The sequence below is a fragment of the Amphibalanus amphitrite genome, unplaced genomic scaffold (genome assembly GCF_019059575.1).
Source record: "Amphibalanus amphitrite isolate SeventyFive unplaced genomic scaffold, NRLGWU_Aamphi_draft 001273F_arrow, whole genome shotgun sequence".
Taxonomy (NCBI): Eukaryota; Metazoa; Arthropoda; class Thecostraca; order Balanomorpha; family Balanidae; genus Amphibalanus; species Amphibalanus amphitrite.
The window spans coordinates 82,538-154,626 of NW_024882766.1; the positions used below are offsets into that span (position 1 = coordinate 82,538).

Below are 72,089 nucleotides of genomic sequence, written 5' to 3' on the forward strand. Positions count from 1 at the left end.
TCGTGCTTTTAACGATGATATCGGTTACACTTTGGCATTGTTTGAGTCAAAAGTGACTGACATGGCACTGACACACCCTCCATTGACCTATGTAGGGTCAAGGTTAGGTCAGGTCTAGTTCAGGTCAGTGACCTCTGGTGACCTCTTGAAGTTTGACTTTCCGGCGGTAATTTTTGGCCCTGAATTCGAATCTGACGGCCAAATAAAGCTCGGGCACTTGGTTTATTGAGCAATGAGCGTCTCAGGGTCAAGGAGAAGTCGCTGACAGGTTAGATCACATTTCCGACCCCAACTGTCAGACGACATTTTCGACTACCCGGGGCGCGAACGCGACCCCGCCGGCTTCCGGGCGCTCTGCCCCGGAAGTAATCGCGTAAAATGTGACAAACTATACACCAAAATGCACCAAATTCATCCAGAAATACGATGGTGAAAATTCCATGACGATATCTGCCATAGCGGCGACGCTACAGGCGCGCAAAGTTAAAAATGCCGATTTTCCCGAAGTTTGATCTGTAACCTGCCAAACCTAGGTCAAATATTGACCTGTGGTCAAAAGTAATATGCGCAATCGCGAGCTCTCGTCGAGAGCAATACGCTGTTTTTCCGATAAGCTTTACGACGACGCGTTTCGAAACGGCAGAATGGGTCGTACCCCCCCCCCCCCTCCACTGGAAAGGATGGCGAAATGCCGTCCACGGGCGAGGGTTAAATTTTTAAATTGCAAAGTTCTTAAGCGCCGATTCGGGCAACTTTCATAACGGTAATACCGAGGGGCACGCATTCGTGAGTGTGACGCATGCCCAATAAATGTGAATTGTTATGTCACATTGACGTTATGTTACCATATAGTTTGGAGAAACAAAAAGTCTAGTTCAGACAGAATGGCGGTGGCCATAGGGAAGTTGTGGCATTTTCGCTTATAGTTCGACTCAGACTTCCGGTGAGATTTGTGCTTCCGGTACTTATTTGATAGAGACGGATTTTTTTTATTAAGGTGAGATGAGCATTTTTTAGAAACATGGCAAACTTCCATTTATAGTTAATAAAAAGTGTGCTAATGGTCTGGAAGAGCAAGGTTAAGAGCAAGGAGCAAGGCCAAAAACATCATGAGTTTTTTTTTCTATAAAACGTTGCGGTGAGAGCAAAGAGGGCGAGGAATTTAAGAACGATCCGAAACTACGTAACGGCACACCTTAAAATACAGAAGCCTCTTTAACCCTCGCCCGTGTTGGTGTTTTTCCAGCCGCGAACGTAAGGGGGGGGGGGGGTTGGACCCCCCCTTGCCGTTTCGCCCCTGATCGAGCTAGAGCTTCGCGGAAAAAACGAGCGTGTTGCCCGTGACGAGAGGAAGCCGATGATGCCTTATTTCAAGGTCCTAGGTCATTGGTTGACCTTGCAGGTCAGGTCAATGACCCCGAAGGCGGGAAAATCGGGACCTGTTAGAACGTCGTAAAGTGTGGCTGCTATGGGGTTTTTTCAGGGAGCTGATCACGAATATCATGTTAGTTTTGATCACAGATGATGTCTTTATGCATTTAGTCCTGGTCGGGTCAGGTCAGGTCAGGTCAACCAGTAGGGGTCCTGCCGGATATTCCTAGTAGGTGTCAACCGCCTCTGACAGCTTCGTAACATGTTACGAAGGCACCAAAACTACTCCGTAAATGTTCATATGGTTGCTAAATTCGAATTCAGCTCCAAAAACTGGCCTAGAAACATGTAAAACTCGAAAAAGTGAACCGAGGTCACCAAAGGTAAATGACCTGACCTGACCTTCAGTTGACCTTGACACCCACCCTAATGCATGGGGGCAACATCATATCACATGTTTGAACACTTGAAACCACGAAAAGACTGCAAACGCGCGGCTAATGCGAGCTGACATACGCCGAATCGCGATTCCGCCAAACATGGTCTCGAAAAGTAGGTCACAGGTCAAAGGTCATTGGGGTCAGGGTCATGAAATTTTCAGGGTAGGTGTAAAATTGATTAACGCGAGGGTACTGAAAGTTTCGTCGCGATCGGCCGCTTTTTACGCGAGTTATTCGCGAAAAACCATGGGGGGGGTCCGTTCGACCCCCCCCCCGCCCTATACGGGCGAGGGTTAATCGCATTCCTACAGAAAGGGGTCTTTCTCTGGCTGGTCGGCCATATTACAGTAATACACCGTTTCACCATGTCTGTGGCCTGCCTGTGTAGGTGAACAGCTATCTGCTACACCGCCCGGGCCCGCTCCCCGCAAACAGCCACCGTGATCAGTGGACTTCAAGCAAACCCAAAACTTTGCTGGAGAAATAATCCCAATATACACAGTACACACTGCCGCACTAACTCCGCGCGGGCTGCGACTGCATGAATCGCTCCCCTTCCCCGGCCTCCCTCCCCCACCCGGGGGAGGGAGGCCGGGGCGGCTGCCTTCCGTGCGGCGGCTGACCCAAGTTCACCAGACAGCAGCCGCCTGGATGGGATACTGTTCCGCAGCGCCCTATCGGTACACTCTCTGATACACCAGACCTGTCCCGCTTCGGTCCCGGTATGAGCGCGGATTCTGCGCTCAATAGTACCTTTATGTGTCTCAGTGTAAAATATTGCCATTGCTAATTGGCCAAAGCATTTCATGCACATTTCAGCGTAATGCATTCCTTCTATATCCATTGTCTAATGTCTATACTTATGTGGTTCTAACGACGCATCGCGGGATATTAGCGGAACATCGGAAAGTCCCAATGCATTTCCATTGTCCACTGTCCTTCATATAAGCAGAAAGTAGTTATTCACCCTTTATTAAAACACCCCTGCCGCCTGCCGATTTTTTTTTGTCTAAAGACCGCTTCACATAAGGAGCGTAAGCGGTAAAGCCCTATCCGCTTACGTGCCCATCGACTTTACGCTCCGTATGTGAAGCGGTCTTTAGGCAAAAAATTCCGACAGGCGGCTATTTTCTGTTGGTAAAACTGGCCTCAGAAGATCATTTTCTGATTCAGCGACCTCCATGGAGTTCAGGTCTGATGGGGCCGGTGAGGAGATGTGACCACTCAAGTAGTGCTGTGTCATCACGCCAGTGGTTGCGACTGAGATCTGAAATAAGACCCGCTCCCAGGCACAGATGGCATAGTCACGCGGTTTGCAGCGGTGGAATTGGATTGGGAGGGATAATTATCATTTATACGTACATTGCGCCTATGTATAGGTCTTTTTTAGGAGGGCTTCAAAGCTGCAAGGGTCAAGCAAGCGGTCTCATGCCGCCTTTGTTACAACCTTTTGTTACAACCTAACAACCTATTGTTAGGCGCTCCTGGCCAGTGTTTTATGCTGGACAGAGGATTGTGCTCTTCTGTGTCGCTCGTTTTTATGTTCATCAATAGTCTTAGATGTGTGCATTGTTTTGTTAATTTTGTTTTATTGGGTCAGGCCCTTTCGGTCTGATGAGACCATTTCAGCGCCGGAAGGATGATAGGAATTAGGGGGCAATGGTCGGGGCAGGCACCCGAGAGTCACCGGGGCTTAGCCCGTCCGAATGGACAAGCCCCTCGAGTACTCTCTGCACCCGGCTACGGATGTGCTCTCCTGGGAGCAGCGGTGCCGCTCCGAGGGAGCAGCCCGCATGAGATAAAGTTGCCTGTCCAGCCCGGATCGAGGGTTGCGGCGTAGAGGAGAAGGATTTGAACGTCCTGAGGATGGACACGACGGACGAATGAGATGTGTGTAATCCTATGACCTTATAGGTCAAAAGGCGTGCGTATGTCATTCGTGATCCGCTGCTCCAAAGGACTTGTCATCAGCGTCCAGGTCTGCAAGGCGTGCCTCCACTCTGAGCAGAGAACCGCCGGACCACCTCCCAGCCAACGGCGCCGAGCCCCAGCGGTGCTGCCCTCTGCGACTTACTTAGACTTACGAGTGCTGCCATCTAAGGCAGTACAGGTCGTACAGGACGCCAGGACGCGTCGTGGGCCAACAGTCACAGACTAGTGGTGTCAATTTCAGAAAACGTATGTCCAAAGTCCGTCCAATGTCCAATGCTTACGTCCATTGTCCGTCCAAAAATGTCCAAGCCAGCCATTTGTCCAAAGATGTCCGACACCTACGCAATAGTTTACACTCAACACTGTCATTTAATTTGCTTTTCATGTACCGTTACAAGCTCAAAAGTGTTAATCATATCGAAAGCTGGGCTTTCTAATAGCCAATCAATGTTAAACACGACTACTTTTTAAAAATGTTGAGGTGTAGCAAGCGATTGTCCAAAGTTTTCCAAAGCCTGCTGCCATTGTCCAACCGAATTCCGAATTGGACATTGGACAAAATCGGAATTCCGAAGATTCAAGTTCCGATTGACACCACTATCACAGACCCAATAGAGACGGTCGAGGTACGCTAAACGCTTCATTATTCATATACAGGGTGATTCATAGCCGTGTGACCGAAAATAAATGAAAACTACAGGAAATGCATTCGTGTTACATGCCATTGCCAAGTACCATATTAAACAGCCAAATCTGAAGTTTTGATCCATGTAGGGGAGAGTGGGGCAATTTGGCCGCTTTTTTTAGAAAACGATGTAACTAAAAATCGACAACACATTTCTGCATTTTCTCAACGCTGACAGGTATGGCATACATTTTACTTTCTTGGACAGTAAACTTGAAATGATTGAGTAACTACTTATATTGAAATTGTGGCGTATTACAAAGGTCTGCAAAGCGGCCAAATTGCCCCACTAGCAGGGTTATTTGGCCGGGGTGTGGGGCAATTTGGCCGGTGTTAGTTTGAGGCCATGATTTTGGTTATAGGCGAGTCAGCTTCACATTCAGCAATGACGCGTGTCCTACGACGCATTTGAAGCATTTTGGAGGCTGACTCAGCCGTCACAGGGGTCGAAAATAGTCAAAATAGCGGCTCTAGATGCGATGAGTTTTTTCTACGAATAACTTTTGAAGTAATCAAGTTAGGCCAAAACTAAAAGTACCATCGTAATTCTCTCCTCATTCCGCATCGAAACATGCATGTGTTGACCTCGAAAGGTCAAGGTCAAGGTCAAAGTCAAGGTTGGCTTCAGGTCACGTTACCTCAGGTCGCTTGACCTCAAGGTTACGTGAGTTCAAGGTCATCAAGTATATCATTCGATGCGCCTTGACGAGCTGAACACAATGAGACCATTTGCGTGGCTGTATCTTTTTCTGTAAGTTTTTATTAGCAAAAAAGCGTTAGGTAACTTTTGATGACGTCACATACCCTTACAGCTGTCCAATAGGAAATATGGCATCAAGGTAGTCAAAGTCGGTCATGAATTATGTCCTTTATGGTATAATTGACCATGACAACTCGGCCGTCCCAGCATAGTGACTCTGAGTGCACCGGCCAAGTTGCCCCGCTAGTCCCGGCCAAATAACCCCACGTTGCCATTCTGAAAATTTTTGTCTATAAAGTCGTCGTGGCTGTACAGAACTAGATGAAATTGCGCTTGGAACCGCTGAACACCCTCAAAAATGGCGCTATAATGTTGGAATTCGTTTACAGCCCAAATACTACATGTTATACAAATTTTTAAACGGAAGTAAAAGTTACCATTTTCTAACGTAGTTCACCTTTTGTTAATTTTGAATAAAACTAAGAGGGGGAAAGCTTTGACATTTGTTCTCGAGTTAGTTCTGCCGATGACAAATTAATAGAGACTAAAGTTATTTCATTCACTTTTATCAGCTTTCGTACAGGTGGGGGCGGCCAATTTACACCACCGGCCAAATTACCCCACTCTCCCCTATAGCATCAGTCACAGATACTTTTCCTTCGACTCTCACACTTCTTTTAGACAAGATGTTCAAAATGGCCACCTCGGCGACGGATGCACTCCAGCGCCAGAGCCTGAAGTTGGCGATGGCGCGGACGCACAACATTTCTAAGGAAATAGAACCAAAGCAGCTTCCAATGGCATCCTTCAGCCCCAGAATATCCTGGAGACTCTCCTCATAGACCTCGGACATCGCATAGCCCCAGAGGAAGAATTCCACGACGTTGAGCTCTGGCGAGTGTGGCGCCCACCTGACATCAGCGCTCTTTGAAATCAACTTTCCGGGGTTCGCTTACCATTTTATTTTTTTGTGCCGTGTTTATCATTGAACCGTGCCCTATGCTTTGAATTGATTAACGATTCTATGAATTGTTATCTTCTTTGGGGTTTCCCTTGGGTGAAAGCCCTCAGACGTGCAGAAACATCTTTGTGTTTGCTTGACGGACTGCGTTAACCTATACAAATTACACATTTTTACTTTTTGCTGCGCTGTGTACATCTTGAGCGATACACGCAGACCAGACCAAGGTAGAACAAAACTTCATAAAATTTTCTACTAGCACGTGAAATTTCACGAGGAAATATGCAATCCTCTTCTCAAGAGAGATCAACTAAATAGGTCACATGGCTATGAATCACCCTGTATTTATAGCTAATGAAGATAATTACCGCAGTAAGAATAATCGGTGCATTAGAAGGGCTGCAAAACATGTATGTGTTTGTCAATCAATAAAACGTAGCGCACGATAGGTAGGTACCTACTCATAACCAACTCAGACTTCCAATTTGTGATAATCACTTGGGCATATGATTATTCTTATGATCTCATCTCATAACTCATAGCCAATTTAGGCTTGCGGTTTATGATGATCGCCTGGACTGGGCATAGCATCATGTAGGGGGGCTCCTTCTCCTGTGCCGCCGCCCATTGCTCGGGCGGCTATATGTTGGCAATGAATGAACTGCCGCCAATGAATGGACTGCCGCTCCGAGACCGACTGAGTCAGAGTCGGAAGTGGAACTCTGCCGCTGCGAGCGCCCGCGGCTACAGCTCACGCGCCGTGGGCTATTTGCCGTGCTCTGCGGCGACGGCTGTGGCAGTGATGGCGGCTGCTGATTGGCTGGCGCTGCGACGCCAGGGCAGCCGCCGATTGGGTTTTCTCCTGGAAACTTCTCGGACGAAAGGTCGTCTGAAGGTCATTGTCATTGACGGGGGGATTCGGTCTGGAGCGGGGGGCTACGCTTGGGATTGGGACTTGAACTGAACTTTGACTTTGGTTTCGAACTGGTCTTGCTTGCCAATACAATGTGACTAATGTTTTGCATAAAGACTATCACGGCCATGTCTACATTTGGTGGCAGCGGCTTTACGAGCTTCGCTCTTTCGTAAGAAACCGTAACGATGACCTGATTCGGATACTATGCCTACCGGCTACCAAGAACGAAGATTAAAATGAAGATGTTTTCGACTCAGATTGGCTCCCTTCTCAGCGCTCGGCCTTGGGCCTGGCCTACTTCGCGAGTGCATCCGGTGAACTCGGAACTGTGAGTTTTCGTGTCTGGTCCCGCCTCGGCCATGATTTTGTGCCTGAGTCGAGACTGTCAGTGACTTGTGCCGCCCAGAACCAGTGGCGCAGCCAGGGGGGGGTCAGAGGGTCAGCTGACCCCCCCGAAATTTCTGTCAGGGGCCCGCTCGAGAGAGAGAGAGAGAGAGAGAGAGAGAGAGAGAGAGAGAGAGAGAGAGAGAGAGAGAGAGAGAGAGAGAGAGAGAGAGAGAGAGAGAGAGAGAGAGAGAGAGAGAGAGAGAGAGAGAGAGAGAGAGAGAGAGAGAGAGAGAGAGAGAGAGAGAGAGAGAGGAGAGAGAGAGAGAGAGAGAGAGAGAGAGAGAGAGAGAGAGAGAGAGAGAGAGAGAGAGAGAGAGAGAGAGAGAGAGAGAGAGAGAGAGAGAGAGAGAGAGAGAGAGAGAGAGAGAGAGAGAGAGAGAGAGAGAGAGAGAGAGAGAGAGAGAGAGAGAGAGAGAGAGAGAGAGAGAGAGAGAGAGAGAGAGAGAGAGAGAGAGAGAGAGAGAGAGAGAGAGAGAGAGAGAGAGAGAGAGAGAGAGAGAGAGAGAGAGAGAGAGAGAGAGAGAGAGAGAGAGAGAGAGAGAGAGAGAGAGAGAGAGAGAGAGAGAGAGAGAGAGAGAGAGAGAGAGAGAGAGAGAGAGAGAGAGAGAGAGAGAGAGAGAGAGAGAGAGAGAGAGAGAGAGAGAGAGAGAGAGAGAGAGAGAGGTCTTAATCTAACCGGACGAGAGAACTGGCCCCGGCCCCTGGGAGAATGGGCCCGGCCCCCCTGAGTGGATGGAGCCCGGGCCTCCCCGTGGATGGGTCCGGGCCCCGGGAGAACAGGCCACGGGCCCCGGGTGGACGGGGCCCGGACCCCCGGTTGGATGGGGCCCGGGCCCCCGGGAGAACGGGCCCGGGCCCCGGGAGAACTGGCCCGGGCCCCTTGGAGAACGGGCCCGGTCCCCCCGTGGATGGGTTCGGGGCCCCAGGAGAACGGGCCCCGGGTGGACGGGGCCCGTTAGATGGGGCCCGGGCCCCCGGGAGAACTGGCTCGGGCCCCTGGGAGAACGGGCCCGGACCCCCTGGGTGGATGGGGCCCGGGCCCCCGTGGATGGGTCCGGGTCCCCGGGAGAACGGGCCCGGGCCTCCCGGAGAACGGGCCCAGGCCCTCGGGAGAACTGGCCCGGGCCCTCGGGAGAACGGGCCCGGGCCCTCGGGAGAACGGACCCGGGGCCCCGGGAGAACGGGCCCCGGGCCCCCCGTGGATGGGTCCGGGCCCCGGGAGAACGGGCCCCGGGTGGACGGGGCCCGGACCCCCGGTTGGATGGGGCTCGGGCCCCCGGGAGAACTGGCTCGGGCCCCTGGGAGAACGGGCCCGGACCCCCTGGGTGGATGGGGCCCGGGCCTCCGTGGATGGGTCCGGGTCCCCGGAAGAACGGGCCCGGGCCTCCCGGAGTACGGGCCCGGACCCCCGGGAGAACTGGCCCGGGCCCTCGGGAGAACGGGCCCGGGCCCCGGGAGAACGGGCCCCGGGCCCCGGGAGAACGGGCCCCGGGCCCCCCGTGGATGGGTCCGGGGCCCCGGGAGAACGGGCCCCGGGTGGACGGGGCCCGGAGCCCCAGGTGGACGTGGCCCGGGCCCCCGTGTGGATAGGGCCCGCGCCCCCGTGTGGATAGGGCCCGGGTCCCCGGTTGAATGGGGCCTGCTAGGGTGACCCACTTGCTCCGCAACGCGAATAAGGGGTATTTTCGATCGGTGGGCGTTTGGTTGGTCTTGTGTTCGTGGGTTATGTATCCATTTCGGTCGATTGCTTTTTGACGGCTAAGCATTTTGGTTTAGGAAAAAATATCCATTGCATCGAGGTAGGGTAAGGTGCCTAATTAGCGACCCCCTTAATTTGAACCGTCATTGCTCACGCTCTGTGGGTGCCACTGTATTACTGGCTTGATTTTCGGAGAGGTCGTTCATTTTCTATTAAAATATAGTCATTTTCTGCCCCAATATTCACTAACTTATTTGTAGTGAGCATTTTAGCAAACCATTGCAAAAAACGCTAATAGGGAACTCTTCCCGATTAGCGACCGGGGAAGGTCGCTAATAAGTCTATGGGTTTCCCCATATTAAAAATGGCAAAAAATGCGACGCCTGAAAAGATGAAATATTATCTCAAAAAGGTAACCTATATGCAAAGCACTCAATCACTCGAACAGGAACGTTTATCCAACACATTTATGTAAGTAAAAACTGATCACGTGCTGCACCGAAGGCGAAAAGGAGGCGGAAACCCAAATTTTGCGGGCTGTCTCGTATGATATTCGAGGTCCGCGCTGAATTCGGCACCCCTGCAGTCGGTGACGACATTTGACATCCCCTGCCACACATTGCCAGCTTCAGCAACACCTCATTTTCATTTCTCTTTTCCCCTTTCTTTCCCTTCTTGAGCTATTTGCGACCATGTCAGGCGCAAATAGGAAATATGAGTTGCGACACATTTTTAACCGCCATGCCGTGCACAATTAAGCGATTCACTATGGGACAACGGCAATCAATTGAAAAAGGAATGTCGATTCAGAATCAAAAAAGTGCATCATCCTAATGTGCATCGCTTTTCATCAGAGAGGGCCCAAACACACACGTTTTGGATAAGAAACTCGTCATTTTCATTTAAACTCACCTGAAACGTCCCACCAGAAACATCGACAACCGTAAAATAATTTAATTTCATAACTAAAGTATGGCTGACCTTTTGACGATGTTTTTACCCTGTTTTCTCCCGCCAGTTTTTCTGTAGGGAGGTGGGTCGCAAATCGGAAAGGGTCGCTAATTAGGCACCTTACCCTACTGGTGTCTGATAGGCAAGCGTTCTACTATATACGTGCTATATACCATGTCATGTGTAGTTTATAACAAACGTTGACGTAGGTTATTGAAAAATGAAAGCCATCGATGAGTTACTATGTAGAGGTTTGAAACATTTATATTTTTAAGAATACTGCTGCTCGTCATGCAAAAGCGATGGTTGGATTTGGGACAAAATTGAATGCTCTTTCCAACTATGCGATTTTCAACGCTCAAACGTACCAGTTTATGCAGTAAAACTTGTGTAATTAAGTAAGTCATTAACAAATACCATTTTCTCCAGCGGTTTGTTCCACCTTGTTTTTGATCAATTAGCTTTTCACAATTTTTCCATGCGAGGCTGTGCATTTCTTTTGCCAACAGGCGTTGTTAGAACCCGCTCCGTCAAACGGTCACCCGAAAATAGCATTAAGTCCCAAATCTGTCCGAAACGTCAATTTTCCAGCATAAGTGCCCTCACGGGTGCACGATGCGCGTGCCATCCCTGCACCGCACACCATTCGATAGCCCGTTCGATTCCCTACACGATACTGTGTTCCCCGTGCCGATCGGGCCCACGGTTACCGAGCCATACTGCACGGGACCGGACCAGTGTCGGGCAAATTCAGCCATTTTCGCACGATTTTGCAAGCCGATTTATGCATGTATTGTAAAGTCTATGACGCGAATTTCCACTTTTTAAGCACGCGCCATGTGCTCGCTATCGATCCGATCGAGCTGAGACCCTCAAAGGCACGTTGCCCATCCTTGATCTATAAATCGCGCAAATTTCAGCGCACTAGGTGCAACGGTCTGGCCTGTACCCCGCGCTAAGTAACACCATGCCGGGACCTCGATAGCAGACAGAATCTACGTCACCACATCACCACACCACAACAAACCCGGCCCAAGGCAATACATGTCCCATATGAGCGCGTTAACCCTCGCCGGCACAGGCCATTCCTGAGTCATTTTGCGTCCTTCGACGGCACAAGGGGAGGGTGGTATGTACGAGCCCCCCCCCCCGCGTTTGGCCCATGATCGAGCTAGAGCTTCGCGAAAAAAAAAAACGAGCGTGTTGCCCGTGACGAGAGTAAGCCGATGATACTCAATTTTAAGGTTCTTGGTCATTGGTTGACCTTCCAGGCCAGGTCAATGACCCAAAAATCGGGCAAATCGGGACCTGTTAGAACGTCGTAAAGTGTGGCTGCTATAGGGTTTTTCAGGGTGCTGATCACGAATAGTTATCATGTTAGTTTTGATCACAGATGATGTCTTTATGCATTTAGGTCAGGTCGGGTCAGGTCAGGTCAGGTCAACCAGTAGGCGTCGTGACGCGTATTCGTAATACGTGTCAACCACCTCTGACAGCTTCGTAACATGTTACGAAGTCATCAAAACTACTTCGTAAATGTTCAAATGGTTGCTAAATTCGGATTCAGCTCCAAAAACTAGCCTAGAAACATGTATAATTCGAAATATTACCGAGGTCATCATAGGTCAATGACCTGACCTGACCTTCAGGTGACCTTGACACCCACCCTAATGCATGGGAGCAGCATCAACTCACATGTTTGAACGCTTGAAATCACGAAAAGATTGCAAACGCGCGGCTAATGCGAGCCGGCATACGCCGAATCGCGATTCTGGCCAAATATTCTCGGAAAGTAGGTCACAGGTCAAAGGTCATTTGAGTCAGGGTCATGCAATTTCTAGGGTAGGTGTAAAACTGATAAACGCGAGGGTACTCAATGTGTTGTCGCGATCGGCCGCTTTTTACGCGAGTTATTCGCGAAAAACTTCTTGTGAGCGAATTCACGTAATGAAGAAGGATAAAGGCACAATCTTCTACAGCAGCCAATAGATGACTTAGGTCTTAGGACAGGAACATGGAACTTCTTAAATCTTGTCCGATCGATAGAAGCAGGCAACAGCTCCGTTTGCATATAGGTATGCTATGCATATTGCGGAAGGGGCACATTTCGGCCTCGAAAGATACGAATTCATACCTCATAGCAACATATTTCTGTCATGGTCAATTCGCGTAGAAATTGAACACCGGGTGATTACCGAGCTATTATTTTATCAAAATTTTCCGATTCAAACTCGCTCAGGGTTGTCGTGTAGGTAAAGGGGACCCGCTCAGCAGAATGCGTATGAAATATGGAAAGATTCTGAAAAAAAATGGGTGGGGGCCCGCACACTAGGGGGCCCGCTTTGGAGGCGATGACCCCCCCGAAACGAAATCCTGGCTGCGCCACTGCCCAGAACTATGGTGAAGCAGTGCAGTCTGGTGTCTCAGTGTGCAGCCTCTGCCGCTGTTTGTTGGAGCGGCTTGTCGGTGAGCTCCGCTGGCTCGACGAGAGGTGAGCGGCCGTTCCGTTAGCCATGCGCTGGCTCGACGGGTTGAACTGTTAAGTGAGTGGCCAGCCGGTCCTCCTTAGTCTTCGGTGTTAGCGGGCAGCGGCTGGCTTGATCTGGCTGGCTTGCCGCCCACCTGCTGTCGCAAGATTTCTTTCAAGATTTCAAGTTCTTCGTTCGTCGCCGCTGTCAGTCGCGGCGACCCGTGGCGACTGAAGTGACCGTTTGAAGTTCGGTCGTCGCCGCCGTCCATCGTGGCGGTCCTTGTGATTGCGATGATCGCCTTCGAGTGCGTCCGCCGTCGCCGTCGCTCGTGGCGACCGCTGTCGCAGCCTTCTTCGTCGCCTTCAAGTTGCAGCCGCCGCTCCTCGGCCGCCGGCTTCGGCCCAGAGCTGCTGTGACGTCAGCAGTCACGTGACGCTGCTCGTCGCTCGGCCGGCTGCGCGTCAGCTGATCGCCGCGGCCGCTTCTGCCGGCTGCCTGACGGCCTGACAGCCTGGCGGGCCAATGGATGGGCAGACGGCGAGGATCTTCATCGACAGACGGCTATAAGATAAGTGCATTAATCGATTGTGTTGTGTCTATTGTGTAGTGTATGTATTTTGTTTGTGACGTGTAGATAGGTGTGTCATTTTGGCAAAATGAATCCCAGGGACGGGGAGCTGAGTGGATCTGGGGACGTGCGCCGCGGGGCTATCAGTGGATTTTCTTTTGAGGCGCCAAAGTTCGCCGGGGAGAGTGGCTCAGCCTGTGACAGATTTTTGGCGGATCTGGACACTTTCTACACTTTTCACAATTTGGATGATGAGTTCAAGCTGCGCTTCCTGCCGCTGTGCTTGACCGGGTTCGCACGGGATGCTTTTGAGGCCCTCCCACGGGAGGAGAGGGACACATTCAGCCGGGCTGCTAGTGCTCTCCGCCACTTGTTCATCAAACCGTGCGCGCTGGATGCTCATAGTCAGCTTCAGCAGTTAAAGTTTGACCCGTCGACCTCTCTTGACGCGTTTGTCATCCGACTGCGTGCGCTAGTGGCTGAAGCGTTCCCTGGGAGTGTGTGCGATCAGGTGCTCTTCCACTCTTTCCTCACGGCTCTGCCGAGAGAGTATAGGCAGCAGATAATTTCGACCGGTATCGAAACCTTCCCAAAAGCCGTAGAGAAAGTAAGCAATATCATTCGTAGTGAGCGCGTCCCGGTTCAGGATGGGGCCCCGGTGCGTCAGGTCAGTCAAGCTGGTGGGAATGAGATGCTGGAGAAAGTACTTCAGCGGCTGGAGCAGCTGGAGCTTCAGGTCGCGCGGGCGGCTCAGCCCGCCGCTCGGGAGCGGGGACCGGCGCGAGCGGGGATGGCACGCGCACGGGACGGTCGGTCGGACGCGGGTCGGCCGGACGGGGGCCGCCAGGGGCGCGGCCGGAATGTTTGGAATGGCCGGAACGGGCGCGCATGTTTTGCCTGCGGCAGTGAGCAGCATCTGCGTGCGGCGTGTCCCCATCGGCGCGCACGGTGCTATACGTGCGGCCGAGACGGGCACATTTCCCGTGTCTGTGACCGGGGAAACGACGCTGGGGTCACGGTAAGTCGCAGCGCCAACCAGTGCCCCCAGCCCCCAAACCCGCCGCAGTGAGGCCGGAGAAGCCCAAGTGCGCTCCCGAGGCTGCAGGCGTGGCGCTGAATGATGACATGACCTTTTCAGGGACCGTTGCAGGCGTGTCGTGTAAATTTTTGTTAGACACTGGGTCGTCTATTAACGTGATCAATAAGTCCCTGCTTGACGTTCTTCCTCGTGTGACCCTATTGAAAACAGCGACAAAAGCAAAGACAGCCTCACAGGAGGAGTTGCCGTTGATTGGTCTTGTAAAAGTGCCGGTAAAGATAGCAGACCAGAGTCACGTTGTCACATTTTATGTCACTGAGTCAATTGATGTCCCATGTCTCCTCGGTCTTGATTTTCTCCGTGTGGTGCCCTGTGTGATTGACCTGTCGGGCCGGCGTCTGTTGTTGACTGAGCAGAACCAGGTGCGCTCGATCTCAGCCGAGAAAACGTCTGTGGGACGAGCTGTGGTGGGTAGTGATTTCTCCCTTCCCCCGGCGGCTGAATGTTTCGTGAAGGGATACGCCCACAATTGTGATTATACCGGCCCTGTCCTTGTGGAACCGTGTCTGTCTCTCCCAGGTGTGGAAGTGGTAAGATGTATCGCGACTGTGACCGATTCAACCATTCCGCTCCTGGTTAGGAATGTGACATCAGAAAATGTGACCATTCCCAAACACTGTCCCGTGGCTGATTTGGAGGTGAGCTTTGAGGAGCTGTCACCGGAATCCGAGTCCGAGCCAAATAAAACGGTGGACATTGAATCCAGTGTTGACCTTTCTGAGACTGACCTGACCGATTCACAGCGCAAAGAACTGTTTGCGGTGCTCAAAAAGCACAGTACAATGTTTGACGGTCACGTGGGTCACACTTCTCTTGTGACTCACCAGATTGATACGGGTGACCATCCTCCCATTCGTCAGGCTCCTCGGCGAATTCCTCCTCACTTGAAAGAGCAGGTGCGAGAGCAATTAGACCAGTTGGTTAAAGACGGCGTTCTGGAGGAGTCGGATGGTAGCTGGGCGTCACCAATTTGTCTCGTTAAGAAAAAATCGGGTGAAATTCGCATTTGTGCTGATATGCGGAAACTGAATGCATGCACCCGGTTACCCGCATTTCCCATCCCGCGCATTGATGATACTCTGGACGCGCTGGCTGGATCTTCTTTGTATTGTGTACTGGATATGAATGCGGCGTACCATCAGGTAACGATTGACCCAGCTGACCGGGATAAGGCCACAATCACTACACCCCTAGGCAACTATAGGTACAAGCGCATGTGCTTTGGATTGAGTTCAGCCCCTTTCACGTGCTGCCGATTGCTGAACATTGTGCTGGGTGACATGCCTTCTGAATCTTGTCTTCATTACTTTGACGATATCATCTTGCATGGTAAGTCGTTCTCGGAAGTTTTGAAAGCTCTGGATGATGCACTTTTCCGGCTGCGCGCGGCCGGACTGACGCTCAATCTGGCAAAGTGTCAATTTTTCAGGAAGGAGGTGAAGTTCCTCGGACATGTGATCTCGGGTCATGGTATGGCGACGGATCCAGAAAAGGTGAGCAAGGTGACGGACTGGCCACAGCCGCGGACGGCCAAGGAGCTGTCCAGTTTCCTGGGACTGTGCTCGTACTTTCGGAAGTACGTGCAGAACTTTGCATCCATTGCAGCTCCGTTGTTTCGTCTCACGAACAAAGATGTCCCGTTTCAGTGGTCGACGGCAGCTGAGGAGGCCTTTGTAAGCTTGAAGAAAGCTCTAACGGAGGCCCCAGTGATCAGCTTTCCCAGGTTCGGTGACGGAGCTGGAAAGTTCTGTCTGGACTGTGACGCGAGCGACCTGGGAATCGGCGCTGTTCTTTTACAGGAGCAGGATGGTGTCGAACGAGTGATAGCTTACGGTAGTCATCAGTTGTCAAAGTCTCAGAAAAATTACAGTACTACGAAGAAGGAGCTTTTAGCGTGTGTCGTTTTTGTTCAGGAATTCTCTCATTACTTGAAGGGCCGAGAGTTTACGCTGCGTACGGACCACAGCAGTCTTCAGTGGCTTTATAACTTCAGAAATCCCTCGGGTATGCTGGCCCGGTGGCTGGAGATTCTCGGTAATTTCCAATTTCAGATCGTGTATCGTCCTGGTGCGCAGAACTCAGCAGCCGACGGCCTCAGCAGGCGGCCGCCGAAGGTGGAAGATGTGGGCTGTCAGACGGAGAGCTGCCAGCACATTTCTGCGTTCAATTGGCCCCTCAGTTTCAGAGTGAGCAGGGTAAGGATGAGGTGCTGGCCGAGCTGGCACGGTTACTTGCGACCGGCTCGTGCCCCTCTCGCCACAGCGTTTCGAGCGCTGTGAGGCCGTGGCTGAGACACTGGTCCCGTTTACGCCTCCTCGACGGCGTGATTTTCAAAGTGTACCGCAGCCGTCCGCAAGCCCCTGAGGCGCTGCAGGTGGTAATTCCGTCTGAGCTTGTGGCAGGTGTGCTCACTTCTCTGCATGCGGGCCCGTGTGGAGGACACTTCGGTCATGAGAAGTTGTTGAAGCAGGCTCAGAGACGATTCTTTTGGCTGGGGATGTGTTCAGATGTGGAGAAGTTCTGTCAGCAGTGCGACCGCTGTGCCGGCCGCAGCTCTCCCAACCCCCCACCCCGAGCGTCCATGGGCGAGTTGTATGCAACTGAGCCCTGGGAGGTGGTGTCCATTGACTTTTTGACCGACCTTCCCACTACAGCGCGCGGCAACAGACACCTGCTGGTGGTCTGTGATCACTTCACCCGCTGGGTGGAGGTGTTCCCGCTTCCTGACATGCTGGCTGTGACGGTCGCGGAGACTCTGGCGTCACAAGTGTTTTCCCGGTTTGGGTGTCCCAAGCGTCTTCACTCTGACTGTGCCGCTAATTTCAGAAGCCAGGTGATGTCGGAGCTGTGCCGAATCATGGGCATACAGAAAACGAGCACCACTGCTTTCCATCCACAGGGAAACAGCCGCTGCGAGCGGGTCAATCGGACCATCCTAGGGATGCTGGCGAAGTACCTGACGGATAATCACAGCGATTGGGACCGTCACCTGCCGCTGCTGATGCTCGGTTACCGTGCCCAGATTCACAGGTCGTTGGGGTACAGTCCCTTCTTTTTGATGTTCGGCCGGGAGCCGAACCTGCCCATTGACGCTGAGATTGACTCCCCTACCACGGCCCGTGCTCGGTCCGCCGCGGAGTATGTAGACGAGCTGTGTAGCGGTCTCCGTAGCGCGTACCGAGAGGCCCTCAGCGTGTCAGATAGGAGGCATACCCAGAACAAGCGTTTGTATGAACGGAAAATGAATGAATTTCATTACAGTGTGGGTGACCGGGCCATGCTGTTTCGTGGTGTTGCCAAGCGTGGCGAATATCACAAGTTTATGAGGCCCTGGAAACCCGTGGTAATAGTCGCCAAGCGAGGGGATCTTAACTATCGTGTCAGACTGGAGGACGGGAAAATGTTGTGTGTGCACCACAATAGGTTAAAGCCATGTACCGTGTCCTCTGGTAACACGACAGAGCCAGATCCAGCCGCCAGTGGCGCGGCAGACCCGGTAAGTGGCCGCTCAGACTCTGCTGAGCAGGCCGGTCAGTCGGGGAGTGCGACACGGGCTGAGACCGCTGGGTCACCGCCTGTCGCGGGGACGAGTCTCTGTGCTGTCCCAGGGAGCGCAACTGAAGTGCCGACGCGTCCCTCAGCTGAGCCTCCAGCTGAGGCTGCCGTTTCACAGGGTGCAGAGCAGTCGGTTGGTCTCCGTGTGACCTTCCGGCCGATTCCGCTGCCTCGCACGGCGGTACCCCCGGTGGCTCCGAGACGCTCTACGCGTGAGCGTCGGCCCCCTGACCGATATGTAGCCGTAATGTAAGACACCTGATCGCAACACTGCCCAACCGCAGCTGCCTTTAGCGCGCTTTATCTTGTGCTTTGACTGGCCAGCAGAGCCTAGGTGGACGCGATCTGAACGCGTCGAGCGACTAGCGCGTGGCGTAAGTGGCGGAAAGTACGGCAGTGGGTCTCGTCTTACCCTTACCGGCTGATGTGTGTCCTGTCTCGTGCCCCGATGACCCGAGCTGACCTTTTATGTCGTTTGTATATATCGCGTTGTTGGCGTCACTCGTTGTGACGCATTTTTATTCTGGTTCCCAGGGGACGCGCGCTGGAGCCGGCGCGCCTCATGCGGCTGGCGCCTCTTTGTAAGCGGGGAGGAGTGTAGGGGGGCTCCTTCTCCTGTGCCGCCGCCCATTGCTCGGGCGGCTATATGTTGGCAATGAATGAACTGCCGCCAATGAATGGACTGCCGCTCCGAGACCGACTGAGTCAGAGTCGGAAGTGGAACTCTGCCGCTGCGAGCGCCCGCGGCTACAGCTCACGCGCCGTGGGCTATTTGCCGTGCTCTGCGGCGACGGCTGTGGCAGTGATGGCGGCTGCTGATTGGCTGGCGCTGCGACGCCAGGGCAGCCGCCGATTGGGTTTTCTCCTGGAAACTTCTCGGACGAAAGGTCGTCTGAAGGTCATTGTCATTGACGGGGGGATTCGGTCTGGAGCGGGGGGCTACGCTTGGGATTGGGACTTGAACTGAACTTTGACTTTGGTTTCGAACTGGTCTTGCTTGCCAATACAATGTGACTAATGTTTTGCATAAAGACTATCACGGCCATGTCTACAATCATTCCTAGGTTTAAAGACACCTAAAACATGAACTTCAAGCAGGATTTTCACAGCTGGTGATGTCAATTTTAGTTACTGTGGGAAGTGGAAAATACAATACAAGCCAAAAATATTGAAAAGCACCAACAGCCAGCTAACGAAACTTTGAATAAAATGGGAAGATATTGTGAAAGCACTACGATCCTAACTCCGCGAATGTTCAGGAGCTATCGAAACCACTTGCAGATCCAGAAAGGTGACGGTCTTGGACGCTACGTGCACGGTTCGTCGGAAGGTCATTTCATGCTCTAAAGAAACGACATTCACCATTCGAAAGCTGACGGTGAGCTAATTCCAAAAATGTAATTTTTATCAAAATCGTTAGATGCTTTGACAAATTATTCAACAGACTATCTCGGGCATTCTTGAAACCATAGACATGTTTTTTCGGTTTCCAGTGAAAGCTGAACACCAAAATAACAATGTAGTCAATGTAGAAAATGTAGCCTTTATTCAAATCCTTTTCACAAAAACATTTGTTACGTACATACGTAGATTTACATTCAACCAAAAGAAGAAGAAGAAAAAAGTCTAAACATGAGTGCAATCCAAATGTATCCATTTTTGTGCATTTGGGAATACTTTAAGCGCAGCTCAAGCTATTCAAAACTGTCCCACTAAAAACAATGCATAAAAAATAGTATCCAATATTAATATGCGTCTCCCACAGGCGACAAAAAGATGCAAGTAAACATTGTTTCGATTATTTTTCTATCCATGAGTGAAAACTACTTATCGGTGCTTTTCAGCTAAATTACGTATCTACCCGCGGTGGTTAACCCGCGCACCGACGGGGGTCTGCGCCAACTTCGCACCGACGGGGGGGGCGGATGACCGCCCCCCCCCCTGAGATCTCGAGAACGAAGCAAGATAGCGGCAAGCGGTAAACGGCACCGGATACGCACGGCCAAGATCTACAATTTTTACTAAGGTCATTTTCAGGTCAGGTCAAAGATGACGTCACAGGGGTCGAAAAAGTCAAAATGGCGGCGCTAGATATGGAGAGTGTTTCTCGAATAACTTTCGAATTAGTCAAGATAGGAACAAACTAAGGGCATCATCGTGATCCTCTCGTCAATCCGCATCGAATGATATATATGTTGACCTCGAAAGGTCAAGGTCAAAGGTTGACCTCAGGTCACGTGACCTCGAGGTCATCATGTATATCATTCGATGCGTCTTGACGAGCTGAACACAATGAGACCATCCACGCGTCTGTATCTTGTTCCTGTACGGAGTTATTGGCCAAAAACCTTTGGTGACCTTTGATGACGTCACATGACCTCACAGCTGCCCAACAGCACAACAGACCTCAAGGTAGTGAAGGTTGATCGTATATGAAGTCATGTATGGTATATGGGGCCATTCCGACCCGTTTTAGTGGTAAAAACAGGGAGTTGATTTTTCCCCCATTTAATGGGGAGGTCGCGAAATTGACCTGACCTTAGGTCACCGATATCAAAATTCCGAGATATACAAATTGTAGCTACTAATGACCTAATAATATCCTGCGACTTTCAAAGGCCTCCGACATCTACTGTAGCTCTGGCACGGTGACAAAGTTGCAAAAAAGTGACTTGAGGTTGGGTCATTCAAAGTGACCTGGTGACCTGACCTTAAAAGGTAGGAGGTTCAAACTTGCACACCATGTGTAAAATTGATGAGGTTATAATCATACTAAATTTCGCGGCGCTACGCGCCGCGGTTTTCCCGCTATTTGCGAAAAACCTCAGGGGGGGGGGCGGATATCCGCCCCCCCGTCGGTGCGAGGGTTAATATTGCGCTTTCTATATACGGCAACACAGCAAATTAAATACAAGGCATCACCTTATTTTGAGATACTATCCGGTGATTACAAGCTAGTTAATTTACTCGGTTGCCGATGTCACAGTCGCTCAATTTCCCGCGCGACCGACACGTCCCAGCCCGACAAAGGCGGTCAATCGGGGGTGTCGGTCGGGCCAGCCGTACCGAATGATGTGTGTCAGTCAGTATGCGGGTATCGCGTCCCTCCAGCTATAGGAGCGCTGCGCCGCGCTGCTGACGTGTGTAGACTGAGAAACGTGCAGGAGCTGCGACGCGCTGGTGACCGGTGACGCTGGCGCGTGTGGTAAAGTAGGTAGTGTCTGATGGTAGCTTTCAAGAAAAGTAATGATTACACTGGCCTGCGTTTCAATACTTTTTTCAAAAGGTCGGAGGTTTCTCAGCTGTTTTTATACAAGTTTTGTGTGCTGAATCCGAAAAAGCTGTCCATTTTTCTCGATTAGCTCGAGTTTTCAAACTATGTCAAGGATAAAAGTTCACACACTGATGCATTAATATGCACATTGGAGTGGGCATGCTGATATATTTTCCAAAAGGTTGGATATTTCTCAACTATTCTAATACAAGTTCCGTGTGCTGAATTCAAAAAAGCTATCCATTTTTTGTAGATTAGTTCGAGTTTTCACACTATGTCAATGATAAAAGCTCACACACTGATGTATTAATATGCATCTTGGAGTGGGCATACTGATACATTGTTCCCCAAAGTTGGATATTTCTCAGCTGTTCTATAATACAAGTTTCGTGTGCTGAATCCAAAAAAGCTATCCATTTTTCTCGATTAGCTCCAGTTTACACACTATGTCAAGGATAACAGCTCACACACTGATATATTAGTATGTATATTGGAGTGGGCATGCTGACACATTTTTCTCCAAGATTGAAGATTTCTCAACTGTTCTAATGCAAGTTTTGTGTGCCGAATTCGGAAAAGGTATCCATTTTTTCTCGATTAGCTCGAGTTTCCACACTATGTCAAGGATACACACCGATGCATTAATATGCACATTGGAGTGGGCATACTGATACACTTTGAACTTTTTTAGGTCCCATCTCGATTGTTTCCCAGAAAACTAGTGATTATAGTGAAGGGCAGGTAGAATGTTTCCACAAAGACATACGTTTGATGGAAAAACGGTACGAGGGTCGGTGGGACGTCAACTTCCTGGCGGACTATTGCTGGTGCTTGAAGAGGGACGTCCCATGTGCTCAACACAGTTGGAAATCCGTGAAAAGCCCATTTGCGTCGCAGCAGTTTGTGTGTACTGTGATCGGAATTCACTCATAGTGGGTCAGTTTGCAGTTAAAACATATATACGTTTCTGTGTGATTAACTATACTAAGCCAATCAGCATGGCTTTGTTAATATGGGCAAAACAATGTATCTTAAAAAATCGAGCTAATCGAGCAAAACGGATTCCATTTCCGGAATCAGCGTGAAAAGCTGACCTATAAACAGTTGAGAAACCATTGACCTTATAAATCACGCAGACCAGTGTTACCTTTCTTTGTAATGTGTATGGCCATTGGAAAAAGTTTCATTGAAAATGTAGCCTACGTTCAAATCCTTTTCACGAAAACATTTGTTACTTACATACGTAGACTTCCATTCAACCAAACGAAGAAGAAGAAAAAAGGTCTATACATGAATGTAATCCAAATGTATGCATTTTGTACATTAGGGAATACTTTCTGCGCAGCTCAAGCTCTTCAAAACTGTCCCACAAAAAACAACGTCGCTGGCCGCGGGAGGATTCCTTTGATTCGCCGCGCCTGCCGACGCGGCCTGCATATGCGCGATTACGGACCGGAGGCTGCGGCGCCAGAGGAGTCGCGTCTGCTCCCCTCCTCTGACCGTGCCCGACGCTAAATGGTCCCACTGACGGGTCTGCCACAGACGGCGAACGTGACCGTGTGCATAATGTGTCTCCGGGTGGCTGTGGGGTATATGTGTCCCCCGAGGGCGGGCTATACCACTGCTGGGGAGAGAAGGCCGGCTTGGAATGATCGCATACCGCTGAGGAGGGCCTGACCTGACCTGGGAAATATCCGCTCGCAGTGCTGTGGAGAGCAGATTGGTAAGGAATGACCACATCCTGCTGAGAAGGGGAGCGAGAAAAGAGAGGGAGGGAGAGGAAAAACAGACGACAGACAGACGGACGGACGGACGGACGGACGGACGGACGGACGGACAGACAGACAGACAGACAGACAGACAGACAGACAGACGGACGGACGGTCAGACAGACAGACAGACGGTCAGACGGAAAGACAGACAGACAGACAGACATACAGACAGACAGACAGACAGACAGACAGATGGACAGACGGACAAACATAACAGAGAGGACAGAGAGGACAGGCAGGACAGATAAAAAGCAGAGAGGAGACAGACAGACAGAGAGACATTGAGAAAGAATTCCGGAATGGAATGGAATGGCTACATACCACTGGTGTAGAACCGTCGGCGAAAAAATGACCGCGCATTGCTGACCGAAACGGCTGGGGCGGAACGGACACAGCCGCAGGCTGGCTAAATAGCTGCTACTGCCGTCTAAAAGTATACTGACTGAAAACTGGGCCGCCAACTTTTTGCAGTTCGCTGCAGCCCGGCATCTGACGACTGACATTCAGTTCGCTAATAACTCTAGATCATTCACTAACGTCCACTCCAGCTGTTTACTGTCTCCGGTATCCCGTTTACACACCCGTTTACTACCGCCACTTGCCGTTGCCGGCACCACTTTCGCGTGGACCAGTTGGGGAGTTGGCGGCCGTAGTCGGCTACGAGGTGGTAACTTTTGGGGCGTTCCACGACAAATCGACAAATAAAAAATTAAATTTGCACCCTCATATTTTATTTTTCGTTGACAACTGGTGTAAGGGGTTGTGATGGGTGGGGAAGCGAGCTGTGGCAAGGATTTTTTTCTCCGAACAACGGTTTCCGAGATATAGCCTCGGGCAATTCCTGGAGGTCGCGCTGCAGCCCTATGTTTGGCGGCCTATAACTCAAAAACTATTGGTTTTCTACGATAAAAACTTTATATGGTTCAACTCACAATCAGCCAACAAACATTTTGGCTATCTCGGATTTTCATTTTTTGAAAATTTTGATAACGTGACCTTTTGACCTATTTTTCGAAGAGTGACCTTGATATTTTCCCCACTGAAAGTTGCAATTTTGTCTGATGACGATTAAAGGCTTATCAATTTTCATTCATATGCGAAAATAAAAAAAGTGGATATCGCCCTGCGTTGACCTCAGGTCAGGTCATTTTTATGACCTGTCCATTATTACGAGCGGGAGCGACAGCGAGATCTCGAGAATAAAGCAAGATAGCGACAAGCGGTAAACGGTGCAGGGTACACACGGATAAGGTCTATAATTTTTACTGAGGTCATTTTCAGGTCAGGTCAAAGATGACGTCACAGGAGCAAAAAGGAAGTCAAAATTGCGGCACTACATATATATGAAGTTTTTCTCGAATAACATTCAGGGTATCCAAGCTAGGAACAAACTAATATCACCATCGTCATCCTCTCGTCGATCCGCATCGAAACATATGTATGTTGACCTCGAAAGGTCGAAAGGTCAAAAGTTGACCTTAGGTCACGTGACGAGCGGGAGCGACAGCAAGATCTCGAGAATAAAGCAAGATAGCGACAAGCGGTAAACGGTGCAGGGTACACACGGATAATGTCTATAATTTTTACTGAGGTCATTTTCAGGTCAGATCAAAGATGACGTCACAGGAGCAAAAAGGAAGTCGAAATTGCGGCACTACATATATATGAAGTTTTTCTCGAATAACTTTCAAGGTATCCCAGCTAGGAACAAACTAATAGCACCATCGTGATCCTCTCGTCAATCCGCATCGAAAGATATGTATGTTGACCTCGAAAGGTCGAAAGGTCAAAAGTTGACCTTAGGTCACGTGACCTAAGGTCAACTTTTGACCTTTCGACCTTTCGAGGTCAACATACATATGTTTCGATGCGGATCGACGAGAGGATCACGATGGTGATATTAGTTCGTTCCTAGCTGGGATACCTTGAAAGTTATTCGAGAAAAACTTCATATATATGTAGTGCCGCAATTTCGACTTCCTTTTTGCTCCTGTGACGTCATCTTTGACCTGACCTGAAAATGACCTCAGTAAAAATTATAGACCTTATCCGTGTGTACCCTGCACCGTTTACCGCTTGTCGCTATCTTGCTTTATTCTCGAGATCTCGCTGTCGCTCCCGCTCGTAATAATGGACAGGTCATAAAAATGACCTGACCTGAGGTCAACGCAGGGCGATATCCACTTTTTTTATTTTCGCATATGAATGACAATTGATAAGGCTTTAATCGTCATCAGACAAAATTGCAACTTTCAGTGGGGAAAATATCAAGGTCACTCTTCGAAAAATATGTCAAAATGTCACGTGATCAAAATTTTCAAAAATTGAAAATCCGAGATAGCCAAAATGTTTGTTGGCTGATTGTGAGTTGAACCATATAAAGTTTTTATCGTAGAAAACCAATAGTTTTTGAGTTATAGGCCGCCAAACATAGGGCTGCAGCGCGACCTCCAGGAATTGCCCGAGACTATATCTCGAAAACCGTTGTTCGAAGAAAAAAAACCCTTGTCACAGCCGGCTTCCCCGCCCATCACAACCCATTAGACCAATTTTAAGCAAAAAATAAAATATGAGGGTGCAGGGCACTTGTCGATTTGTCGTGGAACGCCCCTTTTACAATCTATCGTAAAGCGTCGTCACAGAACGACTGTCCCTGACCAAACGTCGAACCGAAACTTCATCTGAAACTTATACTGGACAGCGCACCGCTGGAGGGACGGATAACCACAGAACGGTTGCCAACACAGTGCTCACTGCTCATCTCACTGTGACTGAGCCATTCTCATTTCGACAAAACTAAGAATAACGCGAAGGCTAGGTTATCAGTCATTCGCAAAGCACAGCACAAGTACGCAAGGTGCTCGAATCACTTTTGACGCCATTATTGACGAAACTGTCCGTCCAATTTGGCAACAGAAGGAAAACGCTTACGTTTTTGCGAAATAATCACTCTTGTCATACTAGACGAACAATTTAGCAAATTATATTTTCTTTCATTGCAACATATCTTAATCCGTACCCTTGCAAATCCTTACAGAATGAAGGATCGTGTTGACCGTTGGAGGCTGGAGCCGTCGTTTCTGCACAAGTATGTACATTGCGTACTCCAGTACATCGCGTTCTCATCGCGTTTATTGTCCCGCGAGAGCAAGGAACCGCTGCGCAGCTCGCGTCCGGCCGCTCCGCTATCTCGTCTTATTCTGTCCCCGGATGGCGAGTCTGTTGACACTGGCCCTTTGTTCACCAGAAACCATGATAGCAATGTCCGGGTGAAGGGGCAAACTTGAGTCATGCGTTTTAGTCATTCTGCACCAGAGTTTCGGCCAGCATCGCTCCCGGTCAAATCTCACCCCTCCAGCCAGTCTTGGCCCGGAGCTGGACGTCAGATTTTCGTCGGACAAGCTCAAAAACCTGACCGCGGTGTTACTACCACTATGCCGGCACACGGCGGCTGGAAGGTGGCACTCCTGGTAGCAGGGGCGGTTCTCTACGTACAGCGCTGTTCAACAGAGGCGACTGTGACGGCGCCGAGTGGGTGCACCTTCAGCCCCAGAGCCGAGACTCCGTTGGGCATGGTGTGCGACTACGGAAACTCCCGCTACAGCATGGTAAGGCACCGCCCGGCCTGTATCAGCTTCATTGGGTTTCATGTTGCATTTAACGCTTTTTTTCGTAATTCGGGAAATTATGTTAAGAAACCACAAATGCATAGGTATATTTGATGACGTCAAATATTTCAACTCGACATTAACCCGCGCCCCGTAGGGCTATCGGCGGACCTCACCACCCGTAGGGGGGGGGGGGGGGTGCGTTTCGGCCCCCCTAAGATCTCGGAAATTTACCGGCCGATTTTCAAAATTAAAACGGCGTTCGATAGTCCCACTGGGGAACTACCTTGTGACCCGATTTCATTGACCTAGGTCAAACCGATGACGTCACAGGTCAGGTCAAAGGTCAGAATTTCAGCGTTCACAGGCATTTCAAGAAATGTGTTGTAAAATCGGGTAAATTGATAATTTATTGAAAACCATCGATGGTACAATGTTCGTCAAACACATACTTTGCTATCTGAGGTCACTGATACCAGGTCAGGTCACAGCGAGGTCAGGTCACCGGGGTCACAATATGAAAGTGTCGTGTGATACATGTTTTATGGTCCATTTTACATGACAAATGCGATTATGTGGGTTTGGCAGCCTTTGGGGCCAGCCTAGGTCACGTTTTGGTGAAGGTCAGGTCAAATGAGGTCAAATTTCAAAGTTGATATTTTTGCATAAAATGGGTATCGATTCGATGCAGCTCGTCACGGTGAGTCTAATGGTGGTCTTAGTTTTGCTCTACGAGGTCTAGAATTGTCAGTTGACCGGTCGACCTTGACCCGGCCGGACGTGTTTGCGGCCGCCCCGTCCGCACGCGCGGCTGGTGGAGCGAGAGCACCTGGCCAGCTAGTGTTTTTGTGTAGCGTGAGTCGCTTGTGGGTCTAACCATGACCAAAAAGCGAAAGGCGTGTTCTCCAACAGAAGGAGGACAAAGTGAGCTTTGCGAAGAGTTGAAGAAATTCATCGTGGAAGAAAATGCAAAATGTGTTCGTGAGATAAAGGCCGCGAGTGACGGACGCTTAGTGGCGAACGAGGAGTCACTGTCTTTCACAATGGACTCGATCACTGCGGTGTCTAACAGGCAGTATTCCGCTGATCTGGACATTGTCCAACTGCGTAAGGAGACAGCCCACCTCAGACGGCGAGTTCAGGAGCTGGAACTGGTGGAGGATAAGCGACAGCAGGAGCAGAGGCTGGCGTGCCTGTTTTTCTCCGGGCCGGCGGTTCAGACGCACACCCAGCGGGACCAGGCAGTGAGACAGATTCGGTCCGTGGTGCAACAGTATCTGAACCACACTCTGGACGACAGGCAGGTCAAGACCGTCATAAGACTGCAGAATGGAAAGATACTGCTGGAGTTTACCTCCTTTGCAACAGGTTCCGACAGAGACATCCTTTTCCGGTCGAAGGCAAGGCTGAAGGGTTCCGGCCTCTTTATCGCCGAATCACTGACGCCACGCAGGCAGGCCATGTTTTTGGAGCTGCTGCGAATGAAGAAGGAGGGAAGGATCCATTCGGTTTTTACCCGTTCTGGAGATATCCTCGTGTGCCGGTCACGTGGATCGGCACCGATACGTATCGCTGACCCGGAGGCGGTACGCCAGCTCGCCGGCGGTGACCCACCGGAGCGCCCCGACCAGAGGCGCGCCCAGGGAGAGCGCGGAGCAGCACCGCCGTGCGCCGCCCCTAGCGGGGAGCGGAGAAGTTCGGGGCGGGCAGCGACCTCGCCTCGAAGCACCGACAACAACATGGCGGTGGAGACGCATGATCCCGTGGATACTAACAGTCCGGGTCGTCGGGGTTCGTACTCCGGGCCGTCACGTGTGGGGGCTGCTGACGGACTGGAATCAGCAGATTCCATCGGAGTGCAACGTCAGAGGACCACATCGTCGCTTCTGGAGTGCGCCCAGACACCATCGGTTCGACTGGTGCAGCTGTCTCCGCCGCTCCGTGAGGTGCCGTCTCCGGGCGCACCTGCTGAGCTGCTGACCGACGCGGCTGATGGCGGCCGCGCGCCGCGGCGGCCCCCCGCTGCCGCCGCATCGGACACGCCCTTGGCTGTGACGTCAGAGACTGGTGGACCTGCTGGGGTGGCGCGGGATTCTGATGGGGATGGGGACCATCGAGGGGCGGCGAGTGCGAGCTCTCGGCCGGCTACAGATGTCGCCACTGTCGGGTCGAGCAGGACCGGATCGGGGCGCGGTCCTGCTGGTAAGGACCGGTCGTACGGAGCTCGTGAGGCGCACCCTGCCGCTCCTGGTAACCCGGCAGCTGGTTCGCGTTCCAGAGATATCAGGGAGTATTTCTAGAGAGAAGAGTCGGGCATAATCAGTGTAATGATCGCTCTAACAGTTACCCTGTTTTGCTGTTTTTCATATTTGAACATACACAATGTTCCCGTTCTGTTTTTCTTTATGAAATGTTTTGAGAGCATCTTATTCGATAGACTTAAGTCAGGAAAATCCGTGTTTCTTGCACTAGCTTTCATCGTAAGTGTTTTGCTTATCATGCTGTATGCGTCGCTAAATTACCGCTCGCGTACCCCTCAGCTGTGTTTGTTAACTGATTTCTTTGATATTTTTGTTAGTAACTGGCATAAACTTTCTATGTTAAAGCGGTTTGTCGTCCAGCCTGCCGGTGGCGGGCGCGGCGTTTGCGGCGGCGGCGGTGGCGGCGGCGGTGGCGGCGGCGGCGGCGGCGGGGTCTGCGCTGTGGCTCCTGGGCGCGGAGGTGTGGAGGGAGACAACGTGATGGGCGGTGAGAGAGTCGGCGTCGGCCCCTGGCCGAGCGCCCCTCGTGCAACCTGGATTTGTCGCTGCCGGCCTAGTCGGGTGGCCCCTCCTGCCCGTGGCCCTGTGCGCGCCATATTAGTTCACGGTCAACTATTTTCTTTTGATGTATCTCCTACCGTTCATAGCAACAGCTGTCTAGCTGTGTATATCCTGGCTTATGTCCGAGCTCAAAGTTGCGACATTTAATTGTAGAGGCCTACACTGTAAACCAAATTGACAAGTCTTGTGTAATATAACCAATCATCTCTTGGTATGTTTACCAACTGATACTTTTCAAACAAGCCGTTGTCTGGTGCATTGCTTGTCAGGTGACAACTACGAGTCAATAGTTACTATGCACACCAACTTCTCAGTATCCAGACCAACTCTACATTTGTTTCAACGTTTGTTTCTTAACCAGTTTTGGAAACTTGTTGCCGCATGGTTATTTAACCGGCGCCTAACTTGTACTGGTCAGCTGGTCGGCATACACATGGTCAGCTGCGCCCGTGACGTCAGACTTGGCGGACCAATCAGCGGTCGCCGTCCGGCCCCGGCGCGACCGCGGAGTTCTATAGCCTTGGGCGCGACGGTTTCAAACCGTTCAAACCAGCAGTTGTCGCGCGGCCGCCGTGCAGCATGGATCAGCGACGAGGGCTGTTCCAGCATTTGTGCAGTAAAAAGTGAAATCTGTGAACTGTGGTGTTCGTGCTGTGAGTGAGGCCCGCTCTGGCCTGCGGGACGCACTAATCGTGCCTATACCCGCGGTCGAGACGCCTCCCTTCCCCTGCGCGCGCAATGTAAGTGGGCCAGACCTTTGCATGCACATGTGAGCAGATGTTTTGCGGTCGGTGTTTTTTATATATAAATACATTTATTTGCCTTTAATTCAACTCTTTGTATTTTTAACTTAACTGATGGACATATATGGGCTGTAAAAGCTAATCTGGTTGGCGATCATGCTTTATTCGAATTATCTGCGTGATCGTGCAACTGCCATGATTGTTATGGTCAATGTGGAAATATTCGTCATACGGGCATGTTATACTTCTGGCTTGATGCGATGCACAAAACCATGTTCTTCCACATACGCAGCAGTTCTTGCTTCAAAGACTTATATGCTGACGGTGCACGATAGGTATACCTTATACCTCATGCATTTACCACATCCATTCGAAAATATGCACTTGGAATTGTCTCCAGTCAATAGTATTAATTACATACTACGTGATGTAGGTACGTGACCGTAATAAATACTAATGATTCCAGAAACTTCCGAATGGATGTGGTGTATGCATTCATCGATTATATAACCCATCAGTATTTCGTTTCTTGTCAGCGCAAGCCTTTGAGCAATAACTGATGCCAGTCATGATTTTGTGCACCACTTCCAGCCAAAAAATGACCTGTCCGTATAGAAAATATTTCCTGAATCAGTATCGTGGCAATTGAAAACGAACGCGAATCGTAAGTTCTTAAGGTTATCAACGCAAACAAAGCGATTGTAAGAAAGAACAAGTTCGAACTGAGCGTTAGTACACTTACTTGTTGACAATTTGTAAACTAGCAATGCCCAGTCAAAGGCTAGTTCATCAACAAACCAGGGGTTGTTGAACCGACAAGGAAACGGCTATGCCTATCCAGAAGTTGGTAGGTTCACAAGGCCCAGACTAGTACTCAACAAGGTGACGCCTATGCGAATTGGAACCAAACTTGTAGACAAACTGTTAGTTTGTTGGCCAACACGCCTGGGGTTGGTGAATCGACAAGGTGACGCCTATGCGAATTGGAACCAAACTTGTAGACAAACTGTTAGTTTGTTGGCCAACAAGCCTGGGGCTGGTGAATCGACAAGGTGACGCCTATGCGAATTGGAACCAAACTTGTAGACAAACTGTTAGTTTGTTAGCCAACAAGCCTGGGGCTGGTGAATCGACAAGGTGACGCCTATGCGAATTGGAACCAAACTTGTAACAAGGAGCCAACTTGTAGATTTGGTTTACAGTGTAGGAGGTCAAGTTAAAAGAAGAGACGTTGTTAATTATCTGCGAAAGAAAGATTATGATATATTGCTATTGCAAGATACACACTTGACAACACAAACAGTTCACAACTTTAACCACCTCTGGAGAGGGAAAGGTTATCATTCTTGTGGCTCATCAAACAGCCGGGGCACATCGATCCTGTTTAAATCCAACGTGCAGCATGAAATAATCCATGAAGAATATTGTAAAGACGGTAATTTTGTCATACTAGTTTGCAATATATTTCCAAACGCTTACACATTCGTCAGTATCTATGGCCCAAATGATGACAGCCCTAATTTTTTCGACCAGCTCCGAATGAGGCTGAGCGAAATTGGATCGGAAAATTTATTAATCGGAGGGGATTTTAACTTTGTAATGAATTACCAACAAGACTCAAATTACTCTCAGCAGAATAACCCCCGTGCCAGAAATGTATTTGCTAGCCTCATTGAACATTTTAGTCTGTTAGACACCTGGGATGAACTTCATCCTCAAACGAGAAGTGCCACCTGGACTCGTCAAAATCCATTCAAATGGGGACGGCTAGATCGACTATATATTCAGGAACATTTGTTGAATCATGTTACGGAAGTTAACGTTCAAACAGGGTACAGATCAGACCACTGTATGGTGTCACTAAATTTGAAGCAGCCTAGAAAGAAGAGTGGTCCTGGGCTTTGGAAGTTTAATGAGTCATTAATAGACGATGACTCATACAACACCTTAGTGGTGAAGGTCATTAGTAGTGTAATAAAGCAATATGCGGTTCCAATTTATAGTGATTGCTTTATATGTGATCCAAAGAACTTTAGTGCGATAGAGTTTATCATAAATGATGGGTTATTTTATGAAACCTTACTTATGATGATCCGTGGAGAAACAATACGCTTTTCAAAACAAAAAGCTAAAAGAAATAGGATAAAAGAAAAAGAAGCAACAATAGAAGTCAACAGATGCGATGCATTGTTTAAGATGAATCCATCACATGAAAACCTTCGCCGTCTAGATGATGCTAAGCAAAATCTTGAAAACATACGTAAACCTATGATTCAAGGCCTAATAACTAGGTCTAGAGTAAAATGGTTCGAAGAGGGAGAGCGATGCACAAAGTATTTCCTGTCGCTGGAAAAAAGAAATGCAGTGAGAAACTCAATACAGTCGCTCAAAATAGGTGATTCCATCATTAATGATAAAGAAGAAATAAATAAGCACTTTTCAAAGAACTTAGAAGAAAAATATAAGAAAAACAGCAACGCAAACCCCACCACGTATCTCAGAAAGCATATTACGCGAAAGTTAAGGCAAGACCAACGAGATGCTTTAGACATGCCTCTAACGTTAAACGAATTACATGGTGCTTTAATGAGCATGAAGAAAGGCAAATCGCCAGGATCGAACGGCTTCACCTCCACCTTCTTTAAACACTTTTGGGAGCTCATAGGAGTATTCTTGTTTCGCGCTACAAACGAGGGACTTCTTTTTCAAAAAGTACTGAATTCACACAAGGAAAGCATCATCACGCTTATACCAAAACAAGGGAAACCTATGGATTCAATCAAGGGATGGAGACCAATTTCGTTACTTAATGTAGATTTCAAAATAGTTTCTACTGCAATTGCAAACAGATTAAAATCAGTATTAAGTTCATTGATATCTCCCTCGCAGACGGCTTATATCCCGGGTAGATTTATAGGCGAGAATAGCAGGTTGATGTATGACGTCATAGAGCACGTGAACAATGTGGGATCGTCTGGCTGTGCAATGGCTATTGACTTCGAAGCTGCCTTTGACACAGTTTCCTGGCAGTTTTTGCTAGAAGCGCTTCGTTATTATAACTTTGGACCATTTTACGTAAAAATGGTAAAAACGTTTTATTTGAATTCAAACAACCATGCTCGTATCCTGCTTGACGGAAAATTAGGCGATAAAATTTATATGGAAAGAGGCATAAGGCAGGGTGACCCGATATCAGGCTACCTTTTTAACTTAGTTGTCGAGCCCCTAACTAGCCAAATGATAAAATCGGAGATCATAAAAGGAATTGCATTAGGACAAGGAATAGAGGCGCGTGTTTCACAATATGCAGATGATTTGATAGTTTTTTCGCAGTTGAACCAGCCATCAATAAGAGGGGTAATCAATGAACTTGAACAGTTTACAAAGGTCTCAGGCTTACGAGTTAATGTAGACAAAACTAAATGTTTACCGATTGGTAAAAGCAAAGATAATGAATGCTTAAGCAATCTAGGCGTAAATGTAGTCAATGAGTTAAAAGTCCTTGGGATTGTTTACAATAGTACAAATAACGACATTGAAGATAAAAATGTAAGTCTCGTTATCCCTAAGTTAGTGCAAGAGATTGCACAGTGGAGACGGCGAAAGCTAACACTTCTTGGCAAAATCACTGTGGTAAAAGCAATGCTATTATCGAAGTTTGTACATCTTTTCACATCTTTGCCGAATCCATCTTGGGATATTATTAAGAAAATTAACTGTTTACTGTTCAATTTTATTTGGGATAGTAAATCAGACAAAATAAAGAGGAGTAAACTGGTGCAAGACTATAATAGCGGTGGACTCAACATGGTAGAATTAGAAGCATTCATTAAAAGTTTAAAAACATCGTGGTTACAAAGACTGTACTGGTCAAGTTGTGACGCAGTTTGGGCAAGCCATGTCAATAACAACTTGCCATCCGTTGAAAAGCTTATCTGCTTTGGTGTCTCTAAATTGAAGGATGTGACTGCAAAACGCTTTAAGAATAGGTTTTGGAAAGACGTATTAAAAAACGCATGGGTTTCGTTCTGTGCCTCAGTGCATCTCGCCCCTTCCGAGCTTCTGACAGAGCCTCTGTGGTTCTCCGACCACACGAAATTCAGGAAATCTATAGTGAAGTCCTGGGATGAAAAAGGCCTACGTTTTTTGGTTGACCTATTCAATAGAGAGACGGGAGCGTTGCGTGGTAGGAGCGAATTATGTGAGCTGTTTAACGTAAAAATGACATTTTTATGTCATGCCTCTCTTGTAAGAAACATCTCAGCGCTTTCGATAGCCGCTCAAGAGGTAAAAAACGTAACACTCCCAATTATGCCTTTCAAATTAACTTTATTAGGGAAAACTCGCAAAATATCACACGAAGTATATAAAGTATTAATAGCCAAACTTAAAAGTAAACCGAGCAATATTCAAAGCTCAGTCAAACGTAAATGGATAAGAGATGTCCAAATACATGAAGAGACACTGGACGATGTCCGTCAATCAACACGCAGTACTTATTTACAATCATTTCATTATCGCTTTACATCTAGGATAATGGCAACAAATACTTTCCTACATCGGATAGGAATAGCTGAAAGCACACTTTGTTCCTTTTGTAATTTAAACGACGAAACACTAATTCATCTTGTATGGGAATGCGATGTGACGCAAAAATATGTAAAAGAGATCATCGACCATTTAAAGCACAAGTATGAGTTGTCGTTTAGATTTACAAATCAGTCATGGGTTTTTCCACGTGTATCTATGTTAGGATCCTTAGGCACGCTAATATCTACAATAGCGAAGTTAGTAATATTCAAAGCAAAATATAACTCAAGTATTCCACACCTTCAGCACTTTTTATCCTTAATCAAAATTGAAGCATCAAATGAAGAGCGTTACGCGTTGAAATCAAACTCAATGCAGTCACATGTCCTTAAATGGGGCAGGCTTGCAAACATATCAAGAGAAACAGGTAATTCACAACCCATTTCGAATCCTTGTTCCTTCACAACTGAGTCCATTGTTCTCCCGGCGCGCACCGGGTCCCGGGTGGGGGTGGGGCGCTGGCTGCGCCGGCCGTCTGGTCCGGGTTCGCCCGCCCTCCGTTCTCTGCCCGCCCGGTCCTCCGCGTCGGCTGCCCGCGGCGGCCCTGTCGCTGCTGCTGCCGCCGGCGCGGTCGCCCTGTGCTCGTCCGCTGTGTTGGCTGGCGACTAGCGAGCGACGACAAAACGTATGAACTCTGTATGTGTGCTCTAAAAATGCCATGACAACGAACAGTGCTAATATGTACAGTGGGACACTGACCCTGTCCATCCCCACTCGGGAAACAGTTTGTGTGCTCATCGTTTCCTGTGTTTTGTTATGAGATGCGTTCGTCCTTAGTTGTTTGGCTTCTAAATAAACGGGAAAAAAATTTAAAAAAAAGGTCTAGAATTGTCAAAAATTGAGTTTGAAAATTTGACGTCATCATTTTTGAACAGTTTTTTCGCTATAGCTTGGCCAAAAAACGAGGTATCGATCTGAAATTTAGTATGTAGATAGAAGACGGTAGGTACTATCACATATATTCCATTTTGTTCGAAACTCAAAAAACTTTTTTGATTGTTTGGCTAATATATCCAAAAAATGTTTTTTTTATTTTGGGGGGTCAAAACTCAAAAATTTAAAACATCCGAGATAGCAGTTTTGTGGTCCTGTCAATTCTACACCTTTTATGTCTTGATCATTTTTCTGTATCTTCAAAGCTGTAGGCCTGACAGGTCTTCTCGCGAAGGTCTTTTTTCGGTCGAAAATGACAGAACATGACGTCACTCTGACGTCATTTGTGGCCAACCTATCATAGCCTCTGAAAAAAATTGGGTAACGATGTGTAAAATTGATGCCCGGAGGGGTCCCGAAAGTTTCGTGGCGATATCTCCAGCCGTTTAGGAGATATCGACGGAAAAGGACAGGGGGGGGGGCGTTCTTAGGACGGGAGGGGGGAATGGTTCCCGTCTACGGGTGGCAAGGTCCGCCAACAGCCCTACGGGACGAGGGCTAACCCCGCCTTTAGCCATCATGATTCCTGAACTACCCTGAACTGAAAACTGTTGATCCACTTTCCCTAACCACAGCCCCTATAACCACATCCTCGCACCAGTGCACCGGGGGACACTTGTCGACTACGCCAACCTTCAGTCAATATATCCTGACGCCAACCCGCCGCAAGTCTCCTTTATGACATGATGTTGATGGGATTGAACAGGCATTATTCACAGTTCTGATCATTGTCGTTGCCAAACGTCGTGCAGGACATCGCATTAGCATTAGTGAGGAACAGTTATTCGGTAAATGAGGGCCGACACTGTGCTGCACAGAGCTCTGCGCGGCGCAGCGAGGTGGCTACTTCGAGCACTCCGCCTCCTTGCCTCTATGATCATAACTCGATGTATTTTCAATAGCATGCCTTTTGCTCGATGTTATAACACAATTCTTAAAATGCCTGTAAACAGTAAAAAGTGCAACCTTTGACCTGACCAACTACGTATGTGGCAGCCGGTATAAGTGGTGATGCCATGGCTCATTAGTGTCATACGCACTACGCAGTGATGGTTGATGTACAGTCCACAGCAGAAGTAATGTGGGGTTTCAGTCATGGGTATGTTCTGCTTCTGAAGCTTAGGAACGATTAGCCAGACTACAGTGAAACTTTGAATGTAGCTTATATGTATCGTCACCCTTGCAGCTGCAACTTTAGCTATTGACATCTTCTTTTCGATCACTCCGCATTAAACATTCGCCAGTCAAAGCCAACCGTTGAGATCGGTAAAACCCTACATTACTTTAGCGGTGGGCTGTACATGAAGTAAAACGCTTTCCCATCGGGTCACAAAAAATAGCATGACCTGGATGTCGCTCTGTTTCAGCAACGGTTGAGTGGAGAGCAGCTTCCGGCGTCCATTCAAGCGATACAAATAATGAATGGCCAGGAGATCGTCATTGGCGAGGGTACATTCTCTGGTCTCCCAAACCTGCAAAGACTACACTTCAGTGACATCGGATGGCTCCGGTTTCACAGGAATAACTGGTCCACCGTGGCACAGCCGGGACTTGTGACGATCACAATGCAGCGGATTCGGCGAGTTTCCCTGTATAAAAGTGCCTTCTTAGGGTGGTCCGCGCCCGGTCCAATGATAATCATCAGCGACATACACCGGTGTTTTATCGGAACACGTGCCTTCGAATATTACGACACTGTCATCCAGAGTGTACTTCTACAGAACGTCGGTACTCTCGTCCCGGGCCCAGGTGCATTCGGAGCGCGCATCCATGAGCTTCGAATCAGCAACGTCTCTGAATTAATACGTTGCTCGTTTGGCTCTTTTGACGGCCCAACAAACAGCGTGTTGCTGGATTCGGTGCACTTCACTCACGTCGGCAGCGGGTGCCTTCGAGCAAAGAACAATGGTGGTTGGGCCAGCCTGAAGATTCGCTCCAGCTACCTGGGAAACGTCCACCGGTTCGGGATTAAAGGTACTTGCGACGAGGTTGTGATCGAAGACAGCCACATCGGACGCGTCGATTCGAGAGGGATTCACATAAAGGCGTCCACCTTCACCATTCGCTCGACCAAAGTCGAAGAGCTGGCCCCATACTCTCTCAACGTTACACTTGATCGGTCGGCATCACTGCAAACGCTATCGGTGGGCTTCCTCCGAGCCAATGCCTTGGAGCTGCTGAATGCTGGCGCCGGCGGAGTTGTTGCTCTCGAGGATATTGCGGTGACTGATGTTGAGCACAACTCCTTATTATTTTCAGATGAAACGCACACCAGACTGAAAAACATCACAATAGCCAGCTCGTGCCATTGTAACAACATAATCACCCGAACGCGGCACTTCCCCGAGGTGGGCCGTACGCAGCAACTCGCGAAGCAAATTCAGCAGAACATCCTATGGCGCCAGATCGCCTTCAACGTTCGCTGCACAGCCGGCACCACCACGCCCATACTGGCCGAGTTCTATAGCCAGAAGTGTTGTGTTGAGAATTATACACTGGTTCCGGCACTGGACACGTGTAGTCTTCTGGATCCACTGACAACGCAACCACCTCCTGTCACATGGATCTGGCCAGCGTCGACCGGAATTCCTGCGGTGATGCTCCTCATTCTGTTGACCCTAGGAGCTGCCGCTGCAGCAAAGCATTGGCAAGTGAGCCGGCAGGAGTCGGGAACAGACGATCATCTTCGCACCAACGATAGGTCGCGCGCCTCCGGGACTGGGGCCGAGTATGTGAATTTCACTTGGGACAATGCTTCAGAAAACTCTCACACGACTCAAAGCAGGGAGGACGATACAAGCGCCACAAGCGAAACATCCTCACGGGAAAGCAGCCCTAGCATCGTAGAGACAGAGTATGTTGAGATGCATTTCTTGCCTCGTCCGCCATCCACTGTATATTTTGCTACGAAGTTAGGTTTGTTACATCATTCCAGCCATCTCCCACGCCCCTCATCATCCATGTTTTACGAAATTAAGCCCCGCATAGCCCCACGCCGGAAACCGAGACCAGTCTGAGATCTCCTCTGCTACATAGGCATCCGCCGCTCATTGTGGGATGAATCATGGCGTGACTGCTGCGCCATTTACGGAAATTGAACATCCAGCAAGTCTCAGTGTCAGAGCAACGACCTAGCAAAGTGACAAGACATGAGAAGGTAGACAGAAAACATGAGACTAAAGCCTTTAGCTACACAGGATGAAGTGGCAAGTGCTTAACCAATTAGTGACTTGGCTGGTGCCTATAAAGGCACATGCATGTATTTCGGGATGTGTTGTTGTTTGGCAGGGAACACGACTGTACTTGCATCTAATTTCTAAGCATATGTGTGTAATAAGGCTGTCCGGATTGACGGCCTCTATTTGTACAATCAATATGTACCTATACATGCTGCACAGATGTGACCTGTTTGACAAGTTTTTTTTTTTTTTTTGGCCGGCTTGCGTTGCAATGTGTGACGTGGATCTAACACTGTTGTTGCCGCATTACAAAAGACGTGTCCATTACTTAATTCGTGGTGCCTTACGAATGATTTTATGCTGCGATATACATATTAAGCACCTACTTCGATTGTGTTGACTTTGATTTCTTGTCAATATAACCTTACGTTTACCTTTATGCTCATGTTACATGTTGCAAATGTTACCAACAGGGAGGCGTTCCTATGAGACAGGTGAAATGAAAAATATTTCAGGGAGTTTCGTATATCGTTGAGAGCTGCCGCGAGGAGCATGATAAATGTAGGAAGTATCATTAGAATATAAGACCTTCTCCTCGGAAAATGACAAAATGAATGAAAATGATTATTTATTGATGAATTGATGAGATTTCGGTCGCAGACCTTCGTCTAAATCGAATTCGATTGATGAGACCGAATTCGATTGATGAGACCGAAATCTCATCAATTCATCAATAAACCAGTAAAACGCCTTTTCGGCGAAGAACGAGCGAGCGAGATAGTGAGCCCTGCACGTGCAGAAGGGCGAGAGGGTACTTTCAACGGGCTTGTGCAAAGCACCCTTCTAACCGGTCGCTAGCGGTGTACCAAATTTGAACGCAATCGACCCAGCCGTTCCTGAGATCTGGAAGCGGCATTCTGCATGTGCGCACGTGCAAACGGGGTCCAAAATGACTTTTGCACGGCACCCTACTAACCGGTCCCCAACCGTGTACCAAATTTGAGCGCAATCGGCCCAGCCGTTCTCGAGATCTGGAAACGCCCCCTGCACGTGCGCACGTGCAGTAGCACCCTAACCGCAACACATGGGAATGCATTGCCTGGTGGGTGCCTACCTGTATGCCAAGTTTCAGCGAAATCGCCCCAGTAATTACCGAGTTACTGAAATGGGAACAAATTTTGCACCTCTTATTGTTGTATTTTGCACGTGCAGTGGGGGTCACTCACATAGATGAAGAGTATCCAACCTTTAGTAGAAGGGATGCAGCTACCCTATAAAAATGACCGCAAGACAATCGCTCAAACCGCTGCTGAGATATGGGCCTCTCAAAATCATTACTTTTGCAAAACTGTTTGAACACCCTTAACTTTTCACGTGGCACGTGCCACGGCGGTCACTGAGATGTATCAAAAGTAGTCAATTACGGGGTAGAAGGGATGGGGCTACCCAGCAAAAAAGACCGCAGGCCAATCGGTCCAGCGGTTGCTGAGATATAAGCCTCTCAAAAGCGTTACAGGCCGGGCCGGGCCGGGCCGATCATACTGAGATTTTTCCGTTATATTGAAAAGACTCACTTCGCTCGCTGCGCTCGCTCGCTCGTAATAATCATTTTCATTCATTTTGTCATTTTCCGAGAAGAAGGTCATATATTCTAATGATACTTCCTATATTTCAGGGAGCTTCAACCACTTCTCACTGCAAAACGCACATGCGCTCAGTTGGCGGGCAGTAGGTACGCCACACCACATACATACGTAAACTATTGCACCGACTGGCCGCCGGTAACAAAGAGCGTCGCATCCGCGGGGCGTGGCGACCAACCGTTCGGCGGCTTCATGACTGAAGCAAAATAAAAGTCCTTGGCTTTTAAATTATTTGGAAGATAGTGCGGAGCTTCATCCATACTTTTGCGCATCATGCACCATACGATATTAGGTATGTGTTAATGTTCCAATGCCGCTCTCTGTACGCTCTAAATGTAGTACATGTGTTGGCGAAGACCAGTCTGTGCGGCCCAGACACCACGAGGGCTAACGAATGTTTTATTTTTGTTTATTGTTTGTTTATCACAGCTCTACTAGCCAGAGGGTACAAGGCTTGTAGCTTCTGGCTGTGATAAACAAACAATAAACAAAACTGCCCAGCATACAGCTGAACCCTCCTTGCGAAATACATTTGCACAACGCAGCACAATACGCAAACACACGCGGATATCTTACCTGGTTACATTCCATAATGGATGGAATGGATACATTTCATAATGAATGAGTAAGCCAATGAACTCCTATACGGATCATGCCTCAGCACACGTGGGAAAATAGTGTAGCATGAAGGTCGGCTATTTCATGCCCATTTATTTTGTTTAGTTATTTCGTAAGTTGCATCGTCATTATCAGAAGCCGGCCAAAGGGTATACTGAAAACCGATTGACTCAACCGACTGCCCTTTCGGTGAATGCTCATGGCTCACTCCGTGGTTACATTTCTCATTTAAATTCGACAATCAAACCTAGCCACCGAGCGGCAGCAGGACAAAGCAACACTGGCATTGCACCCATGAATCGGCACTGTAATCAGTCTAGAGTCCGGCAGTGGAGTTTCATTCCATCATAAGCATTCACGACGATTTAAATTCTGAGCAGAAAAATGGCCCGTTCCTTATCTAAATAGCCTCCACGAGCAGTTGTACAGCTCGTTGCAAATGCAGTATCCATTGCAGTTGGCTGTGATGCATCCCATGACAAAATGTAGAAATTAGCTCATATGGTATCCTAATATGGTAATTTAATTTGGAAAATGAACGCCAAAACCTTGAATGTCATGAGTAACAGACTGACCCGATGTGTTGTCACACAATTACACAGACGGGTATATGGGCCAGCTTCGCACGGATGGATGCGGCTACGTATGTACTATATATGTGCTATTCCCCGTATTTCCGACTTCCAAGTACAAAAAAGCAGCGCATAAAGAAAACGGACAAGACAAGTGGCACTCGAAAGCACACAAAAATGCCTATGCATTAAATGTTTATCGGTCATTTGATAGCTAAGGACAAAAACTGAGGCTACGAAAGACTGGTGGCCCTGTGAACCGATCTCACCTGGTAGTCTAACCCTCCAATGCCTTCATAATGATTTACAGAGGCTGATATTATTTAAAAAAAAACTCAAGCCTTCCTATCACCTTCAGATAAAAGGCCTGCTAATTTCAATTCTATCAGGTCCTGTAGATCTTGTTTACGAGATACATCCCACCAATCACCATGGCGAAATTGAGGCGCTGAGTAAATCCTGTGAACCTGTTACTACTCTCGGCACTTCTGAATGCGCTACGCGTCTGACAGAGACGCATTTCCTCTGCCGGCTTTAACTCATTCGAGGAGGCCGGACGCTTCAACCCAGACTTGATGAGGATGGAAGCAATTTCCGTTAATACTGCCGTCGAAAGCTGAACTTCCAAAGGCTTATTGTAGTCATCAGCGTGCTCTTCAGGATGTCCCAAGAGGTTGTTCACAAGAGGACTAGTTCTGAATCAATTTGCGATACCGTACCATCCGAGTATGGAGAGCTATCGCCGTCCATTATTACATAATGTGCCCGTGGTCTAACCTTACTTTGCCTAACTAACGATAATATGTACGACACGATAATGCAATATGATAATACGATAACGATAAAACTAGCCAAAACGATCCATGTTCGTACTTACCTACCACACGTGCTTGTTTTTGTATGTATGACCAGCAACGCAGACGTATATGCTGCTGCGGAGAGCTCCTTCTAAGTTATTTACTGTCGACAGCTGCTCGCTGAGATTACCCACGCAAGCCACAGATTCGTGTAATGTCTTTGTTTATCTGGACTCGTGTGACGTAAAATACAATTAAAGGGACCCTCCCACCTTCAAAAAAGTTAATGAATTGGCATGAAAGTGATGTCCCTTGGTTCAGAAAGAGCGAAAACGAATATCTACTAAATTTCACCGAAAAATATTCACTGGTTTTCAAGATATTAGGCTTTTACTTTTGTTTACTTTTTGGGATCTCCCTGTTACTAGCGACTTTATTTGGAAGCAATAATTTGGCAGCCTTAAAGTGCGGCAGACGTTGCGCGCAAAGCAGCGTACACCACCACGTGTTAACGATGGTTTTAGTCTAAGATTTAAAAATCGTTAGATCTCCGCTGACGTCACAAATTCTAAGGGGGCATTCCAATGCATTAGCCCCTTAGAATCCGAAAACTGCAAGTTTGAAATTCCATATCTTCGAATTAAAGCATTTTTCGATGTTGTGAGTGCCCAAACCGGTATTTGCAGGCCATGGCCACCAATTTGGCTATCTCAACTCGAAACTAATGTTAAGGTGGGAGTGTCCCTTTAACGTCATCCAACTACCAATGAAATTGCCGGAATCGCACCGTTGTCAGTCCACATACCGCCAACGAGCAGGAGAGAACGAAGAAAGCTAGGTAGTGGTAAACCAGGTAAACAAAACGTTTTAACGTACAAATTCATTTATTTACGATGTAGTTTTATCAATAATTCGGAAATTAGGTAGGTACTTTCGCTTTTAACACTCGCAGTGGAAGGGGGGCGGATTTCGCCCACCCCTCCTGTTTTTCGCCAATAACTCGCGCCGCAAACATGATATTCTTGTGAAATTTTGGCCACCTGTCCAGAATTGAACTGCGGATCTTCTCGTGCAAGAAATAAAAAAAATCGGTTCTTAACTTTTCTAGTAATAGCGGTGTAAAGTCAAACATCCTGCCGCCGCCGTGGCGTGGCGGCGCGGCGGCCGGCGCTAGCCGTTACGCGCCGCCTGAATTGTAGACTGTGCCGGGGCGGGACGGTTCCGTCTTTACATCGCGCTCCTTACCGCTGATTATATTCGATTCGCGTCAAGTTTTGTGAGAAGACTAAAAAATGTACAGGCAATCTTATGGTCAAATAATTTTGAAAATCGGCCGGTAACAACTTGAGTTATGAGTGTGTAAACACAAAATTGTGATTGCCGCGTTTCCCGCGTCCGCCGATCCCGCTTCAGCCGGCGACATCTTACGCTTAGCAGGCTTTTAACTGCCATATTTATTGTTGGATTAACAAGAAATTCATCATACATACTCACAAATGTATGTTCTTTCGTATAGTGAAAGAAAAAAGAAAATCGGCCGGTAACTTTTTTGAGTTATCGGCGTGTAAACGCAAAAAAAGTCGCTAATATGGCAGATTTGACCACTTTTGACCTCATTTGCCCTTGAAGATATTGACCTAGGGTCATGAAATTCACATACAACAGAGTTCCCCTGGGCCCCCACCTACCCTCCAAATTTCGTCTTTCTAGCTCCAGTGGGAGCTGAGATATTAGGGGGGGGGCGACATCCGCCCCCCTTCCACTGGGCGTAGTACTCGCAACCCTTCCACTGCGCGTGTAAATTGGAAATGTGCTCTTAAAAATAGACCTTTGTAGAATATAAGAGCATTTAAAAACAACGAATAACCTAACGTTTCCTTTTGACAGTGAATGGTTACAATACGACCGCATCACGCTACTTGCTGACAACATAGTTTCAAGTTTTTGTGCAGCGCTAGTGCAGCACTGACTTCGAAAGCCTCGTCGTCCTTCATTGCAAGGACAGATGCATCGCGTCCTTCACTGCCAGGGCATATGCCGTTTCGTTAGGCATGCGCCCGGCGATATTGATCACGTCGGACTACATGTTTAACTACGAGTTCGGAAATTGAGACCGATTCACCAGGCCCGTTCGCATACGGACATATGGAAAACAACACTTTTGGCGGGCACGTTTCCATTCTGTCGGCGACAGTCTGGTAAACACGAACCGTTCGCGGCCAAAGGCGACCGACGCCGCTGGTTGCTGAGTGACGGCGGTGCTGAGCGACGGCGGTGCTGAGGGGAGGGTGCTGAGCACTCGGGGCGCTGAGGGAGAGGAAACGCTGAGCGGGGAGCTGAGAGGGAGAAGACTCTTGCAGCCGGAGGAGGGTGGGGTGGGGAGGAGGGCGCTTAGTGGGAAGTGTTGAGCACTGAACGCCACGTGGCACTGAGCGGCCTTGGGGAACTCTGTGAGGCCAGCGGTGCTGAGCAGAACATGGCGCGCTGAGGGAGAAAGAGAGAGAGAGAGAGAGAGAGAGAGAGAGAGAGAGAGAGAGAGAGAGAGAGAGAGAGAGAGAGAGAGAGAGAGAGAGAGAGAGAGAGAGAGAGAGAGAGAGAGAGAAAGAAAGAGAGAGAGAGAAAAAACCAAGCGACCGTGGGCGCCGAGGGGCCGAAACCACCACCGGCTGCCCTCCACTGACCTTTGATGAATTCGACGGCCTGAGTGAGTCCGTAGGAGTCCTTGTCGCAGTCGTCCAGGATCAGGGCGCCCAGCTGGATGCCCGGAATCATGTCGTCCTCGTGGTTGTTGATGTAGTCCAGCGTGTACAGCATCGCCTCCAGCGCCTGGATTCCGCCTGGAAACGCGCACACGGTCGGAGGTTAGTGACGTTTGTCAGGCTGGTGTTGTTAGAAAACAAAAGCAGCTGTGCGATAAATCGAAAATATTTGTCATGAATCGGCAGCATTGAGTTTCAATTGAGCTGTTTTTTTTCTTTAAACACAAGGAAAGTGTCAAGAGAAAACCAGAACCTCGCCTCGACACGTGTCTTTGCCTGAATCCACCTAACGTCGGCTTTATTATCGCATCCCGCTCTTCTCAATCTGCTTCGTGATCACCGGACGTGATTTGCGCTAAGCGCTCAGAGTACTCTTCTGAAAGCCTCTTAAACCCATTTAAGGCGATGGGATGAGTTGACAGTCCACCTCAGGGAAGTTATGATAGTCATAAAACTCCGTAAGAAACCAAACAACGAACAGGAAGTCCAAAAACATGTGTGAAAAATGTTTGTTTTTCTTCTCCATCGTTAAATGTTGGTCGGATAAGACCCAACCATAATGAAAATGCATCGTCACGCATTTGGCACACTGAAACCCACCACCCAAAACACTTCTCTGCTGAATTCCCGGTTCAAGTTTGTTTACTTTTCATTTACAGTTGTGTAACTTTAACACGGTTATACGGCTTGGGAAGGTAGCTAGCTTAGAAGTTCCTCCTTTCGCAGTCACTGGGAAGCCCGGAGCGCCATCCTGCGCATTTTGTCGACGGCGCCGCGGCAAACAAAAGCGTTAAGTTGGGCGGCAGCCGGAACAAAGTCAGCTGTCGACATCGACGCGACGCAGGAGAGCACGGAGGCGGGTCTGGCTCGCCGCCCCCCCCCCCCGCCCCCCTCCTCCCCTGCCAGCCGCCACATTCCTGGAGCGTGAGCGGTGAATTGCCAGGTATGCCGGACCACCGCGACCGGACAAGCACCGTTACTCGCAAACGAAACACGCACGTCAGACGCCACACAGGCATTTCGGCCGTATTGGATCGACCGCCCGCGACGGAGGGAAAAGGCGACAAGGAGACGAGAAGAGAAACAGGTGGAGGAGACGGGAGACGAGAAGAGAAGCATAAGAATCGGTCACAAATTGATAACACAACCAGAGGTTAGAGCCATTAACTAGAGGCTGGAGTCCTTGATAAGCAATTTGTGTCCAAACCTTAGAAGTTCACTGCACTCAGTCTCAATCTGTTGAAAAAGAACGCAGGACTAACGTCTATTGCAGACATCTGCTAAAAATAAAAAAGGACAAAAATGTAATTTATTTTCTAAAACATGCATGAATAACAGAAACAGAAAATACCAGCTGGGTTCCTACACCCCGTGCCAGTTACACATAAAGCATCAAGCTTTTTAATTTTGGAAAAGCTCACAGCGTAGAAGTTGCATTTACGTATATCTGTTTGACAACGATTATCTGACTTAATCGGCCTAAATCTGCAGCTAACTTCGATGCTTTCTAATTATGTTTTTTGAATATGCTTATTGCTTATATTGTACGCCTCAATTACGTACGACTTGGCTATGCAGCATCACTGTATTTATTTTCATATGTGGCGCTGCGTTGAGCTAGGCTGGCAGCACCACACATATATCATTATTTCAACCCATCTGCCCCAGACGCTTGGAATTCCCCGTCGTGCCACAGCGCCAGCGAACTCGCTTTGGAATAATGTCCAAATGTTTGCAGCCAAAGCTGAATAAACAGCCGGGCTCGAAATCAGCAGCAGCCACTAGCAGCGCCAGTTGACGAACTCGGTTCATTACGGGTCCGGCCCGCGGCACGTGAAGGGGAGGGGAACACAGACCAGAGTGGAGACTAAGAGGGGAGAGAGAGAGAGAGAGAGAGAGAGAGAGAGAGAGAGAGAGAGAGAGAGAGAGAGAGAGAGAGAGAGAGAGAGAGAGAGAGAGAGAGAGAGAGAGAGAAGTGAGAAAGAGGATCGGGTGGCCGGGTACGGAATGAAATCGTTAGATCCAGCTCAGCACCGCAGTGCGGACAGTTTGTGTTGATTAAGCGGCGACAGCGCAACAACAATAACATTACGTGGAGAACGATGACACTTTGTGGCGACCACTGATGAGCAGCATCCAATTTCAGAGAGCTGGGTAAATGAGAGAACACATTTGACGTAGCGAAACACGAAGAGTGTTACAGGGTTACAGGCTTAGAACACTTCTACTACGAATTCATCCGAAGGAGATCTATGGAACTGACTCACTTGCGGTAAAGTAGATTGCCAAAATAAACAGTGCAGCGATCTCACAATGCGGAACAATGCGCAGTATCTCAATTTCTTGATCAGTGAAAATTTTTACGACTCTATTGTTGTACAGCCCTCAGCAGACTGCGTGGTAGGTATTCTTTTTTCGACAAAACCGATAATAGCTCAAAGACTATGTTATCAGTCGGTCGGAACTCACTGCAAATAGATGCGCCATGCTCCACTCCTTCGAATAGTTCTATCACTAAACAAAGCATATCGCTTGTGTGGCAGCAAAATACAAAAGTTTGTTTTTGGGGCAAATATAAACTTTTGGGTTTTGTTGCCAAACTTGATGGAAAATGAACACGATGATGATAATGCCAAATGCCAATCAAAGGTACGGAGTCTCGTGCGTTTTTATGTTACGATTTTTTAGTAACCGATAGCATAGTATTCGCGTTATTCTCGGTTTTGTCGAAAAAAATATCTAACACGCAGTTTGCAGAGGGCTATACATAATGTGGCAAATGAGGGTTGACTTATCTTATTTTTACCGTAATCGTGTCAACGCCAAAATGGTAATGACCAGTACCATGCATAACAGAGCTTACGCAAAGGTCCTTGTTATGAAATATATTGTACTGTTATCAATTTAAGGTTTTAGGCAAGACAAACGCCTCGATGTTTTGTCAAAATGAGTGTTAGATAGGAGTATTGGATCAATATGTCGACTGTCATGTTGTACTGCTTTCATTCCTTTCTGTCACATCAAGACGCTTTATAGTTTGTACCGCGGTCACGAAAGGTTTGTGTTTGTGGGCCTTTATTTATGATTCACTCCTACCTGCAAACACAGCATTTGGCGGTGCCTTAGATAACATGTACCGAGTCAGAATGGCGAAACCTTTTGGCCATCATTGAAGACATTGGGCTAAAATTTTCTAGAGTAGGTAGGTCATCGATGGGTGTTGTTACATTCTGATTTTTCCGAGAAGTATTTTTTCTTTGAAAAATCAAAAAATATATCTTTTTAATTATTTTTTTTTTTGAAATTGTGTATGTAAACCTTTCGAAATGTTCAAAATTAGGAAAGTCCAAGATAGTTTGCTAGCCACGTTTATTCTGAGTCCACTCATGCAAAGAGCTTAGATCTAGCTTAAAAACTGAGCTCTTGAGAGCGATTGCCGTAGATCAATGTTTTACATAAGAATCGACCGACATGAGGTCACTCTGACGTCATTTTCAGTCGACCTATGGTAGCTAGAAAGTTACAATTTGGCCACAAGGTGTCAAATTAATGCCGCTGAAGGTACAGCAATTTTCGTGTCGATGCGTTAAACGATTGAGAAGATATTGCCGAAAAACGGAAGGGGCTCAAGTCATGCGTTGGTTAACCAATAGGCATTCAAATAATCTAGATGATTCAATAACTTTCAGGGTTTTCACGTAGGGTTCGGAGCAGTTTCCGAAATAGGCAGGGCTTTATAGGCAGTTTTCCGGCACTACATGATGCATTATTTTGGTTAATAATTTAAAACATATAAGCTTGCAACAAAAAATCAAGAAGTTTAATATATTCAGGAAGCATGCAAAGTATGCAGACATATCCAAATATCGAAAACATAATATTGTATGAGTCATTCTTTAAATAACATGCTTACAAAGACACTCTACATGCATACAAAAATAACGTAAGCATAAAATATGACGCACACAACTGCACAACCCAATCAGCTCAGTTCATACAACACACCGGAAACGGAGACGTACGTCGACAGAAATGAAACATTGCGCCCGACTGCCGGCCGTGCCGCTATAAATCCGACGAGATTACCAGATTTGGCGCAATCTGGGAGAGATCTATGTCATTCGCCAGTAATGGTAGTGACATTTTGTCGATATTCGACTGAGCTTGGTGACTGGTCAGCTGAGCGTTGGCAGCAGAAATGGTTGACCTATTTCGTTCAGTCACGGCTATTTAGTTATTTCTTTATAAATGTCTTCATTAAGTTATATTTCATACTGAACGAGACCGCTATAAATAATTTTTCAAGACCGAGGTCCTTACTGGGCTTAAGGACGAGTCCAAGGTCCGAGTTCCAAATCCAGTAGGATCTTAGGTCTTGAAATTTATCACCGGCCGAGTTTGGCATGTATTTTACCAAGTATTTTAACCCTCGCCCTGGCAGGGTTGATGCGACCCCCTCCTAAGGTTTTTCGAAGATAGCGTAAAAGCGGCGGCGCACAGCGCCGCCAAATTTGGCACAGCCTATGGAGCAACCTTTTTACATACGATCTATTATTGCATTCTATTCTATTATTGCATTTATTGTCGATATTATTATTGCACTATTATCGATCTATTATTGCATCATATTATTGCAAAATATGATGTGAATGAAATGAATGTTTCTTTGCACACAGTAGCTCATGAGTATTCCCAGTGTGAAATAAGCCGTTTTACATGATGCAACTAATGATACCTACAAGTAGTGAGTATTAATTGACTTTTGGGGAACGGGTCCAACTGGTTCCGATTCCAACTAAGACCGGGTCTGACTGGTTCCAGAAATGTCCAGCCGGGTCTGGTTCGAGTCTGGTTCCCAAAATTTTCATATTTTGCCACCTCTACTGTGCAGTGTGCATATAGCGACCTGAATGTACTTGTTAGTCACTTGAAAAGCATGCCAAGAAAACGAGCGTTGCAAAGCCTAAAGGGAATCTAATGCCTGTATGCTTGAATATCAAATTAACCGTCGCAAATTTCATACCATGATATTTTTCAAATCAACAATAAACAAACTATAATCTGTTCCGTTCCAAGTTTGCGGCCGAAGTGCCCTGCTGAAAGCATTGCATGATTACTGTATACACGGCTCTGTACGGCTCTTTCCTTTTTAATCGTTTGGATGGTTGGCATGAGTGAAGACATTATAGTCAAAATTGATGTGAAAATGATCAATAACATGCCAAAAATTGTATAGGTTCTTTAGTTTACCAAAGAGAAACAAAAGAGACAAGCTTTCGACAACACTGTCATCATCAGGTCTGAGTTTTTTGAAATTCCTTGACACACTTCACAACATACAAAAACATATTCGCACGCTACAATGATGGAAAACATTCCTCCGTTTGTATGTAGGTAGATGTCGACATCGACGACAGATCACAAAATGCTTATTTCAATATGCTTACAACGTCACATGTCACACAAGTTCTATATAATCAAGCGATGATAATTCCTATCATGTTCTATATAATCAAGCGCTCATACAAACAGATACACACCATGCAAGTAACAAAAAATGAATACTACTTTCTGGTTCGTAACCTACCAAAAGTCACAACAACCTAAACGATTGGCCAGGACTGTGTGAAGGTATTTAAGTTTGGGTTGATATCACGGATTTTCATAGATCCATCAATTTTATTGTCAGCCACGTCACGGTTTCTGCTCAAAATATCTATATGAAAGTTGTTGTTCATTTCCTTGTGACTAAGTGTCGGGTGTCTATCTAAGGCATGCTCACCAAGTCCGGTACCTAGTCTTCTTAGTCTGGCGTCAGAAAGGTGCTCGTTAAATCTCTCACGAACCGGTCGCGACGTTTCTCCGATGTAAATATAAGGTTTGTCCTGACATGTTTTACAAGTGATTTTATATACGACATTTTTTATGTGGCATTTCCCCTGAAGACCGTTCGGACACGTATGGCACCGGGTTTTGCCGCGGCAAAGCGGAGGCTGAAGGGCAGATCTGACCAGTTTGCTTTTCACCGTGGGTCCACTCTGCCAAGCCACCCTACACTGTAAAAAAACTTACAAGCCCCTCGTAGAGGAATTCTCAGCGCAAAAATAACATTGCAGGAGCGTGTAAATTTGGCTAATTTTAGGCTAGTTGCCGAGTAACAAGCTTGTTCGACAAGGCTGTGCCTCGTATGCATACGACCACCGTGCTCCACCTAGTTTGACAACACGCACGTAAATAGCGTGGGTAGTGCGTCTACTAGGTGTCATAACAGCCCCTGCCTGGTAAGGTAACTAGCCACTGCCTACTAATCCATACCCAGTAATGGTACTAGCCCCCAAGGCTAGTAATGGTACTAGCATTCCGTCGACGGAATTCCGTCGACCGTGCCTCGACCTTGAAGACCAGTAGTGGCACTAGTTGACTAGTACCACTACTGGTCTTCGGGGTCGAGGCACGGTCGACGGAATTCCGTCGACGGAATTCCGTCGACCAGTGCCCCCGACTCTCGACTGCCACCCGCAAGTAAACAGACTGAGTAGCGCTGCAGCACATTTATTCGGGCACGAGAACGAGAACGAGAACAATAACAACGCCAGGACAATAACTATAACTTTAACAACAACAACAACAACAACAACAACAACAACAACAACAACAACAACAACAACAACAACAACAACAACAACAACAACTAACTGAATAATTTTCAATAAGGTTTCTTAAATAACCACCATCAAACATTTGTGATTTTTTCATTAGCTCTGCACCGGCGGCAGTCGCGGGGTGCAGGTAGGCCAGGACATACATGGCCCCATTCTTCACCAGAGAAGTCTGTAATGGGTGAAAAAACGAATATTAACATTATTATTATCATAAGGCATACCAATCTGGAAAATGATTAAATTTAAGTTGAATAAAGTGATAGATTCCTGCCACAAGCTAGCTTAAGTCCCAAACATATAGCTATTCTTACTTGGATAGACGATACCGGCGCACTTCTGCCAACGACGGGCAACATTATGCGATACTATACATCTTCTAAGAAGCTCAACAACATAATAACTTTTGTTTACAAATGGACAACCTTTTTGTTGAGCACACAGCAAATGATACAAGATGCCTCACCTTCAATCAAGCCAAAGAGCAGTTGGGCAGACACACACAGCAATGGCGACGCAACACAAAATGGACGCCGGCTCCCGGAAGCGGGGGGGGGGGGCTTCTTCTGAAAGCAGCCACAGACTCCTAGGTTGTAACATGCGACGAGGATAGCTATGAGGCACATCCTCATAGCCATCCGAAGCCGCTTACCACGCAAGCTTGCCAGCACGTTTACCAGCTGCAGGCGTTCGTGACAACAAGCGGGGTTGCACGCAAGGTTATCCGTTTAGTAGGTGCCAGCCGGGGCCTCGTCAGCTGAGCTAATAGCGAAATGACCTAATTGAGGGACACGCTAAAAACTGGCCGAGAACAAGCCAACGGCGGGTAACACTGTGAGGCTGTGCGTAGTTCATTAACACTGCGCAAAATTAGGTTCCTGAACATGTTCTCGCTCGTAGGCATTTGTTCCACAAGCGGCATTGTTAATGTGCATGGCTCTGACTACTAATGTCCATATATGTTGTAACGAGGAGCAAGGGAGGCACTCGTAAAAAATGCCTAATTTCAAAATTAGCTAGTGAATATTTTTTACAGTGTAAGGTTAAGCCTAGATGCCCTGATAAGAGGACAGAACCTAGACGCCCTGATAGCCAGACCGCTGATCCACTGAATGCCTCTGTGACGGATGGGACGGATAGTCAGGAAGTGGGGGGACCTCCTCTCTCTAAGCCTCGATTCCCAGACTCATACGCCTGTCAACCCCCGTCTGTGAAAAGCTCATCTATCGAACTTTTCAGGAAGCTTAAGTTCAGAATATTATCAGCATTTCGGTCACAGAAAAACACACAGAACACTGATGCAAAGAAATATGCTCCCGTCATAAAGGATATTGTTAGCAACGATGATCTCATAGTAAAACAGTCTGACAAGTGTAAAAGCTTAGTTGTCATGTCCAAATCAGATTACGTCTCCAAAGCGTCGGATTTGCTAAGTAGCTACCAAAAAGTGGCCACGAATCCCACCCCAGACTTAGAGAAAAGGACCCGAGACCTCACCGCGAAAGTGCTGCGTGGGAAATTACCTGACAGGACCATCGACCAATTAGTACCCAAATGGACGAGAACGGCTGAGTTTTATGGCTTACCGAAAACCCACAAGCCAGGAAACCCTCTCAGACCCATTGTATCAGCTTGCGGGAACCCCTTAGACAAACTGTCTTGGTTCCTACAGCAAATCCTAACACAGCTCCTTCAGTTCGTACCAACGTATATTGAAAACACACAGCACTATCTTGGTAAACTCAAGCATTCCTTTCCAGGTATCTTGCCTAAGGGAGCCATTGTGTTTTCCCTTGACGTGGTGAACCTGTATGGGAGTATCCCCATACAAGAGGCGATTAGCGCAACGATCGGCTTAATCAAAGAAAACATTTCCAAAATCAACACGTATGGCCTTTCACTAGACGAAATAGAGAAACTTCTTACACATGTGCTGACAAACAACTTCATTCGTTTTGGGACTGATTTTTACAAACAAACGGAGGGCATAGCAATGGGGAACAGGCTTGCGCCACCGCTGGCTATAGTTTTCATGCACAACCTAGAATCTAGCTTTGTAAAGAAAGTACTTGTTAGGCCGAGCATCTTACTAAGATATATTGACGATTACTTCGGAGTATGGGTACATGGCATCGAAACTTTACTTGAGTTTTATGAGAATATCAACAGCTTTCATCCAAAAATCAAGTTCACCTTAGAGCACACGTACCACACAGGCAACATCTCATTCCTTGACACTATGGTTACCAGGGATGCGGAGCCGTGGAAATTTCAAACGGCTCCGGCTCCGGCTCCGGCTCCGGAGAAAAAAATCGGCTCCGGCTCCGGCTCCGGCTCCGGGTGAAATGTTATGGCGGCTCCGGCTCCGGCTCCGGCTCCGAGTAAAATGGTCCGGCTCCGGCGGCTCCGGCTCCGACTCAGTACATCCCCTATGCAATCAATTAAATACGGGTGGAAGAAAAATTGGATTGGTTATACGCGTTACCTACTCTTGCCATGACCGGCTCACCGCGTCCCCGCGCAAACGCACCTCGGAGAGAACTGGCAGAACAAAGGACTAGGAAGCGATGGCATTGGAAACGCAGTCGCCGCGAATCGGAGTTCACTGGACCATCGTAAGCTGACACCCATCTCGGCTGCATTGGGGGGTGGGGGTGGGGGGGGGGGAAGAGACGATGCTGGGAGTCGCAGTCCACTGCACTGGCTTCAAAACAATGGCCGTCACCTGATGACCGGTCCTCATGTTCTGGGGATGCAGTAGACGTGAGGGGGGGGAGGAGCAGACAGGAAGTTGATTGCGTACTGTGGGATACTGGGGATATTCGGCTTTTCCATGCACTTGATGGCCCATGACGTACTATTGGTCTCAAGATAAGGGCCCAGGCGACCTGTAGTTTTGATGCGGTGAATACCATTACCCTCGCCACAACTCGGGCCGAGTGCACCCCTCCTCCCAGCCAGCGCCACCCCTACTCGCATTGTGGCGAGGGTGAGGGTATTCACCGCATCAAAACTACAGGTCGCCTGGGCACTTATATTGAGACCAATAGTACGATATGGTTTACTGCCTTGTACTGTCAAACCGAACTAGGTCAATTATTTTTTTTCCTCTTCAAAAAATAAAAAGGAGCCGGAGTCGCCCCCTTTTTTGGCGGCTCCGGCTCCGGCTCCGGCTCCGGGCTATATTGTTTCACGGCTCCGGCTCCGGCTCCGGCTCCGGGCAAAATATGCCGGCTCCGGCGGCTTCGGCTCCGGCTCCGGCTCCGGCTCCGCATCCCTGATGGTTACGGTTCATCCCAACGGCACTTGCACAACAGAGCTGTTCATCAAACCCATGACTGCCCCTATCATTTTAAATTATGAATCGGCTCATCCCATGAAAACTAAGCTAGGTGTCCTCACTTCCCAAACGAAACGAGCGGTCCAGGTATCCTCTTCCCCATCTGCTGTGCAACGCAGCCTGGACAAAATCAAGCACCTCTTCCTGGAAAACGGATATCCTGAGCACATTATTGACCGAACTTTTAAAAACAACAAAAAACGAAAGGCACAACATGATAGAAAGAACGCTCAATCAGGGCAGATGACTTATATGAGGCTCCCTTACGTCAATGAAACAGTGTGTCATCGAGTCAATGGCATTATCAGGGCATCTAAGCTTAACCTTAGGGTGGCTTGGCAGAGTGGACCCACGGTGAAAAGCAAACTGGTCAGATCTGCCCTTCAGCCTCCGCTTTGCCGCGGCAAAACCCGGTGCCATACGTGTCCGAACGGTCTTCAGGGGAAATGCCACATAAAAAATGTCGTATATAAAATCACTTGTAAAACATGTCAGGACAAACCTTATATTTACATCGGAGAAACGTCGCGACCGGTTCGTGAGAGATTTAACGAGCACCTTTCTGACGCCAGACTAAGAAGACTAGGTACCGGACTTGGTGAGCATGCCTTAGATAGACACCCGACACTTAGTCACAAGGAAATGAACAACAACTTTCATATAGATATTTTGAGCAGAAACCGTGACGTGGCTGACAATAAAATTGATGAATCTATGAAAATCCGTGATATCAACCCAAACTTAAATACCTTCACACAGTCCTGGCCAATCGTTTAGGTTGTTGTGACTTTTGGTAGGTTACGAACCAGAAAGTAGTATTCATTTTTTGTTACTTGCATGGTGTGTATCTGTTTGTATGAGCGCTTGATTATATAGAACATGATAGGAATTATCATCGCTTGATTATATAGAACTTGTGTGACATGTGACGTTGTAAGCATATTGAAATAAGCATTTTGTGATCTGTCGTCGATGTCGACATCTACCTACATACAAACGGAGGAATGTTTTCCATCATTGTAGCGTGCGAATATGTTTTTGTATGTTGTGAAGTGTGTCAAGGAATTTCAAAAAACTCAGACCTGATGATGACAGTGTTGTCGAAAGCTTGTCTCTTTTGTTTCTCTTTGGTAAACTAAAGAACCAATACAATTTTTGGCATGTTATTGATCATTTTCACATCAATTTTGACTATAATGCTTTCCTTTTTAGACGCAAATTCTTGAGCGGAGGAGCATTCTGCCGAAGAAACTCCGACCGCAAGCTTGATATGGAACAGACTATAGCCAGCTAAACGTCATTATGAGTGAAATTATTCATCATACCTACCTAAGTCCTAATCAGCTACCTACGGTTACACAATATCCCATTCCCAATGTCCTATGAACTTTATCAATAGTAGGCATATCATCACTCATCCTCTTGCATCACCCAAACGATTCAACCGGGGCAACCGTGCATGCAACTGAAGGGCACACCGAACGGATCGTTTCCATTTCCGAGCGAATTACTTCCACTAGGCCAAGCACTCCTTCAAGCTCCTACTTCAAAACCGAGCGGAGATCGCGGCTGCCGGGGCTGCCTGACAGCTCCAATTGCCCGAGGGCGATCGTCATGCGACCGGCGTCGCCGCCGTCGGTCGGGGCTCGACAGCCGGCGGCCGCGGGCAGCGTCGACGTGCGGAGTTCGGAGCGTCGGAGCCGACAGGAGAGAGGGAGGGAGATGGAGGGAGGGAGGAGAGAGATATAGAAACGGAGCGGGAGGGAAATGTTACGGACGGACGGACAGACAGACACAGACAGACAGACAGACAGACAGACAGACAGACAGACAGGGTGGAAGGAGAGAGAGAGAGAGAGAGAGAGAGAGAGCGAGAGAGAGAGAGAGAGAGAGAGAGAGAGAGAGAGAGAGAGAGAGAGAGAGAGAGAGAGAGAGAGAGAGAGAGAGAGAGAGAGAGAGAGAGAGAGAGAGAGAGAGAGAGAGAGAGAGAGAATGGAGAAATTTGCTCTAAGGTCCAGCACCACACATAATTACGAATCCCAGACCTGCATCCCTGCATCATTCTCTGGATTAAAGTGGAGTGTTATCTCAACTTCAGGCCCGCAGCTCAGCGCCGCCTCAATAAAAGAACTCGGCCGCAGAAATGCCGCTGCCAAAACAATAATATTTATGACTTTCAACTCTGTTCAGCTTGTGGCCTAAATTAAATCGACAGAACACCACAATTCAAGTGTGGTAGCTTCTGTGAACATCATATGCATCATTAGCCAAATTTTCCACGAATATGCGCAACTCCATGTGAACTATAAACGAGGCTTATTAGCAAGTTCTAAATAAATGAGAGGCTCATCACTAGCACAAACTAGAAAAATATGCATTTAGGATTTTGCGAACCATCCACAGAAAAAAAATCACATTCGGGGTTCATGCTGATGCCAATCACCACTGGTAATACCCACAAAACTACACAGCGCATGTATGATACACAATTAATATGATATGACAGCAAGCACTGCAGAGCAAGTACCTACTCCACGAATCTCCCGTGTACTCCACGACCTCGACTCTGACCCCGCAGCATTGTTTGCGCCCACGCGGTCCTCCGCAAGCCGTTCAGCAGACATCCGAGAGTCTCACGGGACATCCCTGACCAGCTCGAGGCGCTCGGGTCGAGCGCGCCGGCACGGCACGACTGATTGCAGCAAGGCCAGCTCTGTAGACCGTATGCACTATGCAGGAGGCTGGTACAAATGGCGTGCCCGCGCCAGATAGTTCCACTCAGCAGAGCGTGGAATCGATCGCAGACCGGCACGTACTGAAGGTCCGGAGGTCGGGCTGTCGCTATGATAGGTTGGACATGGACGTTGGACATGTTGCCATGACGTGCCGGTTGATGTGTTGGAGACAGGTGGTGGTGGTGGTGACGACTGATGGCTGACTGATGACGCTGCATGACAGAGGGTTTATGACGGATGGTAGACGGTGGGTGGCGGATGGCAACTGACATACTGGATGGTAGATGGTGATAATGGATGACAGCTTATAACTATATGACGATGACGCCAGATGACGGAGTGTTGATGACGAATGGTGGATGGTGGATGACAGCTGACATGGATGTCAAGTGGAGGATGGTGGATGTGGATGGAATTAGAGAATGACTGCGAACAGCTGACAGACGGCGGATGGTTGATGGATGGTAGATGTTGGATGGTGGAGGACACCTGACATACTTACTGGATGGTGGATAGTGGGTGATGGTTGAAGGACGACATCGAACTAATGGCGGATGGTAAATGAGGGATGACAACTGATGGATGACAGATGATCCCTGAGAGATGACTTATGATGGATGACGGATTACGGCTGACAGATGGCGGATGACAGCTGACAGACGGCGGATGATGGTTGACAGTAGGCAGTTGACGGCTGTTGGATGCCGGTTGTCGTATACCGTTTGACCACTGAACTCGAACAAACAAATCGTAGCTCGGAGATGATCCCGGTTGTATGACAACTGACTGGTGAAAGCTGAAACGACTGACAGGCTACACTTAAAGGCAAAGTGAAAAGGTGAGAAACCCTACCGTCAGTGACCATCCAACGACACCCAAGCGAGGCGAAATTCGCTTACAAAGGGGTAAGTAATCGCACCAGCTGTTTTTACATGCTACAGCCAGTCACTTGTCTTTCAGATCAATCGATGAAAAGGAAGCAAGCTAGCGGAAATAACTGTTTTTGCCCTGTCCCTAAAATTGACTAAAAATACAACCGGAAACTTAAGGCCGCACATAATCTGTCATAACGGAAGTGATGTGCATCATGTTGAAGCAGTCTGCATGACTTATGGCTTTTGAAGCATGCATAAACTACAGACTGTTTTGCATACTGTTTTATTTGAAGACCATACAAAACAGCAAAGTGACTAGGGTGACCCGCGTGCTCCGCAACGCGAAAAGGGATATTTTCGATCGGCGGGTGTTCGGTTGTTCTTGTGTCGGTTGGGTTATCTATCCATTTCGGTCGATTGCTTTTTGACGGCTAAACGTTTTGGTTTGTGGAAAAAATATCCACCGCATCGAGGTGCCCGTGTCTGATAAGCATGCTTTCCACTTCAGAATCTGTCAAATGTGCTTTATAATTGAGGTGCGTAGTTTTAAGACAAATGAAAGGCGTAGATAATTTTCGCTAAAAATCGTTTTGCAGAGGTTTAAAACATTTATATTTTAAAGAATACTGTTGCTTGTCATGCAAACGTGATGATTGCATCTTGGAGAGAATTGAATGCTCTTTCTAATGATAGCATTTTCAATTGTCAAGCGTATCAGGTTAAGCAGCAAATCCCGTGTATCTTTTTAGTGGCACATTATGGACAAATACCATTTTAATTCAGCGATTTTTTCCACATTGTTTTTGATCAATTAGCTTTTCACAATTTTTCCATGAGAGACGGTACATTTTTATTGCTAATAGGCGCTGTTTCAACTCATTCCGTCTGACGATCACCTGAAATTAATATAAATTCCAAAATCCGTTTAAAATGGCACTTTTTGAAATGAAATTGCCCTCACACTTGCACGTGGCGCGTGCCACCCCTGCACCGCACACTATTCGATTGCCCGTTCGATTCTCTACACGATGCTGTTTTCCCCGTGCCGATCGGGCGCACGGCTACCGAGATATTGCACGGGGAACGGACCCGTGTCGGGCAAATTTAGCCATTTTCGCCCGTTTTTGCCAGCCGATTTATACATGTAAAGTCTATGACGCGAATTTGCACTTTTTGGGCACGCGCCACGCGCTCGCTATCGATCCGATCGAGCCGAGACCGCTCAAAGGCACGTTGTCCATCCTTGTTCTATAACTTGCGCAAATTTCAGCGCGGTAGGTGCAACGGTGTGATCTGTAACCCGCGCTACGTAGCACCATGTCGCGACCTTCGTAATAGACAGAAACTACGCCCTCCTCAAATAGTAAGTTAGATATTCCATGATGGGGGATTCTTTTAATTAATCTAAATGTTGTTTCTGGCAGCGATGTGTAAGCAGCAAACGTCCATGTTTATGTTTAAGATCCGTCGTGTGCAAAGTCATTTGAACACTAATCAAACAAGTGTTGTCAGTATTATGTGGCAAGAGGCGTGCGTGTGCTACCCATTAAACTGTCACACTGCAATAGTTTATTTGAGCTTCCCCCGCTCTGAAGGGGGGAACATAAAGTTCCCCCCTTCCGTTTTGTGTGATATCTTTCAAAGCTGATAAGCTACGAACTTGAAACTTCACATAGCTTTAAATTAATACCTAAACCGTATTTTTAAAAAGTTTGGTGGTTGTAGCACTCATAGAGATCTTATATACATAGAGATGACACGCCTATGTTAAAGCACTTGATTTCGTGGCGATTCAGTGGGTCTTTTTAAGCAAGGTTTTCTGGGGTGCCATGGCCCGTGACTTGCATTTTGTAAGGATTCGGTCAAGGAGATTGTGTTCACATCCGCTTATTTTTAAGTACAGCTTTTCTTTTTTGTCTAGCTGTGACGCTTTCGAGCGTTATTATTGAAATGAAATTAGGCATGTTTTAACCTTATGCTCGTATCAGGCACTACATGTATCATTTACCCTCGCCGGCCGAGGGGGGGGGGGTGCCGCCCCCCATAGGGTTTTTCACGATAGCTCCGAACACGCCGGCGATAGAGAGCTGAAACTTGGCATACCTACCTGACCTTTGATCCAAGCCGCATTTTGCGACACCAACCGCATTTTCAGGTCAGGTCAGGTCACTGACCTGTGACGTCATAAGTGAACCTCTGCACAGTCCTCAGACGTCGCAACTTCGCAACGCCGTCAGTGCCAGAGGAACTTTCACAGGGAGATGAAACTTACATACAGGATGTAGTATCCTCCAGAGGTCTCCCAGCTTGTATATCTCGGATTTTCCCTAAAAATCACATGAGGTCAGGTCGGCCACGTGACCTCACCAATAATCACCATTAGGTATAACTCAATGGGGAAAAATGAAAACTGCTATGTTAGCGCCGAGAACTATCTCAAACTGTCTCCAGCACATGGAATCGTGATTTCTTGCACGCCTTGCAACGTCCGATTCTTCACTTTTGCATTGTTGACATTCTTTGACGTCATTTATGGTCACTTGGGTCATTAGAGTTTTTCATCAATAACTCCCCATCAAATTGAGTTAGCGAGTCGGGAAGGCCACCAAAAAAAACTCAGGAAGACCTGCCGATTCGAGTAATATGTAACATGACCTCTTTCAATCATCTTCGTGATCTGGGGGCGCTGACCTGCCCTTGACCCGAGGTTAACACCTCAAGTTGACCTCACCCGAACAAAAAGTACACCATTCGACGCGCCTGAGCGAGGTGAACACGATGATGCCAAAATCGCGGCTCTCCGACCGTTTTTTGCGAAGTTATGAAAAACTGAACCCTTGCCCTTGGTCACTTGACCTGACCTCAGAGGGCACCGGTTGACCTGAGACCTTAAAATCGGGTTCGCTGCGTCTTGCAACGGCGCACGCGCTTATTTTTTTTTCCGCGACGCTCTAGCTTCTAGTGGTGTCAATCGGAACTTGAATCTTCGGAATTCCGATTTTGTCCAATGTCCAATTCGGAATTCGGTTGGACAATGACAGCAGACTTTGGACAACTTTGGACAATCGCTTGCTACACCTCAACATTCTTATAAAGTAATCGTGTTAAACATTGATTGGCTATTAGAAAGCTCAGCTTTCGATATGATTACCACTTTTGAGCTGGTAACGATACATTAAAAGCAAATTAATTAACGGTGTTGAGTGTAAAGTATTGCGTAGATGTCGGACATCTTTGGACAAATGGCTGGCTTGGACATTTTTGGACGGACAGTCGACGTAAGTATTGGACATTGGACGGACATTGGACATATGTTTTCTGAAATTGACATCACTACTAGCTTCATCAGGGGCGAAATGGCGAGGGAAATCGTACCCCCCCCCCCCCCTCGGACGGCGCGTATGTAGAAAACCAATAGGTCCGGGGAGGGTTAATGTATCATTGAATGGGAAAATGTAACATATGTATATTTGAGCTTGCACCGTCCTCAGAAAGGTTCAGAACAGCCGTTTTCACGACGGTTGACCGAAAGCGCCAAACTTGACCAAATCTCAAGAAACCTACCCTGAAAATTCCATGAACCTGACCCAAATGACCTTAGACCTGTGACTTTTTTGGGGGGACCATGTCGAGGGGCCATAAAACATGCATAGCACAACCCAAGTAAAGTTGGGTTCATGTGCTGACCCTTGGTGACCTGACCTGTGACCTGTGACCTGACACCACAAAATGAAATCATGCTACCAATTTCAGTGCTCACCTCAGGAATGAAATCAGCGAGGAAAGAACAGCAATATTTTTAACCAGTAAAACGCCTTTTGAGGCGACCAACAGAACGAGCGAGAGGGTATTATCAGTGACCTCTAATAGCAACATATATACATACCAGTAAAACGCCTTTTGGGCGAAGAACGAGCGAGCGAGATAGTGAGCCCTGCACGTGCGGAAGGGCGACAGGGTACTTCCAACGGGCTTGTTCAAAGCACCCTTCTAACCGGTCGCTAGCGGTGTACCAAATTTGAGCGCAATCGGCCCAGCCGTTCTCGAGATCTGGAAACGCCCCCTGCACGTGCGCACGTGCAGTAGCACCCTAACCGCAACACATGGGAATGTATTGCCTGGTGGGTGCCTACCTGTATGCCAAGTTTCAGCGTGATCGCCCCAGTAATTACCGAGTTACTGAAATGGGAACAAATTTGGCACCTCTTCTTTTTGCATTTTGCACGTGCAGTGGGGGTCACTCACATAGATCAAGAGTATCCGACCTTTAGTAGAAGGGATGCAGCTACCCTATAAAAATTACCGCAAGACAATCGCTTAAGCCGCTGCTGAGATATGGGCCTCTCAAAATAATTACTTTTGCAAAACTGCTTGAACACCCTTGACTTTTCATGTGGCACGTGCCACGACGGTCACTGAGATGTATCAAAAGTAGTCAATTACGGGGTAGAAGGGATGGGGCTACCCAGCAAAAAAGACCGCAGGCTAATCGGTCCAGCGGTTGCTGAGATATAAGCCTCTCAAAAGCGTTACAGGCCGGGCCGGGCCGCTCATACTGAGATTTTTCCGTTATATTGAAAAGACTTCGCTTCGCTCGCTGCGCTCGCTCGCTCGTAACTAGGCAACGTACGCCCTATTGCTGATTTTCGACAAAATGCGTTTTACTCTTTGTTATAGCGCATTCCCTAGAAGACCTGTGAACGGCGAAACATTTATCTTTGACCTGACCTGTGACGTCGTCGGTGACCCCGAGGTCAATGAAATTGGAGTTCCGTCGACAAATTTGACAGGGCTATCGAGCATCGTTTGAATGTTACGGATCCGTCCAGTAGTTTCGGAGATACGGGAGGGGGACAAAAAAATGCCTCCCCCACCGCGCGGAAGGTGGCCGGGAGGTCCACCGCCTGCCCGGTTGATGAGAGCCTGAATGAGAGAAAATGTTTTTAGGCGAGCTTTTAAGGAATTCAATAAAAACACAAAATGAAATCATGCTACCAATTTCAGTGCTCACCTCAGGAATGAAATCAGCGAGGAAAGAACAGCAATATTTTTAACCAGTAAAACGCCTTTTGAGGCGACCAACAGAACGAGCGAGAGGGTGGGCCTTGGACAAGTGAAATTGCCAGGGACACCTCCAACTAACTTGTGCACTGCACCCTACTAACCGCTCCCTAGCGATGTGCCAAATTTGAGCGCAATCGGCCTAGCCGTTCTCGAGATCTGGAAGCGGCACCCTGCACGTGCGCACGTGCGAAGTGGGTCCCAACCGACTTTTCACGGCACCCTGCTAACTGGTTCCTAACCATGTACCAAATTTCAGCACAATCGGTTCAGCCGTTCTCGAGATCTGGAATCGACCCCTGCACGTGCGCACGTGCAGCAGCACCCCAACTGTGGCACATGGATATGCATTGCCTAGTGGGTGCCTACCTACATACCATGTTTCAGCGCAATCGGCCAAGTAGTTACCAAGATATTGCAACAATTACAAAACTGACACCTCTTCGTTTTGCACGTGCCACGTGCATAAGCGGTCACCCACATGCATCGAGAATAGTCCAATACTTGGTAGAAGGAATGAAGCTACCGTACAAAAATTATTGCATGTAAATCGGTCAAGTGATTGCTGAGATATAAGCCTCGCAAAAGCGTAACCACGGCCGGCCGGCCGCTCATACTCAGAAATTTCCGTTAATCTACGAAAGACTACGCTCGCTTCGCTCGCTCCGTAATGATTTCTTCAGACTAACAATGCCTCAGCCATATTGGCACGCTACTGGCTGAAAATAAGTTGCTTAAAAAGACCCACTGAATCGCCACGATTTTAAGTGCATGTCATCTCTATGTATAAGATCTCTATGGTAGCACTTAAGATGACGTCACAGTGACGTCGTACAGTTTTGTGGTTTTCCTATATGGAGCATTTCTGATGTCGCTGAACATGAAACTCAGCTGTAAATGAACTAAACAGCACCTGCTGTCATCCTCACACATCTAAGTACACTTACAGCTAGTTCCTGATCAATGCTCGGTCCTTTATATTCGGTCCCATATATCGGATATATCGTGAGGAAACTAAGAGTCGCAAATCTATATGTTGACTTCTGACGTCACTGTGATGTCCTTGCAAGTAGGATCGACACAAAATTTAGACACAGCCTCGGGCTAGATATTCAGGAAGGTGTGTGCAAAATTTCGCTTCTCTATCTCTTCGCGTTACGCCGATATCGTCGCAGAAGGAAAGGGGGGCAACTATATTTGCCCCGCCCCCAGCGGCCGGCGCCGGGTGCCGCGGACCTCCGGGCTAAGCATTCATATAACTTCTTTACTTATGAAAAGCATTTTTGTAGCACAATGATTATTTGCAAGCTTGCTCACCACCATAGGAGTTAAATTGATGCGTTCTTCAGTTTGGTAAAAGCTCACACTTTTGTCACACCAGCAAAATCATCAACAAAAGGAAAACTATCCTCCTTTCCATTGGATGAAATAAGTCCAAATCGACCCTGGACACTGGCCGCAACATCACTTTGCGCCCTATCGCGTGCACCGTTCAGAAGACCTCTGACCCTGTGAGCCGGTGACATGTCAGTCCAGGCGAGCGGCGGCAATGGATGCCCTCAATAACTGGAGATTTATCCCGGCTACGTGCAGACTTATCCCCGTCTCTGGCGAGAAATGATCCATGAGACGGTTATGGGGTGCTGCCACTCAGCTCCTAGCAATCAGGGCACGGCGCTGCGCCGCCGCTGTTCGGGCGAGCCAGCGCCGACCGGGGTGCGAACTTGGCCAACTTACGGCGGCAACTCGCTGTACAGTTAATCAGGTCTATTGATCTATGGCCCTTCATCCGGCACAGTTGGTAGGCTCGCCGCCTCTCAGAATGTCTAATTAAATCAGCCGTGTATTATTCGGAAAGTTATTGCAACTGGACGTCGGCATCTTGAACGAAACTTTTGTCACTAGCGGGAACTCGTGATATGGGACCATGGGCGTCTTTTTCTAGTGACTCCTATGGTGGGGATCTCTGGGCAAAGGCTAAAAAGATAGATCCCTTATGGAGATGTTCCAATGACGAAGGAGATTACTTATTGAGAGGGAAAACCCACTGGCTCCACGCATACTTAACACCCCGTGCTACGCAGTATAACCAACAGTGTATCGCGTGTCTTATCACATCTATATTGCTGGTACGATTAAGGACAGAGGTGTCAGCTGAAAAGGAAGTGGCTCATGTCTAACGGTCTTGGAAGCAATTATCCTTCCAAAAGCTTGCGTTCAGCAAACGAGCAACACCAACACGTTAAGGCAACATAGCGCAGCAGTAACTAGATCCAAATAAGCCGGTCAGGCTAACATCAAAGCAAAGTCAAGAAAAATGAAATATCAAAATATGACGAAAACAATCCACATACACGTTAATACTTCTTGCTTAGGCAGGCTGTATAATAAATTAAAATAGACGGCTTGTTCTAAAATTAAAACACATAGAAACATGTCCGATGCAGTTCTCCAACACTTTGCGTGGAGCTGGACCCTGCAGATCATGAAGCCACATTGAGCGAGATTTAGGAACTTGCGTGGCTGTTGCGCGTGTCGTCGGCTTTTTAGCGATCTCAGTCCCGCTGTAAGTAATAGCTCCGTGTGTTTGATGACCGGCCGATGCATTGGCAAAATGTGCAGCTAGGTAAAACTAGAAGAGAGAGAGAAAGAGAGAGAGAGAGAGAGAGAGAGAGAGAGAGAGAGGGAAAGAGAGAGAGAGAGAGAGAGAGAGAGAGAGAGAGAGAGAGAGAGAGAGAGAGAGAGAGAGAGAGAGAGAGAGAGAGAGAGAGAGAGAGAGAGAGAGAGAGAGAGAGAGAGAGAGAGAGAGAGAGAGAGAGAACACAAGATCGTCTGAGTTATCCTGAGCTTTTCTAAACGAGGTATTCAACATCCCCAACCGAAAACTCTCGATCGCATGCAAGCATATGGGTGGGACATGCACCGATGAGACAGCAAGACGCGAGCAGCATTCATATTGAAACTCTCATTTTGTGATAGTCAATGAGATCAGTGATCCGTAACCTTTAATAAGATAATTGATCCTCTCTTACCAAAAACTTGGTTAAACTCCTTGTAGAGAGGGCGGTGATGGTGCATTCAACGTCTCTCACTCTCGCGCCAGAGCCGTTTTATCGGGTTTCGCCGCTATTCCGAGCTCAGCCAGGGAGGAAAGGCATTTTACTAGCCGTTTCAAAAGAAACGAAATTCTTAAATGGAGGGAGGAAGTATCCAGATATGCCTCTTGACAGCGAGATTCGTTCCGCAAAATGCATCTTCCTGGAAGCGACACAGATTCGCGAAATGGACCAAAGAAAGCTAAGTAAAGTTCTGAGAAGATGTACGCATGTAGCAGACAGGTCAATAGCGAACAGCTACGATACTTTTCGTGCATGACCTTGGCAAATATAGGATGCAAGCAAAAGGAAAAAGTTATTGAAGATATGCTGCTCGAGTGACATAGATGGATGAATGTGTTTGGTCCCGGAGGGCATATAAAAAGGGATTAAATTGGTAAAACACAAAGTACAGCCTAATCCCAAACGTTTCCTCTCCATCTTCACAAAACATCTGCATGGAATGTAAAAGTGTACCTATTCTCCTTCCTGCTTCCCATCACGCCAGCACTCAACATAGCTAAGATGAGGTGAAATACATTGGAATATCTGCTATTCCCCTCGTGTTTGCCTTTCTGATGAAGGGCTCAGCTCATCTCTGCTGAGTGCTCTTCTGCCGGCAATGCCGTGCATCTCATCAAGCGCCGGTGTTTGTTTTCGTCCTTGACAATATCTACCCCACACTGGTCATCTGCGCCAATGGCTTAATTGGGCACTACATAGTTTAGTTTGCGCTTGGCACGCATAGGGGCTGCAATGACACAATCGGGATGGTCGCGGAATTGACGCAGCTAATCAATCTGCTGCAGGGCAAGTGAGGAGGAAAGGCAAGTGAGGTGAGGCAAGAAAGGTGAGATTATAGAGGAAGGGGAGCTTTCAGAATTCTGAATCGGAGCAGAAACGATCTGTTTGTGCTGCCATCGCGAGATTATCGCCTCAGAATGACCTGCAACCCTCAGAAATAGGAGACAGGAGAAGATTACATTAATTGAAAGCTGAATGCTGTAATAAATAAAATAATAATCTTAACTAATTCTTTTCTTTTTTCTTTCGGTTTTCAAACCAGAAAGTGCTGAAACAGCAGGTATTTCTATCATAAGCCCGGCCAGAAATGCTGACTTTCCGACACCGACGGGAAATGACTAATTGTTGCTTATACATATTCAAGTTTACGAGTTACATTACACATTTAAATAAATGAGCAAGGAGTGCCTAACCTCGGGTCTGTTGTATCAGTAACGCATTCTGAGATTGCGTTTTTCATTTTCGTTCTTTACTTTCAGGATTCACTTAATGCCACCCAAAGGAGCCGTTAACCGTCGGAGGCAGAGCCCACGTTCGAATCAGCGAAAGACACTAGTAGCGTTGGCGCATTTTCAAATACAAAGTCTATCAGGGTGATGTGATACAAAAAAAAGTTGTTGACCAGTAGCGGCGAAATACCTTCACGGTGCCCCGGTGCCCTTCCCGTTCCGCCGCCTATGTTGTTGACATGAAATATGAACACATTTAGGGAAAATATCATAGGCCTTGACAGAAAGCGGGGCGAGCTTTGCAAATCTACAAAATATGGCAGCACATTCTTGCCTTCAAAATGCAGTAAAACAATATTTATTACGGGTGAATAGCGCCAGAGTACCTTACACGCGTACAACAAACAATTTATTGGACGTCAACATCAACGTTGCCTCACTTTTGGTGAAATTTGAATCGTTGATGATGTTTTATTTCGTTCTGTCTGATCTGCTTAAATCACCTTTAACCCGCGCGGGGCTGGGGTCTCCAGCCGAACGCACGGGGCTGGGGGGGGGGTAAATTTTACCCCCCCCCCCTGTTATCTCCCGAACTAATGGTCCGATTTGGAAAAATCAAACGCCAATCGAAAGAACTCATGACGAACAACTAAAAACATGTACTTAATTTAAAGTTTGAGGTCAAGGTCAAGGTCAGGTCAAGGGTACAAATTGCAAGTTTCTACAGTATCGGCCTTGCACCGTAGTTGCCGAAGAATGGGGTCATCGACTGAGACTGATTGCCCAAAACGTGTTCTTAGGCTACCAAGACAATATTCGTTGCATACAATATCATTCCGAGGTCAAGGTCAAGGTCAGGTCAGGTCAGGTCAGGTCACCAAAAAAAAACAAAATATAGAAAAGGGCATGTGCGACACATGTTTTATGGGTCATTTTACTCATAGAATTCAATAGGCACACTCAATAAGTGATATGGACCACTTCTGGATGAATTTCAGGTCGAGGTCAGGTCAAGGTCAGGTCAATAGAGGTCAAATTTTGAAGTTGGTTGTTAAGGCCTAAAATGGTGTCTATCTGATGCAGTTTTTCACGGCGAATCGAATGGTGCTATTTTTGTTTCCGTACGAGGTCTAGAACTTCCAAAAAAATCATTTTTCAAAAATTTTGTGTGTCGTGACGTCATAAAATCTTGAATAACTCCCACATTTTTGAACCGATTCTTCTAAAATTTGGTATGTAGGTGCACATAGACCACTTCTCTGACATATATTCCGGTTTTTTCGATACACTCAAAATTTTGGATTTTATAATCATTTTCCCAAAAAATCAGTTTTTTTTAGAAAAAAAAAATTGGGCAAAAATCCCAAATTTTCAAAAAACCGAGATAGCCATTTGATAGACAAAGTAAAATTACGTATAAACTTTTTTGTTACATCTTGGTTCCTTTTAAAATGAAGATGTTAGCGGCGTTTGAACTTTAACGTTTTTGAGGCGAAAATGGCGAACATGACGTCACTAAAACGTCAATTTCTCAAAAATTTTATGACGGATTTCGCTCAAATTTTCAGGGAACGTGTCAAATTGATGTAAGAAAAGGTACTGAAAGTTTGGCGGCGCTGCGCGCCGTCGTTTTTGAGATATTGCAAAAATTCGCGAGGGGGGTAAAATACCCCCCAGCCCCGCGCGGGTTAACCCGCGCATGACTGGGTGTGTGTGGGGGGGGGGGGGGGGCAGGCAAGACACCCGTTTTCCTGCAATATATTCTAAACCGTTCTACGTATCAACACGAAACTTGCTGTACCTTTAGCGGCATCAATTTCACACCTTGCATATGAATTACAACTTTCTAGCTACTATAGCTCGGCCGAAAATGACGTCAGAGTGACGTCATATTGGCCGATTTTAAAGCAAAACATTGAACTACGGTAATCGCTCTTAAAAGCTTAATTTTAACCCTCGCATGTGTAGGGGGGGGGGGTCGGATGGTCCCCCCATGCTTTTTAGCGAATAGCTCGCGCAAAAAGCGGAATATCGCAACGAAACATTCAGTACCCTCGAGTTGATCAACTTTACACCTACTCTGAAAATTGTATGACCCTGACCCAAGTGACCTTTGAACTGTGACATATTTATCGAGGCCATGTTTGGCCGGAATCGCGATTCGGCGTATGTCGGCTCGCAATAGCCGCGCGTTTGCAAGCTTCGCGTGGTTTCAAACGCTCAAACATGATATTTGATGTTGCTCCAATGCATTTGGGTGGATTTCAAGGTCACCTGTAGGTCAGGTCAGGTCATTGACCTTTTTTGACCTCGGTTCACTTTTTCGAGATTTACATGTTTCTAGGCTAGTTTTTGGAGCTGAATTCGAATTTATCAACCATTTGAACATTTACAAAGTAGTTTTGGTGCCTTCGTAACATGTTAAGAAGCTATCAGAGGCGGTCGACACGTACTACGAATACCGGTCACGACGCCTACTGGTTAGTGGTTGACCTGACCTGACCTGACCCGACCTGGTCTAAATGCTTAAAGACATCATCTTTGATCAAAACTAACACGATATTCGTGATCATCACCCAGAAAAACCCCTTTGCGGCCACACTTTACGACTTTCTTACAGCTCCCGATTTTCCCGACTTTGGTTTATTGACCTGACCTGGAAGGTCAACCGATGACCTAGGACCTTAAAATTGGGTATCATTGGCTTCCTCTCGTGACGGGCAACACGCTCGTTTTTTTCCGCGAAGATCTAGCTCCATCAGGGGCCAAACGCGAAGGGGGGGGGGGGGAGGTCGTACCAACCCCTCGTGCCGTCGAAGGACTCAAAATGGCCTGTGACGCGAGGGTTAATGAAAACAGGTTTCGCTCGACAGTTTTTCCAGGGCTATCAGACGCCGTTTGAATTTTGACGACGTGCCTAGCAGTTTCGGAGATAGGAGGAGGGGAGGGGGGGCTCTGTAGAGCCCATCCCCTTACCCCAGTCACTCGCGTTATGGAAAATACCCACGTCAGGCGCGGGTCAACCCCGTCGTATATTAAAAATTATAGCGGAAAACTTATTTCAGCCCCGAATGTGTACTTCCGGTCCTCAAAATAACGATATTGGTCACGATGTGGCTGTGTCATTGTCATATGTTAATTTCAACTGCCTTTACTCAGGAAATGTGTAGGTACTCATCTTCACCAGCCTTCGCACATGAATGATAACTCCGTTTCAAGATGTAAGATGCTACACTTGCGGTGGCTTGGGCCGTGCAGTGCATGCTACATTTGCGGCGTAGAGCCACCTTCGTACTATGTAGACACGGACATCTGAACTGGCAGCATCAAAAGAGCCACAGGCGTGTTTGGTGTGAATTATCCACGCTACTAAATCGATAAATCGACGCGTAATAACAGGCAATATCACGCCAACTAACTATGCCTTGTGTGTTACAAAATAACGGCTTCCGTTGCGTTGTGCACATCTTCATATGACGGGAACTAACCAACTCCTAAAAAGAGGGATATTATGTTTAGCTTGTCACAGCTGACAAATGTCCTTTAACTAAGCCAAGCAAAATACACTTCCTTAACCCGCGCCCGGCTGGGGGTCCTGGATTTCCACGCCCTGCTGGGGGGGGGGGGTGTTTGAACACCCCCCCCCCTTCTAACTCGGCTCCTGGGCCACGTAGCGATACGCGGAAGGCGGAGTTCGAAAGAGCGTAAAAAATAATGAGGAAATCACTTCGGTCAATTTTTTGGTCAGGTCAAAGGTCAGGTCACCAGAGGTCATTGAAGGCAAAATTTCGCCGATTTCCAGGTCGAATGTCAACAATTTCCAAGAAGCCAGCGCATAACTCGGGAACTAATAGAGCTACAGCGCCGCGGAAAAGCGTATTCGATAGCCCTATTAACGCCCTTTCTGAGTAATTTTCTCAGATTTGACCTAACGTCAACGGTTTTGCCTGCAGGGGGCAAAAACTGCAAAAATAGCCGATTTTTTCGGAAACAGTTTTTCTGCAATAACTTTTGACCCAAGCTTTG

General features: G+C 47.8%; 1 protein-coding gene across 1 annotated transcript; it reads left to right on the plus strand.

The window, feature by feature from the left end:
• Positions 1-26,086: 26,086 nt before the first annotated feature.
• Positions 26,087-38,881, plus strand: LOC122371728. The gene is made up of 2 exons (XM_043348330.1): positions 26,087-26,389; positions 36,845-38,881. Exons 1-2 carry the CDS (start codon positions 26,216-26,218, stop codon positions 38,492-38,494), a joined length of 1,824 nt encoding a protein of 607 aa, XP_043204265.1. The 5' UTR covers positions 26,087-26,215; the 3' UTR covers positions 38,495-38,881.
• Positions 38,882-72,089: the final 33,208 nt, after the last annotated feature.

What these genes read in the sequence shown, in the direction of transcription:
- LOC122371728 (XM_043348330.1), top strand. Translation starts at nt 26,216, where the DNA reads ATGCCGGCACACGGCGGCTGGAAGGTGGCACTCCTGGTAGCAGGGGCG. An exon ending in GAAACTCCCGCTACAGCATG is followed by an intron (nt 26,390 to 36,844) that starts GTAAGGCACCGC and finishes GCTCTGTTTCAG; the next exon opens with CAACGGTTGAGTGGAGAGCA.